This window comes from Mirounga angustirostris, unplaced genomic scaffold (genome assembly GCF_029215605.1).
Source record: "Mirounga angustirostris isolate CCGP_5_RB_7025 unplaced genomic scaffold, mMirAng1.0.hap1 SCAF_8, whole genome shotgun sequence".
In the NCBI taxonomy this organism is placed as follows: Eukaryota; Metazoa; Chordata; class Mammalia; order Carnivora; family Phocidae; genus Mirounga; species Mirounga angustirostris.
In genome coordinates this window covers 86054732-86126820 of record NW_026991716.1, presented here as the reverse complement: position 1 = coordinate 86126820, position 72089 = coordinate 86054732, and the positions used below count along the sequence as shown (strand labels likewise).

Below are 72089 nucleotides of genomic sequence, written 5' to 3'. Positions count from 1 at the left end.
ATCCCTAAAGGGAAGGGGACATTTCAGGGGAACTGTGTCTATTGCTTCACCCATCTTTTCAGCAGAGGTCAAAGACTGACCACACAGCCTTGGAGGCAGACAGAAATAGATTTTTGGCCCTACCACTCATTACCAGGGCGAACTGAGCAATGTCCTCATCCTCTTAGCCTCTGTATCCCCATTTGCAAAATGAAGATAGTAGTAGTATCTGCTATGAATGTGATTGTAAGAATTGAGATAATATACATAAGGAGCTGAGTACAATATCTGACACATTACACATATTCTATAAATTTGCTTATTATTATAATTGACACTTCTCTGTGTTGGTTTTCATGTCTTCCCCTTTTTCATGAAAATCTAGGCAGTAATTTTAAATCTGGGGTGTATTTCTGTACATATGATCTTGGACCCTCTTCGACCATTGTAAATGCTTATTTTTAACAAGTACTTTATGTTTATTTTTCTCACTGGAGTCACAGGTGTGTTTGTGGGTATGACTGCACATGCGTGTATGTGTAAATATCCATCTAGCTCTTGGAGACATGAAGCCTGGTCTCTTCACTGACTGATAAAATTAGTCATGGGTAAATATTTATTATGGCCATTCTTGGAGAGAAATCCAGTGTGTTATTCATTATATTAAAAAAAAGCTATAGACCTAATGATAGCAACTTGTGCCCAAAACAATCAACTGTTATAAGCAAAATAAAATAAAATAAAATAAAATAAATGGAGTTGTGGTCTTCACCCAGCCTATCCTGACCCTCACTGGTACTTAAGTGTCAAAAGTGAGAGACAGACTGGTCAAGGGTGAAGGGTAAAATCTTTCTGTTGTCTCCGCCTATGACAAATGCTGTTGGTTGATTATTTTCTTCTCCTTGCATTGGGTTTGTGTGGCTGTGTGCATCAGGTGAGTCTATGTCCATCCCTAGCCCTGGGGTGGCCAGGGGGGAAATCTAGATTATTTTAGACTCATCACTGTAATTGTGCTCCACTTACTACTTATTAGTTTAGCAATGAGCAAGTGGCACAGTTCTAGCCATTGGTACTTGTGGGGAAGTCTGCAGGACAGGCTGCTTGGAAAGGAGTGCATGTTCTCCAACACTGTCCACAAAAAAGGGGTGGTTTCTTTTCTGGTCTTTGTGGTTATGTGAAGATGTGGTGTTTGGAGCTGCTGCCTCCTTCTTGTATCCCTGAGGGGACCAGCCTTGGAAAAAAGCTTACCTGATGAGGGTGCTGCAGTGGAGAAAGATGGAAAGACTTAGAACCTGATGTCACCATTAGGTCATCGAAATAAACAATCTAAGATCCACCACCGTGAATCTGGACTTGTCTGCTATGTTTAAGCTATTTAGGGTTGTTTCTTCTCAAACTTGAAGTTGAAGGCATCCCAAATGATTTACAAACCAGCCAAGGAAAACCAAACCAGAAATGTCTTGCAAGAAGCTATTCCTTGGGAGAGTGAATAGGTTAAATATTCTGCTACCATCTATAACTGTCTTTGTTCAAAGAATGCATATTATCCCTAATGATTTTTAACCTTATATTAATGCCTTTTAAAAAAAGATTATCTCTCTCTAGGCTTTAATCTCGTTTCCTTTTATTTGACTTTATTATTGGCTTGCAAATATCTTATAAAAAATACATATAATCTTTTGTATTCACATAGAATTTTTAAAATAATTTTTATTTTTACATGTTTTGTATCAGTTAATTGTAGTCTCTTTCATATATTTATTTATTTAGATTTTATCATGTTTCCTTTTTATCTCTTTTTATATTTTTGTTTATTTTTCCTGTGTACTGTTTTGATCTCTTTTGCTTTCAGTATAGTTTATCTTTTAAATATGTATGTGTTTCTACTTTCAAAAGAAGCATGATGTAGTGGAAAAAACACAAAATTTTGTGTCAAACTTTGGTTTAAATACTGGCTCTGCCATCTACTTTTTGTGGGGCTTTGGCAAACTCCTCACCTACAGAAAAGGAATGGCAGGGGGCACAGAATGTATTTAACTGAGGAACCAAAGCCAAACTGAGTGTAAGGATTAGGATGGCATGCTAGAGGCCCTGAACATTTGTAATTACAACCTATCAAAATTGGAAGAGGAAGAGGGAAAGAAGATGGGAGGTTTCTTGTGTGATACATGTGAGTCAAAGGATAATGTACCCAAGCTGACAAAGCAAGCATTTAAAATATAAAAACACTAAAATGTACAAAGCTAAAAACTAAAAGTATAATATGTTGACCCAAAATGGAGTAAAGAGGAGAGGCCAGATAGTTAAAGGCAAAGGGAAGAGCAAGTGTGAAGATGCAAAGATGGAGCAGTTTGTGGCAGGTTCCAGGAGCTGAACCAACAGTGTGAGGAGCAGGTGCAAAAGCTGAGGCAGGAGAGAGAAGCCAAGTCTGTCATCTAGCCTCACTGAGGTGATGTGCCTCAAGCCTGGGGGCAAGGTGGAGGCATTAAAGGGTATGTAAGCAGACAAATTATATCATCTGTTTAGTACTGGCTTCAGAGGGAGCAAGACAAGAAGCAAGGAAGCCAGTTATGAAGTTATTACAGTAACAGAGACAAAAGGGTACTTAGAGTGTCCAAAATCAGGGTAGTAGCAATGAGGCTAGAGAAACGTAGTTGCATCTGGGGAAAGGAACAGAATGGAGAGAATCTGCTACCTAATTAAATAGCAGTTGAGAATGAAGGCAGAGACAACGACAGTGTGCAGCTCGGCCAACTGGGCAGAAGTGGTGCCATCCTTGCAAACTGGGAACTATGGAGGATGATAAGTTTAGCTCTTAATGTATATTACTTGAGGTGCCTGTGGGAAATCCAAGGGTGATATTCAGGAATAAAGACAGAATTCTAGGATGGAAACAGGCACTGCAATGTGTAACAGTGCACGATCCAAGGCCAGACTGTTTGGTCAGTTCGTGACTCTGCCCTTATCTGTAAAATAGGATTAATAATAGTTCTACCTCATAGGTTTACTGTGATGATTAAACCACTTAATACGAATGAAATTCTTAAAGAGCTTGGCATGTACTAAGAGCTCAGCCCATATCATCTTCATCAACACCATGATTATCATTTTAGCAGCAATATACACACACACGTGCACAAACACACAAAATCGTTGAAATCAGGAATAGATAAGACCTTGCAGAGGAGGAGGACGGGTAAGAGGTAAGAGGTAGCGGCTTAGGACCAAACATTAGGAGTGTCAACACTTTAAGGACTGGCAAGGGAAGAGAAACCAGCAAAGGAGACTGAGCAGAACATCCAGACAGTAACAAGAAAACTAAGCAAGTGCGATGTTAAGGAAGTCAAGAGAAAAGAGTGTTTTAAGGAGGAATTATGCAATGATGTTAGCTGTTGCCAGGAAATCAACTAAAATAAGAATTCACTATATGTAGTCAACCATCAGATTATATAAGCTTGACAAGAACAGTTTCATTGGAGTGAAGAGACAAAAGCTAGACTGTGATGATCTCAAATTCACTTTTTGGGGGGCATCTCGGTAGCCAGTGGTCAGTTAAGGGTTGCCCTTTGGCTCAGGTTGTGATTTCAGTGTCCTGGGATCAATTCCCACATCGGGCACCCCACTCAGCGGGAAGCCTGCTTCTTCCTCTCCCTCTGCCTGCCACTCCCCCTGCTTGTGCTCTCTCTGTGTCAAATAAATAAATAAAATCTTTTTTTAAAAATAACAAAAAATTCTCTTTTTGAAACAATTAGGAGAAGGCTTGCTTCCGAAAGTTCAGAGTAGCAGACAGAAGGATAATAAAAGAGGAGAGGGTCCTAGTTACAGGAAGGACGGTTGTCATGCATATTCTGCTGGCTTGGATGGCACTTCGAGACATAATTCTCTACTCATGACATCCTCTATGAACAAACATCTAAGCATGAGGACCCAGGAGCAAGAAAAGTCCTTTTCCGGGGGGCGGGCGTGTCACTAACGTCATGGCTGGCACCAGCTACATACACCTTGAGGAAGACCACTCTCACCACAAAGTACCTTTTGAGATGTTACATTTGTAACATGCCTTGGTACTGTTACATTTCTGAGCAGTCACCCTGAGTAGAGTTGGGGAGAGGTGAGCTGATGTGAGCCATTAACTAAGGCTTAACTTAGGAGGCAGCTTTGAGGTGGACTATGAAAGACTGAAGAGGAATTCTGTCGTGGTGGGAGAGGAAGCTGCCCTAACCGAAGGAAGCAGTGGGGCTATGAGAAGGAGAACCCAAAGAAGATCCATCTTAATGGAACACAAAGACGGTGGGGAGCAAGTTGCCTCAGGGGCCATGAAATTACAGTCCGGAATGTGGAATTAGATGCAAGGTATATGGGAAGTTGTCAGGGGGATCAAGGGTTGGAGAGAGAAACTGTCTGTTCATTCAGTCAAAAAGCAGATGTTGAACATATGTCACGTGTTTACAGTAACTTACAGTTGGCGGGAAGAAAAATGTGAACACAGCACTAAAAATCATGAGATCCATACAAAACCTGAGAACATAGAGGCAAGTGAGACTCACAATCCTGGAAAAAAAATGGAGAATACTTCTCCAAGAAGGTGAGCCATTCCTAAAAAGAGGAGTTCTCCACATCATCAAGGAGGGACAGGTACTTTCATGCAGAGAGAACATGAGCAAAGGCGTAGATAGAAAATTAACAGTAACTACAGCAATCACCAGCACTTATTTCACACTTATTGTGTGCCAGGTACTCCCCCTATACCATCTCATTTCCTCAAAACAGCATTAGGAGATGGGCTCTATTATTCTCATTAAATGGGTAGGAAACTGAAGTTACAAGAGGTTGAGTAATTTGCCCACTTCTCAGTCCTGGCAGGGTAGAACCTGGATGCAGCCCCAGCGGCCCCAGTCTTATACCCACACTTCTTTGGCCAGGTCCCCTTTGAGGAGAAGGACTTTCCCAGAGGCCAGACCCCAGTTTTGAGGAAAACAGCTCTGGTCACAAGCTGATGCCCAGGATTAGAATGTCTTTTTTTTATGGCCACCCTCTTCTTTGTTCTTGAAACTCTTACCTCTGCAGGGAAGTGTTTAGCAGAAAAATACCAATTATTTTTATCTCAACTACAGTAAATAGAACATCTACAAAATCTCCTATATAGGCCCTTTCTTTCCACAGCTATCTCCCAGATACATAGGAGAAGGAATTATAGAATATGGAGATGGGGTAGGAGAAGTGCTCCTTTCCATCTACAAACATTTAATTGACGAGTCCTTTTTTTGCCCTCTGAAATCTTTTTTTTAAGATTTATTTATTTTAGAGAGAGAGAGAAAGAACACAAGTGGGAGGGGCAGGGAGAGGGAGAGAGAACCTCAAGCGGGCTCCATGCTGAGTGTGGAACCTGACACAGGGCTTGATCTGATGACCCTGAGATCACGACCTGAGCCAAAACCAAAAGTGAGACACTTAATGGACTGTGCCTACCAAGCACCCGGCCCTCTGAAATCTTAAAGCAACACAGGGTACTCATGTGGGGGCAAGTCTGAGTGAGAGAGGAGGCAGAGAAGGTGCCAGAAAAAGGAAGGCAAAAGCACAAAGTTTGGGGAAAAGAGTGGGCCATTATATCAACAGATATACTCCTATCATTGGAAATTCAGTGGGCTAAGAGGACGCTAAGGAAATGTATTAAATAAACTAATAGTTGTCAATTTCATTTTCTGCACCAATACTTTAAAGACTATGGGCATAGAACTGTGAGGAGAATTAAATTATTAACCAATATTTATGAGCATTTACTCTACATCTGGCATGGGGCTTTAAATGCATTATTTCATTCAATTCTCAAAACAACCTTAGGAGGTAGGTACTATTATTATTCTCCAATTTACAGGTGAAGATTCTAAGGCATAGAAAAGTGAAATGACCTGCCCAAGGTCACAGATAGTGTCAGAGCCAGGTTTCAGTCTCAGGCACTCAGGCTCCAGAGCTTACACTCTTAATCGTGAGACAAGCCTCTAAGTCCTCTTGTCTTTTGTGACATTATTTTAATATTTTAGTGGCTTCAGGAATGTTTCCTAGGCTATGGCTGGGTTCATACTAAGCGTTCTTTCCCATAAGCACTCCTTATCATGGGGCACCATTCAATTCACTCAAGAGAGAGAGGGTCATGTCCTAAAAAGCCTGGGTTGAAAATCAAATGAGTCGACCCAAAAAAAATTTTTAAAAAGGTGCTATGTTCACGCAAGACTACTTAAATAAAGCTAGCAGATTTTCAGCAACTTTTTTTTCCCCAGGATACAGGCTTAGGTGCCTGAAATGGGGAGGTTAGGTGCCCATGATTATTTTTTTAAGATTTTATTTATTTATTTATTTATTTATTTATTTATTTATTTGAAAGCGAGAGAGCATGAGGCGGGGCGGGAGGGGAGAAGGGCAGAGGGAGAGAATCTCAAGGAGACTCCCTGCTGAGCGCGGAGCTCAACACAGGGCTCAATCCCACTATCCTGAGACCGTGACCTGAGCCGAAATCAAGAGTCAGACACTCAACTGACTGAGCCACCCAGGCGCCCCAGTTATTTCTTTTTTATTAAATAAAACATCTTTGTTTTTTGTCTTCAGTATAGAATAGTTAGTGATAGATATATGAATTGGTAACTTTTTATTTGGACCACAGCTTAGAACAGTCTGTACTTTTGAATTAAAAATAATAACAATAGGGGTGCCTGGGTGGCTCAGTAGTCAAGCATCTGCCTTCGGCTCAGGTCATGATCCCAGGGTTCTGGGATTGAGCCCTGCAGTGGGCTCCCTGCTCCTCAGGGAGCCTGCTTCTCCCTCTCCCACTCCCCCTGCTCGTGTTCCCTCTCTTGCTGTGTCTCTCTCTGTCAAATAAATAAATAAAATCTTTAAAATAATAATAATAATAATAATAATAATAATAATAATAATAAACAAGCAGATGAATCATTATCTTTGATGACCAAGTTAAGGATTAGCAGTTAGGAAGACCCTTGTTTTTTTTTTTACTGTAGTAGATTTCTGATTGTCAAACTAAAATGTTTCTTACTTTATGAGCATTTGACCTATTTGAAAGAAGTGTAAATTATCTAAGGGTTTCTTTTGTTAAATTCACAGCCCCATCTTGACATCTACTCAAATACATGGTAACTTTTTATCATAAAACCTGCAGCAGAAATGAATACTAAATATTTCATGCATCCCTTTTGGGATTGTACCATCTGAATGAATATATCTTCTCTTTGATGTTTTGGAAATTAGTTTTATGTGAGCCGTACCTGTAGGTGGACCACTGGATATTGAATAAAGGATTCTTCCACATTGTCATTGCTGTTATATATCTCACTCCCACTTTTTAGGACGACCAGGGTTTGATTCAACCCTGAAAATCCCAATATAGATGGTGTTTTATTGGCAGTAATGTCCTTAGAAAGATTATATCAGAAAGTTCTCTTTCTCTCCCTCTCTCTCAATCTCTCTCTCTCTCCATCTCTATCTCTCTCTCTATCACACACACACACACACACACACACACACACACCCATACAAAAGCAGCTTCAATCTCAGCCTGCCCTGACCTGACCTGGCAACCAGATGCTCCCAGGTAAGCATGAGAACAGTCCAGATTCAATAGAGTATATTGGCCTTCCTTTGGTCCATCTCACTCATGCCCAAAGGAGAGTCTGTGGTGCTGAGAAAAAGTCATATATCTAGAAATTGTATTTAACAAAGGTCCCTAGTTGATTGAGTAAAGCTTGCTAGTTGCTTTTAGAATGCTTACTTTCTTATTAGTTTATAGATAAACTACAAAACAATAAACTATTACAAAATAATAAAACTGTAAAACCATAATCAGTAATAAATGGAAATGATCAAATTTAACAAAAATCTGTCCCAAACATGAGTCACTATGTTCATACATTTTTCAGAAATTTTCTTCTTTAACCCTATTTAAGATTATGCCTCATATCATTCTTAGAGATAATATGAAGTAGATCAGAATTATATTAACTAAAGGGTATTAAACTGGTGATAATATAAATGATTATTGTATAAATTATTATCAAGGATTTTTTTCTAGTCGGCTTTCTAAGGCCGAGCTCTGTTTAGCAGAAATAGGAGCCAACAATGCAAGCCACATCTGTAACTTTAAGTTTTCTAGTAGCCACATTTAAAAAGTAAAAAGAAACAGGTGAAATTAATTTTAATAATATATTTTATAATAATATACTTTAGTTAACCCATTATATAAAAAATTATCATTTCCATATATAATCACTATGAACTAGTTATTGAGGAGCTATTTTCTATTTTTGCACACTTTGTCTTAAAAATTCAGTGTATTTGACACTTAATAGTGCATCTCAATTCAAACAAGCCATATTTCAAGTGCTCAGCAGTCACATGTGGCCAGTGGCTACCTTGGTTTTGGGGAAAGTACAATTTCACATGTAAACTGTGCTATATTATGTGATAGGAAAAAATGATGGAAAAAAACATGACTCCTGCCCTCAATAAGGGCAAAATGCAGGAATTCTTTCAGGCTGAGGAACTTCCTGAAGGGGTACAGGGCTACTAGCCTAAATGTGCCTTTCTGCAATTTAGAGACCCTCTCCTTCCCAAGACACTTGACTTCCATCTGTCAGAAAATGGATAAAATATGCCAATTTTATTAAAACAAAGTACTCTACTACCATCAGCCAGGAAACTGTTTTAATAAATATATAAACCTATGATGTCTACAAAGTAAATAAACCACCCTCCCTTAGATGTGGCACCCTTGCTCAGTGCACGACCTGCAAAATTGTAGCAGGAGCACTGTTGGTTCTCTTGGCCCAATTCTAGCTGTGGCACCTTCTCCTCTCCCCATTCCCTCCCTGCCCACACTCCAACCAACATCAGAAGAACAGGACTCTCTAACACTGCTTCAGAAAGTCCACTGTCCTCTCACTCTGATTACAGTACAAGTTATGAAGAAGGGTACCTGACCTCCTTTATCTGTATCCCTCCCACCCCACCCCCAACACGCTGTAGGCCAACAGATGACCTATACTTCTAAAGAACTGTCTTGAATTCTCATCACCTCTTCCAGATTCCAAAAGCTAGGCAAAACCGGGACATTCCCCCTTAATGCAGCCTGTTTTCTGAGGAAGTTCAGATGGCAATCCTTAATTCTGCATCATGCATTCAGTACAACACTTCATTTTCTCAGGGGTGTACATATTATAAGTAATATTTGCACTATGGATATGAAAGTCGACATTCTCAGTTAAATTAGTTTCAAGCATCATCAAGCATTAGTGGAGGGGCATCTTTCTCGAGCTGCTGAAAGGTTGTCTTTGGGTACGCCCCCTACCCTGACAGGCTGTTCAGTTGCACTTTCTTCCTTCACATTTCTCCATGCCTTTGCCACCTAATGCTAGACTCTCCGCTGAAGCTGATTCTTAGAGTGTTTTTTTTTTTCTTGCCTACTCAATTTGTGGGTATAATTATTGAGTTTACCATACATTAGAAGCACTTACATTCAGTTTATATTTATTTCCAGAAATAAACATAATATGGCCAAGACAGAATGGTAGCATGATAAAGTATCCTCATCATCTAGAAAACGTCACCGTGGTTCCACTGACTGGTAATAATAGCCTTGTTTCTAAGTAAGTGAGTCGTCTTCACTCAAAGCTGAGGGAACAGCATGACATTTTTTTTTTTTTTAAGATTTTATTTATTTACTTGAGAGAGAGAGACACAGCGAGAGAGGGAACACAAGCAGGGGGAGCGAGAGAGGGAGAAGCAGGCTTCCCGCCGAGCAGGGAGCCCGATGCGGGGCTCGATCCCAGGACCCTGGGACCATGACCTGAGCTGAAGGCAGACGTTTAACGACTGAGCCACCCAGGTGCCCCCAGCATGACATTTTGAGTTTCTAAGTCAACACTTTGTTGTATTTTTTTAACATAAGGGTAAGCGAAATTGATTTACCCATTAGGCATAGAAGCCACAAAGCCCTAGGGCCCACAAAATTTGGAGAGGCCAATAAAAATGTTTTAATTTTTTCTAAATTCAAAAGGGAAAAATAAATAGAATCCAACCTGGATTGTATCTGTATTTATACCAATGCAATTATAAGATATAATGTTTAAGTTTTTATGGAGGAAGGGGCTTATGAAAGCAAAACTATCTAGGACGAATGAAAGTAACGACACAGCCCTACTTTGGCTGATATGACAACTCCTGTGAACAATCTCATGGATACTCTGTTCTTCTTAAGCAAAGAGTATATTTCCTTCAAATTTTATTTCCAACTATTGTTTAAAAAAAAAAAAAAAGCCTTCTCTAGCAAAATGATAAGCTGGAGTTTTCCAAAGAATCTAAAGAGTTTAGAAAAAGGAGGTCTAGATGTGAGAGTCTGGACTCTTTAACCGGTTTTGAAATCTGCAAAGAACATTCTCTTCCAGCTAATACAGTTCAAGGTCAAAGGAGATTTTGAACGTGCTAAACAAAATGTTAGATAATGCTTGAGCAGAGGAAGACTCATTTTTATTCACACATTTTGAGAGTGATTCATGAATGAGTGGGATAACATGTCAGACTGTATCCCAGACCTTAATCACTTACAAAAGTTAAGCATTTACTTACATCAAACCAAATTTACTAATATAACTTCATAATAAAAGTGAAATTAAACTTAAAACAAAATCAGTAAGTCAGGTAGGTATTAGCATTATGGTCTCTCTAAGCCTAAGATCACTTTTGATGTGGAATGTGTGAGTAGCTGACGAAGAAATGTGTGTGGCAAGGGGCCAGCAAGTATATGAGGCAAGAACTCTAGCGAAGGAGGCAAATCCCTTAAATTGAAAGTAAAACAAGTGTGTGCAGCAGGCCTTGGCTTCCAGCCAGCGCTCCTTACCTTAGCAAGGCCCGAGCAGTCCAGATGTAGAGGCTGAAAGGTGCCAGTAGAGAAGCAGCTACCAGAAAGTGAGCTGAAGCAGAACCCCGGGGCTCAAAGACCCTAGGTTCATCAATAAACATGAGTAGCTGGGGAAGGCTGTCAAAACGCTACAGGTGAAGCTTCATGAAAGATGACAGCTTGGCCAGCCTGCAGCAGCCAGACCTAAGGCAGCATTTCAGAACAACAGCATGGGCAGCTGGGGGCTTGAAGGACTGAGCTGTGGAGGAGCCGAGCTAAACAAGCAGTGCCTACAGCAGCCAGGCTCCTTCACACCATTCATCCCCACCAGTGGCTTCAGCTCCTAGGGCAATGGAGCCAACCACAGATGCCCCAAACCCATGCAGAATTGGTGTCCACCAGACTGTAAGTGGCTTTTACTTAGGCTAAAAAAAACTCAGACATTAAAAGGTTGCGACTTGTGCAAAATCACACAGTTAGCTAAAGCCCCTGGGTGGCTCAGTTGGTTAAGTGTCTGACTCCTGATTTAGGCTCAGGTCATGATCTCAGGGTCATGGGTTCGGCTCAGGTCATGATCTTGGGGTTGTGGTTCGGCTCAGGTCACGACCTCAGGATCATGGGTTCAAGCCCCGCATCAGGCTCCACGCTCAGCACAGAGTCTGCTTATCCCTCTCCCTTCACTTCTCCCCCCACTCTCTCTCTCAAATAAATAAATAAAATCTTAAAAAAAAGAAAAAAAAAGGTTGAGACTTGTGCAAAATCACATATTTTCCTAAGGCTATAGATTCTGACCTGTGACAGAGATGATATTTTATAATCATTGTCATTTGTAGAGATAATTAAAGATTATGCAACCAAAACATGTAGGAGAAAGGTATTTGTTAGGCAATTAATAAAAATATTATGTTACTTTCCTGGATTTTGTGTTTAGAGTATTTTTAGCTTTTTAAAATTTGTAGTGTGTCATGTCTTTTCTCATTCTAAAGAAACATCTGCACTGAAATGTGTATTTGTAACTTTGTTTTTACTTAAACAGCACCCCTCCCCATTGAATAAGCTAAAGGACCCACAAATCTGTATCTGTTCCTGACCATCTGCATACCCACCACTAGATGTGAGATCCAATTCCTTCATCATTCCAATGAAGAGAACCTTCTTTGTGGTTAGTTGGGAAAAGAATCCAAATGAAGGATGGTGTGAATGTTTGAGGTAAAAAGTGAAATGCCTTTGTATCAATCAAGGATGACCATAAAGTTCGATTGGTTAGGCTGCATTGATTACAGTGTTAAGCTACTACTTACCCAAAGGAGACAGGTGACAGGTAGAAAGGAAGTGATGTGTATGTTCAAAACACACTCCCAGCCAATCTGGCCATATTTGTTCATCATCATCACCAGTTCATGGTATAATCTTCATTAGGATAAACTCTGTTAGTCCCTTCTCTCCAGCTTCTCTTTGTCACTTAGAGATATATGGGAAGCTGAGAAGTGAGAGTAACCCCTATAAGGTTTTCTTTCTAGCTGTGAGAGGTGACCAAGCCTGATTTCCCATGCTTAGATCAGGTCATTGTAGCTGCTGTCTAGACAATCAATAGATAGAGACAGGGTCATGGGAGTGATCCCTTTTCTTCTGGTTCTCTTTACTGTCTGAAGTGTTTTGAGCTAAAAACTGATACTATGTGATTAACATAACATAATAAAATTTAAAAAATGTAAAAAAACCTGATACTATATTTTGTTAAAGTGATTAATTAAATAAGGAGGCCATTCGACTGAGGTGGTCGTAATGCCTTGGTAGCTTATGTAATAAAAGCAAACCCTACGCTGAAGTCAATGTACTTGAATCCAAGAAAGTAACACTTCAGAACAAACCAATCACAAACAGCAAACGAGGCTTTCCCAAGTAAGACAACCATAAGCTACAGCCAATCAAATAACTTTCTTGCATTGCTTCTGTATCTTCTCTATAAAAACCTTTCCCCTTGCCCCTGTCAGTGGGGCGCTTCTAAGCACTTTCAGTTTGATGTTACTTGATTCCAATCGATGTCTGCTCAAATAAACTCTTGAAAAAAATTTTAATGTGCCTCAGTTTATACCTTTTAACAGTTTCTAAAGCCACTCACTGTAGATTAAAGTTTAAAAAGTGGAGGGGCACCTGGGTGGCTCAGTCAGTTAAGTGGCTGCCTTCGACTCAGGTCATAATCCCAGGGTCCTGGGATCAAGCCCCACTTCGGGCTCTCTGCTCAGCGGGGAGTCTGCTTCTCCCTCTCCCTCTGCCGCTCCCCCTGCTTGTGCTCTCTCTCTCTGTCAAATAAAGAAATAAAATCTTTTAAATAAATAAATAAATAACAAATAGTGGAGCCTTGGGGCACCTGGGTGGCTCAGTCAGTTAAGTGTCCAACTCTTGATTTAGACTCAGGTCATGATCTCAGGGTCTGAAACTGAGCCCTGGTTTGGGCTCTGCACTGGGTGTGGAGCCTGCTTAAGATTCTCTCTCTCCCTCTCCCCACCCCACCATCTGTATCTTGCTCTCTCTCTCATCTCTCTTCAAAAAAAAAAAAAAAAAAGTGGAGCCTTAACCTCAGCCCTGCCTTGGTTCACAGCTCCTACTCCTACAACTCTTGTCACTCTGTCCCCATCCTCAGGGATCCTCATAGGAGGCTCTATTACATTTGATGATGATGATGATGATGACGACTAGTTTAATTGAACATTTACTAGAACACATTGTGCTCAACACTTTTTCATATGATCACATTAATCATCACAACCATACTTTGTGATAGGTACTGTTATTATTACTGTTTTACCGGGGGTGGACTGAGACTTAGAGAAATTACTTAACCAAAGTTACAGATTGCAAGTGGCAGAATTCAGTACATTTTTATAAAGCATAAGCCCTTATATATTAGAATAATTCCAGGAGGTGGAAATCTTATTGATCTTGTTCTTTGCTATAGACATCATAAAGTTTGTTGAATGAATAAGTGACATGAAATAGAGCATGCCTGGAGTTAATTAAAATAGAGATTCCCCGGAAACCTGGGTGGCTCAGTCAGTTAAGCTCTTGATTTCTGTTCAGGTCATGATCTCAGGGTCCTGGAACTGAGCCCTGCAACAGCTTTCTTGCTTAGCAGGGAGTCTGCTTGAGAATTCTCTCTCCCTCTCCCTCTGCCCCTACCCCATTCACACACTCTTTCTCTCTCTCTAAAATAAATAAATAAATCTTCAAAAAATTAAAATAAAATAGAGATTCTCCAAAGAGAGGTTTTAATAGAATGGAAGGAGATAGGTGAATTAGGTGAAAAATAAAGAACCCCGATGAGGGGGGCGGAGCAAGATGATGGAGGAGTAGGAGACCTGGATTTCGTCTCCTCTCAGGAATTCAGCTGGATAGGGATCAAGCCATTCTGAACACATACAAACCCAACAGGAGATCGAAGAAAGGAATAGCAACAACTCTCTGAACAGAAAAGCGACCACTTTCTGGAAGGTAGGACGTGTGGAGAAGTTAATCTGAGGCGATATTCGGGAGGATAGACGGCGGGGGAGGGGCCTCCGTTGGCCACTTCTGGCCAGTGATAGAGCCGCGGAGCACAAAATCAGAACTTTTAAAAGTCTGCTCCGCCGAGGGACGTCACTCTGGTGGCTAAGCGGGGGGTGGAACCCTCCGGGACAGTGTGGTCTCAGGACCCTCGGGGTCACAGGAAGACCGGGGGTGCCTGAGTGTGGCAGAGCTCCCAGGTATTGGAGCAGGGAAGCCGGCTGCAGAGGCGGAGCCCAGGCGCGGGCTCTCAGCTCGGGGTGGCCATAAACTGTGATCCCCGGCACAGTCGGGCCCCTGCTCCTCCAGCAGGGACCCAACAAGCGGCAGATCCGGGGAGACTCACCTTCCTCCCCCGGGAGGAGCCGCACGGGAGTGCACCGCAGGGATCTGCTGGGTTTGGAGACTCCACACGGGTCGGGTGCCAGAGATAGAAACGCGCGGTCACGGGCTGGGTGAGCATAGAGTGCGGCCGGAGACCGGGGAGACGGGAGTGACTGACGGCTTTTCTCTGGGGGCTCACTGAGGAGCGGGCCCCGAGTTCTCGGCTCCTCCAGGGCGGAGATTGGGAGGCCGCCATTTTCACTCTCCACCTCCAAAGCTGTAAGGAAAGCTCGCAGGGAACAAAAGCCCCGGAGAGCAAACCCGAGCAGATTACTTAGCCGGGAGGGGGCAAGGGCGGGGCTATTCCGCCTCCGGCAGAGACATTTGGAAACCACGGCAACAGGCCCCTCCCCAGAAGATCAGCGAGAACAGCCAGCCAAGACCAAGTTTACCGATCAATGAGAACGGCAGAACTCCAGCGCTAGGGGAAAACTGCACATAGAATTCACGGCTTTTTTACCATGATTCTTTAGTCTTTCAAAGTTAATTTTCTTTTAACTGTCTTTTTTTCTTTTTGAATTTTTCTTTTTCCCTTTTTCAACCAACATCTTATCAATCCTTTTTTTTAAAAAAAAACATTTTTATTTTTCATTTTTAGAGTCATATTCTATCCCTTCATAGTAGTTACCCATATTTTTGGCTTATATATGTAAGTTGTTCTCTCTTTAAAATTTTGAGATAGTTTCTTCTAACAGATTAAAATATACCCTAAATCTCTAGTATATGGTGTTTTCTATTCCCCTGCCTGATCATATCCTCTCCCTTTTTTTTTCTTTTTTCTTTTTTTAAATCCTCTTCTTTCTTTTTTCAAACAACTTCTTATCAATTCCTTTTATAAAATTTTTTATAATTTCCATCTTTACAGTCATATTCCATCCCGTCATCATATCAACCCTTATTTTTGTACATATATAAGTTTTTTTCTTTAAAATTTTGGGAGGCACTTTCTTCTAAAAGACCAAAATACACCCCAAATCTAGTCTGTGGCACTGATCTATATACCAGCCTGATCATATTTGATCACATTCTGGTTTTTTTGTTGTCGTTGTTGTTTTGTTTTGTTTGTTTTTGTTTTTATCTTTATCTTTTTCTTTTTCTTTTTTTTTCTTTTTCTTTTTTCTCTCTTTCCCTTTCTTTTCCCACTGCTTCAGGTCTTTTCTGATTTGTTTAGAGTATATTTTCTGGGGACGTTGTTACTCTGCTAGCATTTTGTTCTCTCATTCATCTATTCTCCTCTGCACAAAATGACAAGACGGAAAAAATCACCTCAACAAAAAGAACAAGAGGTAGTACCGACTGCCAGGGACCTACTCAATACGGACATTAGTACGATGTCAGATCTAGAGTTCAGAATCATCACTTTAAAGATACTAGCTGGGCTTGAAAAAAATATGGAAGTTATTAGAGAAACCCTTTCTGGAGAAGTAAAAGAACTAAAATCCAACCAAGTAGAAATCAAAAAGGCTATTAATGAGGTGCAATCAAAAATGGGGGCGCTAACTGCTAGAATAAATGAGGCAGGAGAGAGAATCAGTAATATAGAAGATGAAATGATGGAAAATAAAGAAGCTGAGAAAAAGAGAGATAAACAACTACTGGATCACGAGGGCAGAATTCGAGAGATAAGCGATACCGTAAGACGAAACAACATTAAAATAATTGGGATCCCAGAAGAAGAAGAAAGAGAGAGAGGGGCAGAAGGTATAATGGAGCAAATTATAGCAGAGAACTTCCCTAATTTGGGGAAGGAAACAGGCATGAAAATCCAGGAAGCACAGAGAACCCCTCTCAAAATCAATAAAAATAGGTCAACACCCCGACATCTAATAGTAAAATTTACAAGTCTCATAGACAAAGAGAAAATCCTGAAAGCAGCTCGGGAGAAGAGATATGTAACTTACAAGGGTAGAAACATGAGATTGGCAACAGACCTATCCACAGAGACCTGGCAGGCCAGAAAGGACTGGCAGGATCTATTCAGAGCACTAAATGAGAAAAATATGCAGCCAAGAATACTCTATCCAGCTAGGCTGTCATTGAAAATTGAAGGAGAGATAAAAAGCTTCCAGGACAAACAAAAACTAAAGGAATTTGCAAACACAAAACCAGCCCTACAGGAAATCTTGAAAGGGGTCTTCTAAGCAAAGAGAGACCCTAAAAGCAACATAGACCAGAAAGGAACACAGACAATATATGGTAACAGTCACCTTACAGGCAATACAATGGCACTAAATTCCTATCTTTCAATAGTTACCCTGAATGTAAATGGACTAAATGCCCCAATCAAAAGACATAGTCTATCAGACTGGATTAAAAAACAAGACCCATCGATATGCTGTCTGCAAGAGACTCATTTTAGAACCAAAGACACCCCCAGATTGAAAGTGAGGGAGTGGAAAACCATTTACCATGCTAATGGACACCAAAAGAAAGCTGGGGTGGCAATCCTTATATCAGACAAATTAGATTTTAAACCAAAGACTGTAATAAGAGATGAGGAAGGACATTATATCCTACTTAAAGGATCTATCCAACAAGAAGATCTAACAATTGTAAATATCTATGCCCCTAACATGGGAGCAGCCAATTATATAAGGCAATTAATAACAAAAGCAAAGAAACACATCGACAACAATACAATAATAGTGGGGGACTTTAACACCCCCCTCACTGAAATGGACAGATCGTCTAAGCAAAAGATCAACAAGGAAATAAAGACTTTAAATGACACACTGGACCAAATGGACTTCACAGACATATTCAGAACATTCCACCCCAAAGCAATGGAATACACATTCTTCTCTAGTGCCCATGGAACATTCTCCAGAATAGATCACATCCTAGGTCATTAATCAGGTCTCAACCGGTACCAAAAGATTGGGATCATTCCCTGCCTATTTTCAGACCACAATGCTTTGAAACTAGAACTCAGTCACAAGAGGAAAGTCGGAAAGAACTCAAATACATGGAGGCTAAAGAGCATCCTACTGAAGAATGAATGGGTCAACCAGGAAATTAAAGAAGAATTAAAAAAATACATGGAAACCAATGAAAATGAGAACACAACTGTTCAAAATCTTTGGGATGCAGCAAAGGCAGTCCTAAGAGGAAAGTATATAGCAATACAAGCCTTTCTCAAGAAACAAGAAAGGTCTCAAGTACACAACCTAACCCTACACCTAAAGGAGCTGGAGAAAGAACAGCAAATAAAGCCTAAACCCAGCAGGAGAAGAGAAATAATAAAGATCAGAGCAGAAATCAATGAAATAGAAACTAAAAGAACAGTAGAACAGATCAATGAAACTAGGAGCTGGTTCTTTGAAAGAATTAACAAGATTGATAAACCCCTGGCCAGACTTATCAAAAAGAGAATAGAAATGACCCAAATCAACAAAATCATGAATGAAAGAGGAGAGATCACAACCAACACCAAAGAAATACAAACAATTATAAGAACGTATTATGAGCAACTCTATGCCAGCAAATTAGATAACCTGGAAGAAATGGATGCATTCCTAGAGATGTATCAACTACCAAAACTGAACCAGGAAGAAATAGAAAACCTGAACAGACGTATAACCACTAAGGAAATTGAAGCAGTCATCAAAAATCTCCCAACAAACAAAAGCCCAGGGCCAGATGGCTTCCCAGGGGAATTCTACCAAACATTTCAAGAAGAAGTAATACCTATTCTTCTGAAACTGTTCCAAAAAATAGAAATGGAAGGAAAACTTCCAAACTCATTTTATGAGGCCAGCATTACCTTGATCCCAAAACCAGACAAAGACCCCATCAAAAAGGAGAATTACAGACCAATATCCCTGATGAACATGGATGCAAAAATTCTCACCAAAATACTAGCCAATAGGATCCAACAGTACATTAAAAGGATTATTCACCATGACCAAGTGGGATTTATCCCTGGGCTGCAAGGTTGGTTCAACATCCGCAAATCAATCAATGTGATACAATACATTAACAAAAGAAAGAACAAGAATCATATGATCCTCTCAATAGATGCAGAAAAAGCTTTTGACAAAGTACAGCATCCTTTCTTGATCAAAACTCTTCAGAGTATAGGGATCGAGGGTACATACCTCAATATCATAAAGGCCATCTATGAAAAACCTACAGCGAATATCATTCTCAATGGGGAAAACTGAGAGCTTTCCCCCTAAGGTCAGGAACGCGGCAGGGATGTCCACTATCACCACTGCTATTCAACATAGTATTGGAAGTCCTAGCCACAGCAATCAGACAACAAAAAGAAATCAAAGGCATCCAAATTGGCAAAGAAGAAGTCAAACTCTCACTCTTTGCAGATGATATGATACTTTATGTGGAAAACCCAAAAGACTCCACCCCAAAACTGCTAGAACTCATACAGGAATTCAGTAAGGTGGCAGGATATAAAATCAATGCACAGAAGTCAGTGGCATTCCTATACACCAACAACAAGACAGAAGAAAGAGAAATTAAGGAGTCGATCCCATTTACAATTGCACCCAAAACCATAAGATACCTAGGAATAAATCTAACCAAAGAGACAAAGGATCTTTACTCAGAAAACTATAAAATACTCATGAAAGAAATTGAGGAAGACACAAAGAAATGGAAAAACGTTCCATGCTCATGGATTGGAAGAACAAATATTGTGAAGATGTCAATGCTACCTAGAGCAATCTACACATTCAATGCAATCCCCATCAAAATACCATCCACTTTTTTCAAAAAAATGGAACAAATAATCCTAAAATTTGTATGGAACCAGAAAAGACCCCGCATAGCCAGAGGAATGTTGAAAAAGAAAAGCAAAGCCGGCGGCATCACAATTCCAGACCTCCAGCTCTATTACAAAGCTGTCATCATCAAGACAGCATGGTACTGGCACAAAAACAGATACATAGATCAATGGAACAGAAGAGAGAGCCCAGAAATGGACCCTCAACTCTATGGCCAACTAATCTTCAACAAAGCAGGAAAGAATGTCCAATGGAAAAAAGACAGTCTCTTCAACAAATGGTGTTGGGAAAATTGGATAGCCACATGCAGAAGAATGAAACTGGACCATTTCCTTACACCACACACAAAAATAGACTCCAAATGGTTGAAAGACCTCAATGTGAGACAGGAGTCCATCAAAATCCTAAAGGAGAACACAGGCAGCAACCTCTTTGACCTCAGCCGAAGCAACTTCTTCCTAGAAACATCGCCAAAGGCAAGGGAAGCAAGGGCAAATATGAACTATTGGGACTTCATCAAGATAAAAAGCTTTTGCAAAGCAAAGGAAACAGTCAACAAAACCAAAAGACAACCGACAGAATGGGAGAAGATATTTGCAAATGACATATCAGATAAAGGGCTAGTATCCAAAATCTATAAAGAACTCATCAAACTCAACACCCAAAGAACAAAGAATACAATCAAGAAATGGGCAGAAGACATGAACAGACATTTTTCCAAAGAAGATATCCAAATGGCCAACAGACACATGAAAAAGTGCTCAATATCGCTCGGCATCAGGGAAATCCAAATCAAAACCTCAATGAGATACCACCTCACACCAGTCAGAATGGCTAAAATTAACAAGTCAGGAAAGGACAGATGTTGGCGGGGATGCGGAGAAAGGGGAACCCTCCTACACTGTTGGTGGGAATGCAAGCTGGTGCAGCCACTCTGGAAAACAGTATGGAGGTTCCTCAAAAAGTTGAAAATAGAGCTACCATATGATCCAGCAATTGCACTACTGGGTATTTACCCCAAAGATACAAAAGTAGGGATGCGAAAGGGTACGTGCACCCTGATGTTTATAGCAGCAATGTCCACAATAGCCAAACTGTGGAAAGAGCCAAGATGTCCATCGACAGATGAATGGATAAAGAAGAGGTGGTATATATATACAATGGAATATTATGCAGCCATCAAAAGGAATGAGTCTTGCCATTTGCAATGACGTGGATGGAACTGGAGGGTATTATGTTGAGTGAAATAAGTCAAACAGAGAAAGACATGTATCATATGATTTCACTGATATGAGGAATTCTTAATTGCAGGAAACAAACTGAGGGTTGCTAGAGTGGGGGGTGGGGTGGGAGGGATGGGGTGACTGGGTGATAGACACTGGGGAGGGTATGTGCTCTGGTAAGCACTGTGAATTGTGCAAGACTGTTGAATCTCAGATCTGTACCTCTGAAACAAATAATGCAATATATGTTAAGAAAAAAAAAAGAAGAAGAAGGTAGCGGGAGGGGAAGAATGAAGCGGGGGAAATCGGAGGGGTAGACGAACCATGAGAGACGATGGACTCTGAAAAACAAACTGAGAGTTCTAGAGGGGAGGGGGGTAGGAGGATGGGTTAGCCAGGTGGTGGGTATTGAGGAGGGCACATTCTGCATGGAGCACTGGGTGTTATGCACAAACAATGTATGGGGATTAACATAAGAATAAAAAAAATTAAAAAAAAAAAAAAGAACCCCGATGAGTTGGGCCATAACTTAGAAAGCAATTCTATACAACTTGGACCTGTAGGTGTGGGGGGGGAGGGGCAGGGGTATAATAGGTAAATGTAAGTGTTATATTTTGTGCTTTATGGCTATTAAAACATCCTTATTGATTTTGCTAGTTATTAGCAGCAGAACTTTTTCCCATATAATTTTTTTTCTGATATTTAACCTGAAAGGAGTAACAAGACAAACAGCCATAAAGCTGGCTCATCAGATTCACTTAATCCCATCAACATGATTATGTTCATTGAAATATAGTCGAGGATTATTATTTTAGGATTCATTTTTTAAAATAATCGAAATTGTGTGAAATATCACTGCAATGTACGTAAACTCATCATCTGTTCTTTTGATTTATTCTCTACATCATGCTCTTCTTTGCCATGTACGTTTTCCTATCACTTTTCAGACTTCTTAACACTCTTTTTCTTAAAAAAAAAATCCAATTTCCTTTATATCCATTCCTCCTTTTGCTTGTCCTAGTCATCATGAATAAATTGTGTATGTATGAAGATGTCAGTGTACATAGATGAACAATGTGAATCAGAATATATTAAACTGACACTGTCAGTCTTCTCTCAACACCAACCTCCCAAGCATAAATTTCACCCCCCCTTTTTTTTTAAGAAGGAAATCTTCCTACAAAAAGATGTCTTCAACTATTTAGGCCCAGATTTCTGGAGTTATATTTTACATAAGTGTCACAACTTGCAATTTAATAAATGAGAAAGAGTTTTACACCTAGACGTTTCAAGGGGAAATTACTTTCATTTAATACCTGGGTGGATGGATTTACCCTCGAGGTACCACATGAGAACAGATAGAGACAATACAGATAGTTTTCTGCAAAGGAGAATTTATTAAGTTAATCTTTTTAAAAATTTTATTGTTATTTCTTTTGAGAGAGAGAGAATGCAAGCACGTGGGAGGGGGGGGACAGAGAGAGAGGGAGAGAGAATCTTAAGCAGGCTCCAAGCCAGTGCAGAGCCGATGCAGAGGCTCAATCTCAGGACCCTGAGATCATGATCTGAGCCAAAATCAAGAGTCAGACGCTTAACCATCTGAGCCACCCAGGTGCCCTGAAGTTAATCCTATTTAAGTACTGGTTTCCCTTTTTCATTTTTTTAAATTTTTATTTAAATTCCAGTTGGTTGGGGCGCCTGGGTGGCTCAGTTGGTTAAGCGATGGCCTTCAGCTCAGGTCATGATCCTGGAGTCCCTGGATCGAGTCCCGCATCGGGCTCCCTGCTCGGCAGGGAGCCTGCTTCTGTCTCTGACCCTCCCCCCTCTCATGTGCTCTCTCTCTCTCACTCTCTCTGTCTCAAATAAATAAATAAAATCTTTAAAAAAATAAATAAATAAATAAATAAATTCCAGTTGGTTAACATATAATGTAATATTACATTCAGGTGTACGTTTTAGTGATCCAATACTTAGGTACAACACCAGGTGCTCATCACAAGTGCTCTTCTTCATCCCCAACACCTATTTTATTGATCCTCCCACCAACCTCCCCTCTGGTAACCATCAGTTCGTCCTCTATAGTGAAGAGTCTGTTTCTTGGTTTGCCTCTCTTTTCTTCCCCCTATGATCATTTGTTTCTTAAATTCCACAGATGAGTGAAATGCACCCTGATGTTTATAACAACATTATCTACAATAGCCAAATTATGGAAAGAGCCCAAATGTCCATCAACTGATGAATGGATAAAGAAGTTGTGGTGTGTGTATATATATGTATGTATATATATATACACATATATATACAAAGAAATATTACTCAGCCATAAAAAAGAATGAAATTTTGCCATTTGCAACAACGTGGTTGGAGCTAGAGTTTTAACACTAAGCAAACTAAGTCAGTCAGAGAAAGCACTGGTTTTCATGATAAAATTAGAGGGACTTGTCCTGGATGAAAATGGCCCTCAGATATAATGAAATCTTACTTAAGAATTGAGAGATTCTCTGTCTAAAAGATTCTAAAAAAAAAAAAAGCTTCTGAGTCCATATTAACAATATTTAAAATATGAACATAATTTAAATAAGTAATGCTTAAAACTCTTTCAACAGCTAATATTTACCAACCATCAGTGAATTAATACTTCATTTTTGTATATTTAACTAATGAACAGTTTTCTATTCAGGATTCGATAAGAATATGGCATAAGGATGAGAAATAGGGATAAGAAAGATAAGAATATGGTACTTGCTGAGCCTGAAGAAGCACCAAATATTGTCGGTCAGTAGCTTTTCATATTTAGTTTTCTCACGTTCATATACCTAGAGGGAGAGCAGGCCACTGCCTGCCACAGCTAACAAGACAAGGTAAAGGACAAGAAGGTTATTTTCCTTGACATGGGCTTATTATTCAACTGATGCATTTCTCAAATTTGAAATTAGGTGAATTGGTAAAGCAAGAAATCTCTTATAAATATGATAGAAGGATTCATAAAATTTTAATTGTATAGAATTTTTACAGATTCAGCAATTTGAATTCCAACATTTACAGAAGATGCTACACAAAGGTTTTGGTTGACATTGAAAGAAAAACACTAACTGCCAAAGTAACAGGTCTCTTCACCTTGTCAGGTTTTTAATGACATGAGCAAAGGTTTTAGATTAAAGGTTACAGTTTACTTTCAGGGTTCTTTCCACACATAGTATTCTTTTATGGACAACTTTTCTCACTCTCTGACATTCCTGTCTTCCTCAGGAAACTTGAGAACTGGGATAAATAAAGGAAGAGGTACAGAGAGATGGAAAGGTGAGGCTGAAGGGATTTGGGCTGCGATTTTAATAGCCCAGGAGTTGTCGATCACAGGTGAGCCTTCTGACTGCAATTTTTTTTTTATTAAATGTTAAAAAAAATAACACATAGGCATATCAATTATACTCCTAAATCTTAGATGTGAGGCCATTAGTCTTAGAAACATGCTTATTAGCATGACTGTTGGCTAAAACTTGGGGAGTCATATTCCTGTAGATTATATTTGGAGAAGAGATAATTAAATACATAAATGATTTGGGAGATAATAGATATTGCTATACATAATTCATTGGAAAATGTTTACCCACGTCTTAAATTTAAATCATTTCCAAAAATGCATATACGTTCCCCAAACCTATTATTTTGAATATGTAAACCATATTTCCTTTATTGAACTTGTGGAAATACTTAAAAACAACTGTCGTAAAAGTTCATTTTCACCTGTTAAACACTAGATTTTTGTGTGCCCCCCAAAATCTTCCTTAAGCATTGGTTTTTCATGATCTAAATAACAGAATGAAAACTGAAATAAATTAGTTATCTTGGCTTTTACAAATAGCCACATTTTTTGCTTTTAAAACAACATGAGGTGCCTGACTGTGAATATGTTTCTCTGTGTGAGATTATTCAATGAGTTCAGCCAGTCAGTCATATAAAACTGTTTTGCTTGAAAATGGCTCTTTTGCAAAATTTTTTATATTTTGACATCAGCTTTCAGCATAACAGAAACACAATCAAAGTTAACATTTATATTAGCTGATTTTTAATGGTTGAAATAACAAGATAGAAAAATAAAAGAGCACAGAGGTAAAGCAGGAAAATTAAGCATAAGGAAAGTGTTAATAAAGGAGAAAGAACAGAGATTCAGATTATTGCCTTGTAGCCATACGGTTAGCTATTAGACTGCATTTTAGAAGCTATTTTTACTGTTAATATAACCTGCAGAGCCATACATAAAACCCTCCCATTAATCTGACTTTTCCAATTATCACTCCTTTGCTTTTCTTTATATTTTTACCATTATTATATCTATCCCTAATTACATAGATTGGTTTTTGCCTGTGTTGTTAAATTCTGCATAAATGGAATCATGCTATGTGAACTGTTGCTCTTGCCTAACCTTAAGTCAATAGATTCATCCATGTTATTGTGTGTACTTGCAGTCCGTTCCCTCTCGTACTGTGAAGCATTTCATTGTGTGAGTATATCACAACTGATTATCCATCCCATTGTTAATGGGCATCTTAACCATTTTCACTTTAAGATATTTAAGCCAAATATTTCTAAGAACACGCGGGAGCACTCATCCTGGTACCTATAAACGTATCTCTAGGTATATCCCATCTAGGGGGAAATCTCTGGGTCATGGAACAATATGTATATATTCAACTATAATAAATAATGCCTCCTTGTTTTCCACAGCGGTTTATCAATTTCTATTCCTACCAGTGGAGGTTGTTTCTGTGGCTCCACATCCTCACCAACACTTGGAACTCTCAGACTTGAAAGTTTTTACCAACCTGAGAGGTAGGTATAGATATCCCATTGTGGTTTTGATTTGCCTTTTCCTTATCACCAATGATATTGAATACCTTACAAAATGTTTATTGACCATTGGAAAGATGTTTTGTAAATGCCTATTGAAGTCTATGGGCATTTTTCTGTTGAGCTGTCTATATTTTTCTTATTGGTTTATATATATATTTTATATATTCTGAACAAGAGCCTTTTCTTGGCTATATGTCTTAGAAATATCCTGTGAGGCTTGCCTTTTTGCTATCTTAATAATATCTTTTTTTCTATTTTCCATGTTACCTTTTATTTTTTATGAACATATTTTACCAATAGGCTACTGACTGAAATATTCCATCTAGAACATGAAATAGTCACTCTGCCCCATTTCTCAAACATCCATTTTGTCCTTTCACATACCGTTTTTATTATTGAGTTATCAATTCTCTTAACAAATTTTTAAGCGAACTAGTGTTGAATGATAAGCATAATGTTATACAGCAGATCTCTAGAACTTTTTCATCTTCCACAATTAAACTTTATACCCATTGAACAGCAGCTCCCCATTTCCCCTTTCTACTACCTTTGGCCTCCATTCTCTCTATTTCTATGACTTCAGCTTTTTCAGATTCCATATATAAAATGAGAACATACAGTATTTGTCTTTCTCTGTCTGACTTACTTCACTTAGCATAATACTCCCAAATTCTACCCATGTTGTCCCAAAAGGCAGGATTTCCTTCTTTTTCATGGCTGAATAATATTCCTTTGTGGTGTGTGTGTGTGTGTGTGTGTGTGTGTGTGTGTGTGTGTGTGTGTGTGTGATGTTTTCTTTATTCATTCATCCATTAGGCTGTTTCCATGTCTTGGCAATTGTAAATAATCCTACCATGAACATGAGAATACAGATGTCTCTTGGAGATACTGATTTCCTTTCCTTCAAATATATACCCAGGATTGTGATGGCTGGATCTTATGGTAATTCTTTTTCTAATTCATTGAGGAAACTCCGTATTGTTTCCCATAGTGGCTGTACTAATTTACATTTTTCCAATAGTGCAAAAAAATTCCCTTTCCTCCACATCCTCGCCTACACTTGTTATTTCTTGTCTTTTTTATTTTAGCCATTTTAACAGGAGTGAGGTGATCTCATTGTGGTTTTAATTTGCATTTCCCTGATGATTAGTGATGTTGAGCATCTTTTCATGTGCTTGTTGGTCATTTGTATGTCTTCTTTGGAAAGATGTCTATTCAAATCCTTTGTCCATTTTTTAATTGTACTCTTTGTATTTTACTATTCGGTTGTATGAGTTCCTTATATATTTTTGATAAAAACAGCTTATCAGATGGAATGTTGCAAATATTTTCTATCATTCCATATGGTGCCCTTTCATTTTGCTGATTGTTTCTTTTGCTGCTCAGAAGCTTGTTAGTTTGATGTAGTCTCACCTACTTATTTTTGCTCTTGTTCCTTGCACTTCTGATAACATTTCCAAAAAATTGTTGTCAAGACCAGTGTTGAGGAGCTTTTTCCCTACATTTTCTTCTTGTGGTTTTACAATCTAGGGTCTTACTTTTAAGTCTAATACATTTCAAGCAGTATACAAACAATGCTTATATCTTTGATTGCTTGCTGGCCATTAACCTCAAAAAATATTTTGAGAGTTCCCTGGGGCCTTGGGATAACTGTTTTCCCCTTCAAAAAGGATTTGCATTTGCATCTGCCTGCTACCTAGGGGCTTCACACTCCTGAACCATATCAGGCTAAATTCAAGTCTTGAGTGTCCCTGGTCTAATTAGGCTTTGCCTACTCAGGGTGCAAATCTGAGAGAGGATTCTTCTGGACCCTCCTAAGGAAGGGTCTCTGGAAGCCACAACCCCAGAGATCCATTTTCTTCTCCATTCCAAAGATAGCAAGGCAGCCATCTGAGCAGTTCCCAATGGCTGCAGAGGTAGGAGAGAAAAATCTAAATCCAATTCATCCATACCTGAGGATGTAACATCTGGGGCTCCAGCTGAGAGGAAGGGTTCTCCTGCAAAATTTTCCACTTTAGTAGGCTGTGGGCCTTGACTTCTCTCTGGACATGATTATAGACATGGACCCAGAGCTCAAATGGCTGCGGCAGCAATAAGTGCCTTCTGGATAAAGATAGCCTTGGTGCTTTAATGTTCTGCTTACCTCCCAGTTACAGGATCTCATCCAAACACTGGTCAGGGAGGTCCCAGTAACTTTTCAGATCTTTTAAACTGCTGTATACACAAACATGCACATATTCAAACATATACATATGAACTTTTGTCCAGCATATTTTATTGTTTTCAGTGGGAGGGTTAATCTGGGTTACCCAACTGACTCTCAGAAACAAGACTTAGATGGTATTTTTAAGTGTCTTTGTCAAGCAAATAATTTTTCAGATCTATTTGGTTTTGTTTCTTTACTTGTTTTTTTTAGCACATTTTTTCCTGTGCCATAATTATACTTTGTATTTGGTACCCCCCTAGCTATAACACTTTTCCTTCCTGCATTGTCCTTTACTGAGCTCTTTTTTTTAATGTATCCATTTCTGTCTTTTTTTGAGAGAGAGAGAGCACGGGGGCCAGGGGGGCGAGGGAGAGGAAGAGAGAAAATCTTAAGCAGGTTCCATGCCCAGCACAGTGCCCAACACAGGGCTCGATCTCATAACCTGAGCCAAAATCAAGAGTCAGACATTCAACCAACTGAGCAACCCAGGCACCCCTACTGAGCTAACTCTTATTCATCCTTTAAGATAGTCCAGGAATCATCTCAGCAAGTCTTATTGCATTCTATTCTCAAATAATCAGAGTTGGTGTCCCCATGCACTTTGCTGCAGAGAAGAAATACTTAACAACCTAAGTATTGCAGAGGTACTAGTCAATACAGGTAGACACACAGACCAATAAGAACAGATACCAGCTGTAAACAACCAGTACCAGCATGTACTGAGTAAATATCAGCATGTTCAAAGAATGTACTACAATAAGGTGTGATAATAAATGTATATTATCACAGTACACTGTTCTCTAATTTGCTGTTTACATATCCCCTTTGATAATCTGTGAGGCCATTATGGACAGGGAGCAGTCATATTCACCTGGAATCTTATGTTGCATGGATTCTTGGTGCAAAGAAGGCCCCAATAAATATTTTTTTTCAATTAAGTTAAAGAAATGCTATGTTCATGGAACTGCCTCAAAAATTCATTAAATAAATCACTTCTTATCCCTTCACAGCTTTAACCACTAGAAGTTCATGAACAATGAATTCACTGTCCTCATCCTGTTGGAACACCTCTGCTGAACTTTTGAACAAATCCTGCAATAAAGAGTTTGCTGATCAAACCCTCAGCATTGTAGATACAATCATCCTCCCTTCTATGATTGGGATTATCTGTTCAATGGGGCTGGTTGGCAACATCCTCATCGTATTCACTATAATAAGGTAAGAGCTTCTACTGTTTTCCATAATTTAGGCACATTCTATACTCACTAAATGAATCCTTTTCCCTCTATAGGATTTTTCTTAATGAAATTGGTTTTGGAAATATTTGGTTAAGATCATTAAAGAAGATTCTACAGATATTTGCATCATGTATTAAGTAACATCTGAGTTGCAAAACTCAAAATGAAAAGACCTAAGCCAGTGCTTACTGCTGGGTTAATGAATTTTTAGAGCAGTGATTTTCAATCTTAGCCCCATACAGGATCACCTGGGGAGCTTTCAAAAATCCTAATACATAGTTTCATACTAGACTAATTAATTCAGAATCTCTAGAGCTGGAGTCCAGGCATGAAGTAAAACTGCAATGCAACCATTTTATTTTCAACTTTCAACAATAAGAGTTTTCCTGTGTACAGCCCAGAGATGTTTATACAGCTAATAAAGACAGAGTTTCTATATTTATTTTAAAAAACAACAACAACAACAACCTGTCCTCCTCAGGTTGTGAAAGAGACTATTTTGTACTCATTTGGGCAAGAGAGAGAAACTCCACCTGATTGCCCAAAGATTCAGTCCGTCACAGAGCGTGGGCTGTTCCCCTCGGTGTAGACTAGCCCCATGTAGGTCAAACTGAGAGACATCTGCTCCCAACACTTCCTGCCTTTGCTTCACATCTCCCACCTCATTCAGGTAATTTCCTCCTTCCTCTCAACCCCAGGGCAAAGAGCTCAACCTGGAAAATAAGAATAGATTTACTTGTTTCCCATGGTTCAGAGTTACTGTACAGAGTCAGTGTGCCCCCTCACTGCTTGATATCTTTGCTATCCTGATTATTTTCACATTTAAGTTTCACTTGTTTTAATCAACATAAGATGTTAAATGTTACTGCCCTAGTCTCTAATCATGCTTATAACCATCATTAAAGAAAATTTCATCCATGCTTCTCTATAAGAAAACACATTCAAAAGTACTTCCTAGTAGGTGTTTTCAGCATTATATTAACAAATAACTACAACGATCTTTTGTGTAGCATATTATACTTTACAAAGCACGTTGCAACCTCATTTAATCCTCAGAAGAGCAGTACTATCATTATACCCATTTAGGGAAAGAGGCCTAGGAGAGAAAATAACTTGTCCAGCATCACACAGCTAGTAAGTGACTGTCCTGGCATTGAACTCAGATCCCATGATTGCAAATTCCAAGCTATTTTCTCCACACTGATAAAAACAAACAAATCAAGGCACCTGGGTGGCTCAGTCAGTTAAGCGTCTGCCTTCGGCTCAGGTCATGATCCCAGGGTCCTAGGACAGAGTCCCACATCGGCCTCCTTGCTCAGGAGGGAGCCTGCTTCTCCCTCTGCCTCTGCTCCTCCCTGTTCTTTTTCTTAAATAAATAAATTAAATAAATAAATAAATTTTTAAAAAAATCATCAAAACTAGAAAGATGGTTGGATTTACCATGTGGATAAAAGAATCCTCACAGAACCAATTAAGAGTAAGAGCAGCCTTCAGGATGGTGATGGAGATGACACTCACCATCCCTGAGAAAGCTCATAACTGGTCACTTTCTCCAGGTGGCTTCTCACCAGCAAGCCCACTTTCAAATTTTTATTGTCATTATCTCTGCCGTTAAATGTAGCATTATAAATGGTATTTTTTACACCATCCATATTGAAAATTTATTTAGTATATTAGAATTTTACTCTCAATGAATTCAGGCATTTTTTTTATTGTATCCTGTAAAGCCATTTGTGACTATCAAACATTTTATTTTTTTAATTTAAATTTTAGGTAGTTAACATATGGTGCAATATTAGTTTCTGGAATATCAAGCATTTTACATTAATTTTTTTAAGTGCTAGAAGTAGTTCAACGCAATACGTATTACTAATGCCTATTGCAAACCCAGCACCAAGGGTTATGAAAATACCAAAGAGGGGCGCCTGTGTGGCTCAGTTGGTTGGGCGACTGCCTTCGGCTCAGGTCATGATCCTGGAGTCCCGGGATCGAGTCCCGCATCGGGCTCCCTGCTCGGCGGGGAGTCTGTCTGCTTCTCCCTCTGACCCTCCCCCCTCTCATGCTCTCTGTCTCTCATTCTCTCTCTCGCAAATAAATAAAATCTTTAAAAAAAAAAAAAAGAAAAGAAAAGAAAATACCAAAGAAATGTGGCAGCATCTGATTCTAAAAAGTTCATAGGCTAGTGGAAAAGGTAAGATTTAAACACATAAAATTGAAAAACAATACAAGACATTATAAACACTCAAGTGAAAAAAAAAAAAGGATGAGTTCAAATAATGAGTTCCAGGAAGGGTAATAAAAGTAATCAGATATTCTCAGGAAGCCTCAAGGAGGCAATAGCACCAAGTAGAAAGTTAATAGTCAGAAACATGAGAATGTTTCTAGCTCGCTCCTGTTTGCCAGTTGCTCCTGTCCACTTCTCCTTCCATCTTCCCCTCGTACTCCTTGGTATTTTTACTGTCCGCTCTTAGAGATATATGTAGCATGCCTCACACCCATACAGGCTTGGCCCCACTGAGGAGAAATCAAGTTCTTATAATGTGTTGGCCCTGCAGAAATGGTTGCATTTTTTACAGGCAACTTTTATATGCAAAGACTCTTCAATGTTAGATTTCAGACCCTGCGACAAGCTGCTGAAGAGGTATTGGGGCCAGAGAAAATTCCTGGTTCCCCTCAAATTACACCAATAGATAATGGCCTGATCCTATGTACTCATCTGGAGACAAAGCTGGAAAAAAGAAGAAATGTGGAAAATGAACTCTTCTAAAAGTCAATACTGAGATATAATTCCTGGAAACAGATTCTCAACATAAAGCAAATAATCATTTAACTGGAAAAAAGAAAACCTAAGCCGTCATACTGACTAATTTATTTGCAATGATTGTGAAAAACCTGTCTTTTCTTTGTATCATTACCATTTTATAGATAATATGTGAGAAGATATATGTTAATGGAGCATTTAAGATGAATCTTTTAGTCTCTCAAAAAACATTTGGGAGCAACTTAATTTTAATTTTTATTACTAGGACTTTAATATTTTTCTTTGCAAATTGCTCTCCAAAAAAGTATTAGTCTTTCAAAAGTCATGTGAAAGAAAATTAATTTAAATTTTTTTTTGGCTTGGAATTTATCTAACTCTTTTTTTTTTTAAATTGCTCTCCAAAAATTTTAAGGTAATTTGTATTAATATTTTCATCATGCCTTGCCATAACCTTTTATTTGTTACCTTCTTACCAGATGGGTGGCTTAATTAAAATACTAAGACTACACTAAAAATAAGGAGAAATAGATACATTTAAAGATTTAGGGACTTTCCCATTTATGATGAATATTTGTCTCAGAAGAGGATGAATAGAACTAAAAGTCAGTAAGATCATTAGCAATGCTGGGAAGCAAGCAATGAACTAACTCCTGACTTTGCAAAGGAATACTAGAAACATGTATGAAAAAAATAGGTTTAAGGAAGATGGAGTTTCCAGAATAACAGGTTCTATGTGGTTGTTTTTAAAAGTAAGAAGTAGAGCGCCTGGGTGGCTCAGTCGTTAAGTGTCTGCCTTCAGCTCAGGTCATGATCCCAGGGTCCAGGGATCGAGTCCCACATCGGGCTCCCTGCTCAGCAGGAAGCCTGCTTTTCCCTCTCCCACTCCCCCTGCTTGTGTTTCTGCTCTCGCTCTCTCTCTCTGTGTGTCAGGTAAATAAATAAAATCTTTTAAAAAAAATAAAATAAAAGTAAGAAGTAATTTGTGCATTAGGAAGGTGACTATAAAGTAATGAGGCCAGATGATTCCTAGTCTGTCACGCATTAAATTCACAGCTAGTCAAAAGGAAGCCAGATTAGAAAATGTAGGAGGGAAATTGGGCCAATTATAACATAATCATTTCTCCCTTTTATTCTTCGGAGAGAGATTAGTGAACTCCATTACACAATTAGTTCCACAGTCACAGTGGGCCCTGGGAAGCTACTTCCACAAAGGGGAGGATGTTCTTCTCCATCAGTCCCTCACCCCCACCTCCTGAACACATCTTTCACCTGACAGACAGCTTCATGTGGGCAAAGACTCTAAGGGATGGCCTTCTTCCTGATAAATAAAAAGTCCTCGTTCTGTCATTCCCTGACCTCAACTCCCTGTCAACAAGTTCACACTAAATCATGAATTACTGCAACACCTTACTTTAAACCCTACCAATGGTATCTACATTTTATACAGAGATTACAAGAGGGTTAGTGCGTTAACCTGAAGGAACACTAACGGTCTAATGGTGGAAGACCAGTTGCTAAGACAGATGGGGAGGGGAAATACTTAAAACAAGGCCTCTTCCTTTCTCCCACCCAGTTTAAATCATAACTACTGGCTCCCTCTGACCCAGCCCTCAGCCATTCTCAGAGTGTCAGCCACATGTAAGCTCTTGCTGGGGTTGACCATACTCTTGCTGCACACATACACTATGTTTTAGATACTGCAGAACCTCTCAGTTACGTCTGTTCCCCTGAACTGGAAAGTTGTTGAGAGAGCCTCCTTGCGATGGTCCAGTGCACCAAGACAACTCTGGAATCTAAATGGGTTGAATGCCTTGCCCAAGGACACGAGGGTGTAGAAAGGAAAATGGAATACCCAGTCAGGTTCTCTTTCAACTGTATTATACTATGTATCTAGAGCACGGTTGGCAAATAGGTCACTTGACCCTAAACTCTCCCATCCATGCCAACCATCTCTAATCTGTGCACAGGTTTGTCCTGTAACTAGTGCCTGTGTGTGTGAAGACTCAGAATTCTTCTCAGCACAGTGCTCCGCAAAATCACTACTAATCCACTGGGGTTGGCTCACAATAGGAATTTAATTCAACTGGAGTTAAATGCCTAACGGGGGCTGGTAAGGCAACCCAGAGATACACAAAAGCAGGAAGCTACTACTGTGTCCTACCACCATCTCCCACCCCACACCACCACCCTTCTGGCCCTGAGCTGGATGGAGAAAAGGAGGCAGGTGGTTTTACAGACCTCAGGAGTCTGGGCTGCTTGGTGGGGCCTATAGCCATAATGGGATCTGGGACCATGGAATAGGGGCTACAGGATGAAGGTGGAGCCATGGATGGAATGCAGCCACTGCCCAGAGATGCCAACAGCAGAAGGAACAAGGAAATGCGCTGGTCTCCCCTCTCCTCCATCTTCCAGTTTCTCCTCCAATAGTGCTTCCCATTGGCCAAAACCAACCAAAAGCCAGTTGACAAAGATACCTAGGAACACAACTGGAGAAGGGTGGGAAATGGATTTGAGAGCAAGCTGATCAGCAAAGCAGCCTCCTGCATGTGTGGTGTTATATGTTTTAGCAGTTTTCTTTAATCCATAGCATATATTGTTATTTCCGACTACAACATGTAAACACATTTTTAATAGAAAAATTTTAAAGTCAAATCAGTCCTACTACTATTACCTAATAATCATTGTAATCAATTGATACATGATTCCAGCATATTTTTAAACACATGTTGAAATAAAATTATAAATGTTACATAAATTTATGCTACATACATAATTGAGACTTTTTTACTTCAACAACTATATAATTCATTGTAGGATAATGTGGAATACCATAATTTATTTTATCATTCTTCAAATTAGTGAGCATTACATATGGCTATGTTAACCATATGGAAAACATGTTAGCTAAAATGATCACTAGTCTACATTTTTTATTTTACATGTTTGAGTCATGAGAGAGAGAAATCTAATGAAGTCTGTCAACAGAAAATCTGGAGATAAATTAGATCTAAAAAAAGAATATAAGTTGTATAGGTAGAGACTTTACAATTCCTCTTTATTTTTGTTTTAATTTCTATGTTGTCACTTTTAGTAAAGAAAGCAATAATAAACATAATGTGTTATTTTTATTGCCCTATTATCTTATGTCCAGATCATCGTTTGCTTCAGAATTCTCTTTTTCTATACAGAATATCATCTAGAAACACTTAATTTAATTCTTTTTAATTGCCAGTTAATAGCCTGTACTGTCCCCAACAATAGAATTACCATAATTCATTATCAGTAAATGATGGGTGCCTGTCTAGAGAAGAGCAAGGGCCGTGAATCTAATTGCTGCAATTAGACCCTAAGCAACCACTTATGGTTTATATCCCAATTCAAATGGAAAAAACATCTGTTTAGAGGCTAAGATTTATGGGGGTTTTTTGTGGTGTTTTTGCTTTGTTTTTTGTTTTTTTAATGTGGAACTCTTTCTACCTGACCTCTAGGGTCTATTCTCCTCCACCCCTCCCCTGCCAAAGGCCTGGAGAAGACAGAGAATGAGAGACCAAGGACAGTCCCTTGGCTGCTCTTTTGGTTGACCGATCTTTTCTTCAAATCTCTTCTCATTTTGCGTCTTTCTGATATGAGTCACCACCTGCTGGGGACAAGGACCCAACATGCTTTATAGTGGCATCAACAAGGCCCAGAGTGTGGTTGCTGAGTTAGGAACTCAATGGCAGTAACTCCCCACACAACATGTACTTGCCAGGGCCTGGGTAAAATATCCTCGCCGACTAGTCTCACAGAAGGATTCTCTGGCTTAGAAATAAAGGTCACAGGCTGTAGAATTTTCAGCCAATGAATAAGAGTCAGACATTAGCCTCCAAACCACAGAGCAAAGCCCTGAGCTAGCAGTTGTGGCATAATCTTAGGGCTAACTTTTATGTGCTCTTTAAAGTCTTATTTGTCCTCAGTTCAGATGCCACTTTTGCCAAGAAATCTTCTCTGACTGTCCCCAGGGGAGGGGGCAGAGGCCCCTTTTGGGTACTCCTTGTGCTTCCTCTAGCTTTCTCCCATCACACTGCAGTGATCGTTCATTTAGACATATCTAGACTACAAGCTCCTCGATGTTACAACTTATAGATTACTTAGCTTTGCAGCCCCAGAGCACAATATAATGCTTGACATATAATTGGTGTTCAATAAAATATTTGTTGAATTAATGAATATTATCTCCCAGATAAAGATGTTACCTGTTTATTATTGAATGTTCCAACTCCTTGAACCTAGGGACCACCTGAATTTTAAATTTAAATTTCTGCTCTTAGAAAAATTCTTTTGCCTACAGAGTGTCATATCTAGATAGCATTGAATTCACTCTCCCCAGCAGGAACCATGAGATCATTCTCTGAGCCCTCTACCAGTTTACTCTTCAGATTCTGTCTCCACAATATCTGGATTTCAGGGTCTTAATTTATAGTCTTTGCTATTGGGTTAGATTTTGTAGGAATATTTCTAAGTAAAGGTTGAAATTTCTTTCACAATGACCTATTAGGATTGACTTCCACTTCAGTGGAGAAAAAAAATGCATTATACAATGGAAACCATTTGTTTTCCCTGTTCAGCTGTTTTTGGTGCTAGCTTGAGTGAGCTTAGAGTTGGTATAATTTGTTACTATGTAGAAATTACCCCCAAAACTTAGTGGCTTAAAACAATAAGCATTTATTATCTCACACCATTTCAAGGGGCGAGAATCCAGGAAGAGCTTAGCTGGGTGGTTCTGGCTCAGAGTCTCTCACCAAGTTGCAGTTAAACTGTCCTCCGAGGCAACAGTCATCTCGGCAGGAGTCGGAGCATCTACTTCCAAAGTAGCTCACTCACACACCTGGAAGACTGGTGCTGGCTATTGGCAGGGGGCCTCATCTCCTCTCCATGTGGACCTCTCCACAGAGTTGCTTAAGTATCCTCTCAAGATGGCAGCTGGCTACCCCAGAGAAAGTGATCCAAGAGAGAGCAGGGAGGAACCCTATAATGCCTTTATGTTCTTATGTCATGCATTGTCATTTCCACCATATTCCATTTGTGAAAAGTGGGTTACTAAGCTCAACCACCCTCAGAGGCAGGGAACTAGGTTCCATCTTTTGAAATATCAGAGAATTTGTGGCCATATTTTTAAGCCCCCAAAGTAGTTATCAGATATATAGGTCAGAATGTTTAAATATGCACAAGACTAGGCATTCGTATGTGCATTTGTGTAGGTTTTCCTTTAACTTCTTTTAAAGTTCATTTTGACAACTAACAATTTGTAACAGGTGGCAGTAATTGAAGAAGGTGCACACTTTCAATATCAATCCTCAGTTTCCGTGCTTTTCTTTCAGGTCCAGGAAAAAAACTGTTCCTGACATTTATATCTGCAACCTGGCTGTGGCTGATCTGGTTCACATCATTGGAATGCCTTTTCTTATTCATCAGTGGGCCCGGGGAGGAGAATGGGTGTTTGGGGGGCCCCTCTGCACCGTTATCACATCCCTGGATACCTGTAACCAGTTTGCTTGTAGTGCTATCATGACTGTGATGAGTGTGGACAGGTAAGTGAAGAAACTTTGAAATAGCTTAACATAATTCAGAAGTGTCTGTACCTCCCTACTGTCATCCCAATTTAAGCAACATGGGTGCTAGTTTGTAACAGCCATGTTCCTCTTCCTTTGCTTGTCTCATTGTAGGACTTAAAAATCTTTTTTCCAACTTTCATAGAAATATATATTTTTAATGGAAAACTTAAAACACTAAAATCTCCTTTTTGCAAATCATTCTTTTTAACTTCAGTTTTATTTATAATTCACTGCAAGATAAAAATATCTTGAAATCATGAAATGTTGGAAACCAGAATGAGTGCATCATTCTTGCAATAAGGAAGCTGAGGTCCCAGGAAGTGAGGGGCTTTTCTGAAGGCACATGGTGAGTCAGTGGCAGAGCTGAGAACCGAAGTAGGTCTCCTCACTCTGTCCAGGGCTATTTCTGGTATGTTCAATGTCTCACTGGGATGTTCGATGTCTCACAGACTCCTGTTATCACCTAGCAGCTTGAAGGAATCTGGGGAATAGATTTGGGCTCCTGAATAGTTATGAAGAGATGTTCCAGTACCAGGAAGACCGTATTTTACATCTTTTACACCCCTTGTTATGACTGGTTAATGCAAATGCTGCCATTTTACATCATTAGAAGCGCTTTCGACTCTGACCTGGAATGTGCCAGAACCATATTCACCAACAATGTAAACTAATGTTATTAGAGGAGATGATAGTGATGGTGGGTACTTGTGGAGCAAGTGAGTGGTGGAGCCCAGTTCAGACCCAGGCTGTCTCTAGAGAGGGAAGGTTGCTCATAACTACCTCCTTATCTGGCCTCTGTAGGAAGCAGGCAAGCTAAGATGTCCCTGCATCATCCAGATGCTAGGACCTCCAGACTAGGTCTTAGCAGCATTCCCCAAATAGAAACAAGCCCTAAAGACAGAGTAATATGCATAACAGGAATTTTCTCAGAGAACAACCCACTTAAAATCTCCATCCATCTTCCCATCCCTACCCTAAGTTAGCACACTTGACTTCCCCCCCCTTGCTCTGATCTACTTTATCTTTCTCCCTTGCTGCCAATATATCACATAGTTTAATTTACTTTGTGTATGGTTGTATGTGTGTACTGTTTATTGTTCAGCTTCCCCTGCCCCTCAAATGTAAATTCCACAAAGGCAGGGTCTTTGATCACGAATATGTCCCAAGTATCTGCGTGACACTGCCTGGCACAGGGGTGCTCAAAAAAATATTGATGAATGAATGACTGTCAGTCTTGAGGACTATGTTAAATTTCCCTGGGTCCATCCAGGACTCCTTCCTGAGCTCTGCCTCTTTAGCCTTCCACATCTGCCTTTGGGGTGGGGGAGTGATGAGCAGTTTTTCAAATGAATAAAAAAAGGACTAACGAGGTTCAAAGAAATCATTCACTGAATCATTATTATTCAGACATGAATAATGATGGTGATGTTTAATGCATTTTTTATAACCTGTTGCCTTCCTGTAAAAGAATTCTCGAAATACAGAGTGTGCTTCTCAATTTATAATTAACACCACATTTTAAAATCAATGTACTATGTAGGCCTGGTTAGTTCAGCTGAAGCCAGCTAATGCTGACACAGGGCAGGCCCACTGCAAGAAAGCAACGTACAGTACAGATCCTAACCAATCGTAATCCCATTCTCAGAGATAAGAAAAGCTTCTTCATACCCTGTACCCTGAAGGCAGGAGAGTATTGGCTTTTTCTCTAAAGAAGGGAAATCATACCTCTTCTGTAAACCTCTCACTGCATATAAAGAGAACGGACATTGTCTGCGTTGGAACAGACCAACTGTACACATTTCCTAAGGCTCACAGGTTCTTTTCTTTGAGGGTGTTTGTGTATGTGCATGTGTGTCTTATACACCTGAATGTCATTTTTTTAAAATCTAATGGACACAGTGTGCTAAAATTTTACTTTAGAATTAAGACACTCAGGCCCTTATCCTTCTCTTGCCCTCCCTCTAGAGGATCACATGACCAAAGAAAAATGAAGATTCTATAAAACTGAACTTTTTCCTCTTCAGCATTTCTTAAAGTTCCAACTGTACTAAATGCATAAAACTTCAACAATATCTGTAATTTTGTAAAAAGAAACGGAGTTTTCTTTGCAAGGCCATAAACATGACACTGGTCATGTCAGTGCCATCAGTAAGCCTTATTATTTATACATTAAGTCATTTTAATTGCCAATTCAACAGAGCATAAATTTTAAGTGTTTCTAATAATTTTCATCCTTCTTTCTCTGATTAGTAATAACTACAAGTATGTGTAATATTTCAGTAGTGGGTGCCTACCTCCAAATCAACACCAAAAAATTATGTAAACACCCAAAATATTAAAAACATATACCTCCAGATGAAAGCTGCCTAGACTACTTTTGTAAATAAATTCTCTAGAACATCAAAAGTCAGTAAGTAGAAGCCAAATTCCCTATTCATTCATTCATTCATTCATTCATTCATTCATTCATTCATTCATTCAACAAGTATTTGAGTATGGCCATAGGCCAGGAACTATGCTGGATACAGGAGATAAAAGAACATTAAACTAATAGTCAAGGTTTCTGCCTTTGTGGGGTTTTCACTCCTGAGATGTAGACAGACATTAAGTGAAAAGTCACACAGGTGAATGTGTATTGCCACACAATGATACATATTAGGAAGGAAAAGGAGAGTTCCCCTACGATCTGCATGTATAGTCATGAGCCCTTGTATAGAGTGAGTGGTCAGGGGAAGCTTCGCTGAGACACAGACTGTTAGATAGAAACTCAAAGGAAGAGCAGGAGGAATTAGAGGGAGATTCTGCCAGGCAGGTAGGACAGCATGCACCTGGCCCCAAAAGGGAAAGGAGCTTGAAGGAAGGCCAGAGAAAGACTGACACAAACTACAGCCTAAGTGGCAGGCAGGGCCAGGTGGAGAAAGACTTTGCAAAAGCAATGGTAAGAATTTTGAATTTTATCCAAAAGGCGATGGAAAACCGGTGAGGGGTTTTCAGCTGGGGGAAGGAGGATGTTGGGGTGAGGATATAATCAGAGAAGATTCGCTAATCTATTGATCCCATGACTCCATCATCCTTTAATCCCAGACAGAATGATGGCTGGGCTGCTGTGCAATCACTACCCCATCCCCTTCCCCAGCAGGGGCAGGAGGGGTGGGGAGGGGTCCTTCTCTCCTTAGCCGCAGGTGATGAAAGTGCAGTATTCTTCAGGAGGAGGAGCAGCTGGGGTGCCCTGGGCTGCAAGAATCTCCCTGCGTGCCAAAGGGTCCCTTAACTAAGTTTTCCCTTAAAAAGTCCTGCCTCTTATGCAAAATTGAAAGAACAGGGGATAGGAAATTTTTTATTTTTATAAATCTTCCTTAAGTAGCTCTACAAAAATTCAATGACCATCAAAACATATTTTACATTAATTTAATGTCTGCAAACGCTGCCTTCCAACACCCGCACCTCCAGCAAAAGTGCGCTTTCACAAATACTCTTCCTTCTGGGTCTAGGCTTGGCTCTGAAAAATTCTTCTTGGATTTTCTAGAGAACCAAATATATTTGGTATGTCAGGACTTCAAGTTTAATTAATGATTATCCTTTTTTTCTGAATCAGAAATAGAATAAAGAGAAGAAAGAAAACCCCTCTCCCTCTGAAATTAGCCCATTTCCCCTCTCTGGCCTCCAGCCTGAGTTCCCTGAGGAATTTGCATCGTCTGTACCAGTCACGTTTGTGTATCCTCACTGTGATTTCTGTGAACTGAACCTCCAGGAGCCTGGCGCCCCCACTGGAAAGCCATCTGGGCAAAATGTCTGTCCCAGTGGGCCAGAGCCTCATCCTGCCAGCAGACTCTCCTACCAGCCAGAGCACTCGCCTCCTTCCTGCCTCCATGGCAGTAAATCCTACTGGAAAGAGAGCCTCTCCCTCCTGGAGGAAACCCCAACTCAGAGACCACGTTTTCCAGAGCCTAGCCTATATAGGAAGCACCTTCGTAAAGAGAGAGTTTGCACAGGGCTGAATTTCACCATTATCAGTGTGTTCATGGAAATGACAGCTATTTCAGTGAGCGGTTTATTCAGACTTGCAGGGTCAAGAGTTGTTTTCTCTGCAGGTACCAGCCAGCTCTTAAAAAATATAACTTTCTTTTACCTGCTGGAGGGGTGCTTCAGGGAGGATAATAATACTAATAATTTACTCTTGTCATGAACCTTTCATCCTTGGAGCTCAGTGCTTTTATTGATTGTTCCCAAACCCCTTTTAACTGGCTTTGCAGGTACTTGGCTCTCGTCCAGCCATTTCGACTTACAAGCTGGAGAACGAGGTACAAGACCATCCGCATCAATTTGGGCCTTTGGGCAGCTTCCTTCATTCTGGCTTTGCCTGTCTGGGTCTACTCGAAGGTCATCAAATTTAAAGACGGCGTGGAGAGTTGTGCTTTTGATTTAACATCCCCTGACGATGTACTCCGGTAGGTTGTTAAAACTTAAGAAAAATAGAGTTGAATTAAGTTGTGAAGTGCTTCATCCTCCTTGTCAACATGTGAGCAGCCGCGGAGAGTGTCCTTGGGGATCCTCTAAGGGGCAGTCTCCCACTTACTTTTCTGCTTTCCACAATCAGGTTGGTAGCTTGCTTTTAAGAGGAGGGTAACCTTTAGAAAAAGATATGGAGTTTAATTATGTAGCCTCAATGGACACAAATATATTTAAATATGGATTTTAAAGATCCATGGCAACCAGACACAGCAGGAATGCAAAAATCAAGGGAGGAGCAAAATTTCCAAAATTGTCTAGGAGTTACTGAGACTCAGACCTCTTTGGTATGCCACTGGAGTGTGGTTGAATGGTGTTTCCCCCCATATTCAAGTCCTAATCCTCAGTACCTGTGAATGTGACCTTATTTAGAAATAGGGTCTTTGCAGACATCATCAAGTTAAACAAGGTCCTGCTGGATTAGAGCCGGCCCCCAATCCAGGGATTGGTGTCCTCAAGAGGAGAGCAAGATTTGAAGGGACACACAGGGAGAAAGCCTGTGAAGACAGAGGCAGGGACTGGGGTGATGCATCTACAAGCAAAGTAACAGCAAGGTTTTGCCAGAAACCAGCAGAGGCGAGGAGAAAGGCATGGAGCAGATTCTCCCTCAGAGCATCCGAAAGGAGCCAACCCTGACAACAACCTTATTTTCAGACTTCTATCACCAGAATGGACACAATAAATTTCTGTTGTTTCAAGCCATCGGGTTTGTGGTATTTTGTTACAGCAGCTCTCAGTAACTAATACAGAAGCCAACACAGGGATTTCTCACATTTTAATTTGAAAGGAAAAATTAAGTCAAAAATTCTATTTGAAATTTTGAACACAGCATTGAAGTCCATGACTAAAATTTTTTGATGGCCTACTAAGGGCCATGTATTGTGCTAGGTGCTTTTTGCATACATTATCTCAAGTCAATCTGGAAGATTCCTTTTTCCCATCCACCACTTGTTAAATAGATGAGTCATTTCTGCATCATGTAGTCACAGCCCAAGAGGGATGGAGGTAGAGGCCCTTGCAAGGCTACAAATCCAGTAATGAAAATCTCCAGAGGACCGCAACATCAATAGGATTAATTGTTTATTCATTATTTCTCCCACCAGCACTGGCTGCACTCACAGATAAAAACCATCTGCCAATCTAAAGGTGAAATGATATTTAATCGCTGGTGGTCGATACATTACTATGGACCCCAATGTATCTTAAAGAGGAGCCCAACCTGAGATGACTGTAGAACTTCAGCCTGTGTCAAAGAAATAACAATGCTTCACTGTTTTGCACCAGCATCTGCTTCTGCTATTTTTGGTTGGTTATCATAAAGGATATTCTGAGGTTCTAGCCTCTGTTGATCTTCCCAGAATTAAGTTCTCATGGGGAACTGAGACTGGAACCACTGTGTGGCTTTCAGAGTCCCTCTAGTCCCAGGTGCTCTCTCTTCCTGCCACCCTGTCTACACCCACCCAACGTGGGCTGCCTTCTTCCACCAACGCCAAGGTTCTTCCAGGAAGGAAGACACCTGGCATCTGTGCAGAAATGGAGTTGGCTTACCTGAGAATTTCCCCTGGGGGAGCACCAAGGAAAAGACAGGCTCATTTCACAACAGGCCCTTTGAAAGGCCATCTGGAGCACTGATTACAAGTGTGGGTTGTGCAGCTGAACTGTCTGTCTGGGTTCAAATCCCACTTCTGCTCATTACTAGCTGAATAACCGTGGGCAAGCCACTTAACCCCACTGTGCCTTAGTTTGTTCTTCTGTAACATGAGAATATTAATGGCAATTGTACTCATGGGATTGCAGAGATTCAGTGGACTGAAGTATGTAAAGTACTCAGATCAGTGCCTATTATATAATAAATGCTACCTGCTATTCCATATTGTTGTTAATAACACTAAAAGATAATGGTAATACATATCTCACCTGTTCATACTCAGTAGCCTCAGGCTTGGCTAGAGAAGAGATAAGCTCTGTTGCTAGCAAGCAATGAAGAGCAAGACTTTTTTTTTTTTTTTTTTTTTTGCAGTTTCTTCTCTTTTTTTTCTTTCAAGATTTTATTTAAATTTAAGTTAGTTAACATATAATGTAGTATTAGTTTCAGGGCTAGAATTTAGTGATTCATTACTTGCATAATAACACCCAGTGTTCATTACATCAAGTGCCCTCCTTAATGCCCATCACCCAGTTACTCCATCCCTCCACCCACCTCCCCTCCAGCAACCCTCAGTTTGTTCCCTATAGTTAAGAGTCTCTTATGGTTTGCCCCCCTCTCTGTTTTTATCTTATTTTATTTTTCTCTATGTAAAAGCAGCAAAGATCCTTAACTTTTCCAAGAACTTTTATCCTGGGCCCTGAAAAATTAGAGAATCATGCCTCATAAACTGTAAAAGTTCCTGGCATTGTGGATATGATAGTCATGTCTTCTCTCTCTCTCTCATTTTACAGGTATACACTTTATTTGACGATAACAACTTTTTTTTTCCCTTTGCCTTTGATTTTGGTGTGCTATATTTTAATTTTATGCTATACTTGGGAGATGTATCAACAGAATAAGGATGCCAGATGGTAAGTGCTTACCGTATCTTGCTTTATTTGTTGAAAGAACAATTCAGAGATCCTAAGACATCTACAACAGAATTTTAAACAACAATCACTTGAAACATACCACATTTAGACATATGGGCATTAATGTCTACATGAGCAATTTGTGAAAACAGGACATGTTCTGAAGCAGCTATTTGAGGATCTCTCAGTGATAAATGTTGCAATCACTGATGAAACGGTTTCATAAAAATGTAAACAGAACTCAAGATACTATTTAAAGAATACTTTTATATTTGTCATCAATAATGTTATTTAAATGTTTTATTTGTACACTTTGCAGAGTTGTGTACATATGTAAATATCTTAGATGCCATGTATAACTTTCTAATTTTTGTGTTTTAAATTTTTAATTTGGAGGATAGGGATCTCATTAATATTTGAATACTTAGGACAAGATTGATTAGGACTAAATAAAACCGGAGACTTACCCTAAGACAATAGACTTGGGAAGAACCTTTAAAGATATTTGTCTCTAAAACTCTTATGAATAAATCTAAATTATTTTCTAGGGGGGGCCTTGGTGGCTAAGTCAGTGAAGCATCTGACTCTTGACTTTGGCTCAGCTCATGGTCTCAGGGTCCTGAGATGGAACCCTGCCTATGCTCCACACTCAGTTGAGGGGTAGGGGGTTGGGAAGGGCCTGCTGAGGATTCTCTCCCTCTCCCTCTCTGTCCCTCCCTCCCATGTGCACGTCCTGTTTCTCTCTACACATAAATAAATAAATCTTTTTAAAAAATTATTTTCTAGGGGCGCCTGGGTGGCTCAGTCGTTAAGCATCTGCCTTCGGCTCAGGTCATGATCCCAGGGTCCTGGGATCGAGCCCCGCATCAGGCTCCCTGCTCCGCAGGAAGCCCACTTCTCCCTCTCCTTGTGTTCCCTCTAGTTGTGCTCCCTCTCTTGCTGTGTCTCTCTCTGTCAAATAAATAAATAAAATCTTTAAAAATAAAAAATAAAAAAATTATTTTCTACTTGAAATTATCCATACCAAGTTGTTCAAGTGAGTGAGTCAGTGAATACATAATATGTTGGATTTTAAAAATATTATTAAAATTTGTCCTTACAACAAATTACTGTATTTGCTTTGGACAGACAAGATCACTAGATTTCCCACACATAACCCCCTCTTAATTAATCCCCTCTTAATCCCCTTCACCTATTTCAACCACCCCCCCACCCACATCCCCTCTGCCAACCACTAGTTTCTTCTCTATTTTTAAGAGTCTATTTTTTTATTTGTCTCTTTTTTTGCTTTCTTCATTTGTTTTGTTTCTTCCACATATGTGTGAAATCATATGGTACTTGTCTTTCTCTGATTGACTTAATTCCCTCAGCATTATACTCTCTGGCTCAATCCATGTTGTTGCAAATGGCAAGATTTTATTCTTTTTTATGGCTGAGTAATATTCCATCATATGTATATATCACACATTCTTTATTGTTGTCTATCAATGGACACTGCAGTTGCTTCCATATCTTGGCTATTGTAAATAATGCTGCAATAAACACAGGGTTACATATATTTTTTTCAAATTAGTGTTTTTGTATTTTGGGGGGTAAATACCCACTGGTGCATTACTGGATCATATGGTAATTCTATTTTTAATTTTTTAAGGAACCTCCATACTGTTTCCACAGTGGCTGCACCAGTTTGCATTCCCTCCAACAGTGCAAGAGCGTTCCTCTTTCTCCACAACCTCACCAACACCTGTTTTTTCTTTTTTTTAATTTTAGCCATTCTGATATGTATGAGGTAGTATCTCATTGTGGTTTTGAAATGCACTTCCCTGATGATGAGTGATGTTGAGCATCTTTTCATGTCTGTTGACCATCTGTATGTCTTCTGTGGAGAAATATCTGTTCCTATCTTCTGCCCATTTTTGAACTGGAGTATTTGGTTTTTTGGTGGTGAGTTGTGTAAGTACTTTATATATTTTGGGTACTAACCCTTTATCAGGTATGTCATTTGCAAATACCTTCTCCCATTTAATAGGTTGTCTTTTTGTTTTGTTGATAGTTTCCTTTGTTGTGAAGAAGCTTTTTATTTTAATGTAGTCCCAATAGTTTATTTTTGCTTTTGTTTCCCCTGCCTCAGAAGACCTATCTAGAAAAATGTTGCCATGGCTGATGTCAGAGAAATTACTGCCTGTGCTCTCTTCTGGGATTTTTATGGATTCAGGTCTCACATTTAGGTCCTTCATCCATTCTGAGTTTATTTTTGCTCATGGTATGAGAAAGTGGTCCAGATTCATTCTTTTGTATGTAGTTGTCCAGTTTCCCAACACCATTTGTTGAAAAGAATGTCTTTTTCCCATTGCACATTCTTGCCTCTTTTGTCAAAGATTAATTGACCATATATATAATTGTGGGTTTATTTTTGGGCACTCTATTCTGTTCCATTGATGTATGTGTCTATTTTTTGTGCCAGTACGAGACTGTTTTGATTACTACATCTCTGTAGTATGTCTTGAAATCTGGAATTGATACCTCCAGGATTGTTCTTCTAAGATTGCTTTGGCTATTCAGGGCCTTTTGTGTTTCCATACAAATTTTAGGATTATTTGTCCTAGTTTTGTGAAAAAAATGCTGTTGGTATCTTGATAGGGACTGCATTAAATCTGTAGATTGCTTTGGGTAGTATGGACATTTTAACAATATTTGTTTTCCCATTCCATGAGCATGAAATATCTTTCCATCTGTTTGTCGTATTTTCAATTTCTTTCATCAATGTTTTATTGTTTTCAGAGTACAGATCTTTTACCTGCTTGGTTAAGTTTATTCCTAGGCATTTTATTATTTTTGCTGCAGTTGTAAATGGGACTGTTACCTCAATTTCTCTTTCTAGCTACTCATTACTAGTGTATACCAATGCAATAGATTTCTGTATATTTATTTGTATCCCACGACCTTACTAAATTCACTTATCAGTTCTAGTAGATATTTTTAGTGGAGTCTTCAGGGTTTTCTAAATATAGTATCATGTATCTGCATAATAGTGAAAGTTTTGCTTCTTTTCAATTTAGATGTCTTTTATTTCTCTTTGCTGTCCGATTGCTGTAGTTAAGAATTCCAGTACTATGTTGAATAAAAGTAGTGAAAGAGAACATCCTGGCCATGTTCCTGATCTTAGAGGGGAAGCTCTCAGTTTTCCTCACTGAGTATGATGTTAGCTTTGGGTTTTTCATATATGGCCTTTATGATGTTGAGGGACCTTCCCTCTAAACTATTTTGTTGAGGGTTTTTATCATGAATGGGTGTTGTACTTTGCAAAATGCTTTTCCTACATCTTCTGAAATGGTCGTATGGTTTTTATCCTTTCTCTTATTAATATGATGTATCATATTGATTGATTTGTGAATATTGAACCACCTTGCATCCCAGGAATAATCCCACTTAATTGTGGTGAATGATTTTAATGTATTGTTGGAGTCAGTTTGCTAATTTTTGTTGAGGATTTTTGCATCTATGTTCATCAGAGATATTGACCTACAATTCTCTTTTTTTTGTAGTGTCTCTATCTGGTTTTGGTATCAGGGTAATGCTGACCTCAGAGAATGAATCTGGAAGCTTTCCTTCCTCTTCTATTTTTTGGAATAGGTTGAGAATAGATATTAGCTCTTCTTTAAATGTTTGGCACAATTCACCTGTGAAGCCATCTGGTCTGGACTTCTGTTTGTTGGGAGTTTTTTGATACTAATTCAATTTCATTGCTGGTAATCAGTCCATTCAAATTTTCTATTTCTTCCTGATTAAGTTTTGAGAAATTATATGTTTCTAGGAATTTATTCATTTCTTATAGATTGTCTAATTTGTTGGCATATAATTTTTCATAATATTGTCTTATGATCCTTTCAATTTCTGTAGTGTTGGTTGTTATTTCTTCTCTTTCTGATTTTATTTGAATCCTTTTTTTAAAAAATGAGTCTAGCTAACATTTTATCAATTTTGTTGATCTCCACAGAACCAGTTCCTGGTTTCATTGATCTGTTCTATTGTGGTTTTTTGTTTCTGTTTCATTTATTCTGCTCTAATATTTACTATTTCTTTCCTTCTATTGATTTTGGGTTTTGTTTGTTCTTGTTTTAGCTCTTTATGTATAAAAGTAGGATGTTTATTTGAGATTTTTTTTTTTTTTTTTTTTTTTTTTTGCTTATTGAGGTAAGCCTATATTGCTATAAACTTCCCTCAGAGAACAGCTTTTACTGCATCCCAAGGATTTGGGACCATTATGTTATCATTTTCATTTGTGTCCATATTTTTTTATTTCCTCTTTGATTTCTTGATTGACTCACTCATTATTTAGTAGCATGTTATTTAACATCCATGTATTTGTGTTCTTTCTAGATTTTTTCTTGTGGTTGATTTCTAGTTTCATCGCATATGGTCAGAAAAGCATGCATGATATGACTTTGATCTTCTTTAATTTGTTAAGACTTGTTTTGTGGCCTAACATGTGATCTATTCTGGAGAATGTTTCATGTGCACTTGAAAGAATGTGTATTCCACTCTTTTAAAATGGAATGTTCTGAATACATCTGTTGGGTCTGTCTGGTCCAATGTATCATTCAAAGCTACTGTTTCCTTGTTGATTTTCTATCTGATCTATCCATTGATATAAGTGGAGTGTTAAAGTCCCCTACTATTAGTTTATCACTATCAATTACTTCCTTCATTTTTGTTTATAGCTGCTTTATGTATTGGGGTGTTCCCATATTGGTTCCATAAATATTTACAATTGTAATATGTTCTTGTTGGATTGTTCCCTATATGACTATGTAGTATCCTTTGTCTCTTGCATGGTCTCTTTTTTTAAGTCTATTTTGTCCAATATAAGTAATGCTACCCCAGCTTTTTCTTTACTTCCATTTGCATGATAAATGTTTTCTATCCATTCACTTTCAAATTGCATGTGTCTTTAGGAATGAAATGAGTCTCTGGTATGCAACATATAGATGGGTCTTACTTGTTTATCCATTCAGTCACCCTATCTTTGGAGCATTTAGTCCATTTACATTAAAAGTAATTATTGATAGGTATGTACTTATTGTCATATTTTAAATTATTTTATGGTTGTTTTTGTAGTTCTTCTTTGTTCCTTTCTTCTCTTACCCTCTTCTCTCATGGTTTGATAGCTTTCTTTGGTGATATACCTGGGTTCTTCTCTTTATATTTTGCATATCTATTACTGGTTTTTGATTTGTGGTCATCATTATGTTATATTTAACATTTTATGCATATAGCAGTCTGTATTAAGTTGATGGTCTCTCAAGTTTGAACCCTAGATCTAAAAGCACTAAATTTTTACTTCCTTACCCCCAATATTTTAGGTATATGGTGTTAAACTTTACATCCTTTTATTTTGTGAATTCCCAGGCTGATTTTTATAGATATACTTATTTTTTCTGCTTTTGTGCTTTCTACTTTTCTTACTCCTGCTTATGGTCTTTCCTTTCCACTCAGAGAATCCCCTTTAATATTTCTTGTGAGGTTGGTTTAGAGGTGATGAATTTCTTTAACTTTTATTTGTCTAGGGAACTCTTTATCTCTCCTTCTATTCTGAATGATAGCCTTGCTTAATAGAGCATTCTTGGTTGCAGGGTTTTGTTTTGTTTTTTTTTTTTCTTTCAGCATTTTGACTATATCATGACACTCTCTTCTTGCCTGCAAAATCAACTCAAAGTCTTATGGGGTTTCCCTTATATGTAAATGTTTTCTTTTCTCTTGCTGCTTTTAAAATTCTCACTTTATCACTGTTTTTTGCCATTCTAATTATTATGTGTCTTGCTGTGTATCTCCTTGGGTTGGTTTTATTGGGAGCTCTCTGTGCCTCCTGGATCTGGAAGTCTTTTTCCTTCCTCCAATTAGGGAAGTTTTCAGCTATTATTTCTTCAAATAAATTTTCTGCCCCCTTTTCTCTCTCTTCTCCTTCTGGAATCCCTGTGATGCAAATATTATTATGCTTGATTGTGTTGCTGAGTTCTCTTAATCTATTCTCATTTTTTATTTTATTTTTTCTCTCCTGTTCAGCTTGATTGCTTCCCATTATTCTGTCTTCTAGGTCTCTGATCCATTCTTCTGGTTCCTCTGTTTTACTATTTTGTGCTCACTTTGCCAGCACACATACCTCTATTCTACTATTAATTCCCCCTAGTGTATTTTTACTTTCAGTAATTTCTCAAGTCCAGTGAGTATCTTTATGACCATTACCTTAAATTCTCTATCAGGCATATTGCTCATCTCCATTTCATTGGCTCTCTTGCTGTGATTTTGTCCTGTTCTTTCATCTGGGGCCCATTCCTCTGATCCTCATCTTATCTAACTCTGTGTCTGTTTCTATGTGTTAGGAAAGTCAGCTACATCTTCTGCTCTTGAAAGTAGTGGCCTTATGAAGAAGAGGTCCTATAGTGCTCTGCAGTGCAATGTTCCCTGTTCACCAGAACCTGGCACTTCAGGGGTGTCTCCTATATGTGTTGCATGTGCCTTACTATTATGGCTGAACTGCATTTGCTTTCAGCCCAGTCATCTGCAATGGCTCTCTCTGCCTGCTATGGGCAGGGTTTGGTTCCTGTGTTGTTAACAGATCAGTATGGGGCTGCCTTGGGCTTGAGTTGGGTCAAACCAGGCATCTGCCAGAGTTGCAGTCACATTGAACTGGAGGGCACTCTCCCTGTGTTGTCCCCTGAGAAGCTTTCATTGGTGGGTGGGGCCTGCAGTCAGACCAGAGATGTCTGCCCCTAGCCCACTGCTGGGGCCACAGTGGAACTTGTGTGTGTGGTTATCGTCCCCTTTCCCCAGGGCAGGAGTCACTTTGTAGTGCTGCTGGCCACTGTCAGTGCTGTTTGCACACTGCCAAGCTTGTGGCAGTGTTTTGAATGGGCTCCAGCCAAAAGTATATTGGAGAAGGCAGATCCGCAGCATGTGGGGTTGGGGCACGCAGGGTTAGCAAAATTTGCATAGATGTGCTCTGGGAGAGGACCTGTAGCCACTTTTGAGGACTGCCAAGGGCAGGTTGGAGAGGTCAGTTCTGAGGAGAGCAGGGGGGTGGGGCACGCTGTTAGCATACCAGGTAGAGAGTGTTCATGTTGGTTCCCTAGGTGTCCATTTATCTAGGCTGGAGGGCAGGAGAGGGAAATGGCACCACCAGCTCTTTTATTCTTGGAGAAGTCTCCTAATGATCTCTGCTCCTCCAGCAAATGTTCTGAGCTTAGTAAATAAATCTTCCAGTAAGCCCCATGCATTTTTCAAACTGCTGCTTCTATTCTATATCTCCAAGAAACTGTTTGTTGGCCTGTCTCCTTAAGGGTGGGAACTCAATTCCTACCACCCTTTGGCTCTCCCAGAGCTGAGCCTGTTAATTTTTAAAGTTCCAGGTGTTAAGCCTCACTGATTGTAAACATTTGTAAAGTTAAGCCCCTCTGGTTTAAAGCCAAATGTGGAGAATCATCTTCTGAGTTCAAATCCCCCCTGCCTGGGGTACCTGGTGTAGGGTCTGCTCCTCTGCCTTATTCATGCATGCAGCTTTCTGCTCTCCTGAAGACAGTCTCACATGTCAGTTTGGTTCTTCTTTGTCCTTCCAATCATTTTTGATATACTCTCTTCTCTATGATTAACTATGGAGAGTCTGTTCTGCCAGGCTTTGAGTCATTTTCTAGGCTATTTACACTGATGTGGGTGTTATGTAGGTGTATCCATGGGATACGGTGAGTTTATAACCCACCATCTCCCCTAGAAGTCAAATGGGTGATCAATTTGACTATGAGTAAAAATTCGTGGCAAACTCTGGTACCAAAATTTTAGGTGTTCTATTGACCCATGACACTTTTTCTCACTTAGCTTCTTGAAATTCTTTGGAAATATTGCATTCTTAAAGGGTGGTCTGTTTAGAATGGGAAAGGGAAGCAGCCACAGTTATAGAAAAATAACTTAGCCTCTAAAATAAATGTATCACAGGGAGCTGAGCTAGTGAGACAGTTGAAATGGAATCACATGAAATATTAAGACACTGACAGCTGGAGAGGATGCTTGAGCCCTTTGAAGACAGTTCTCCAAAGCAGATCACTTTGTTCCCAGCACTTTTCTCAGAAATGCAAAGAGCATCTTATGAAACAGAACTCATACTGCCAGTTATCCCTCAAAATGGAAGAACTTAGAAGAATGATGGTGCCTACTGTGATAAACTGCAGAGGAATCTTTACCTTACATAGACTTTCAGTTGCCATGCTTTTTTTATATTATTCCTCAGGCTTATTCATCTGCTTCAACTATGTCCCTGGGACATTTCTATTAAATGTCTAAATATAATATAACATGATAAAACTTGGGAAGTTTAACATATTTTTTATTTTGGAATAATTTTAAATTAATAGAAAAGTTGCATAAACAGTAGAGAGAGTTCCTATATACTCCTCACTTTGTTTCTCCATTAATATCCTACCTTACCATGATGCATTTGTCAAAGCAAAGAAAATGGCATTAGTACATTACTACTAACTAAACTCTATCCCTTATTGGATTTCTCCAGTTTTTCCACTACAGTCCTCTTTCTGGTCTAGGATTCAATGCAGAATACCATATTGTATTTAGTTGTCATGTCTCCCCAGTCTCCTCTGGTCTATGACAGTTTCCCACTCTTTCCTTATTTTTCATGACCTCAAGGGTATTAAGGAGTACTGGTCAGGTATCCTGTAGAATGTTCCCAATCCGGATTTGTCTGATATTGTATCACAATTAGACTGTAGTTATGTGTTTTGGGGGAAAATCAGTTCTTCTCATCACAACATATCAGGGGGCACATGGTAACTGCATTACATCGCTGTTGATGAAAGTTCTAGAAAATCATTGCCCATAATTTCTATGGTTGTTTATGTTTGTCTACCCTAATGTTTCCTTTATAGTTACAACACCAGTGTTCCAAAGGAGAGAGTGATGAAGCTGACGAAGATGGTGCTTATACTGGTGGCGGTCTTTATCCTAAGCGCTGCCCCCTATCACGTGATACAGCTGGTGAACTTACAGATGGAGCAGCCCACGCTGGCCTTCCACGTAGGCTATTATCTCTCCATCTGTTTCAGCTATGCCAGCAGCAGCATTAACCCTTTTCTCTACATCGTGCTGAGTGGGAATTTCCGGAAACGCTTGCTTCAAGTGCAAAGGAGAGTGACTGACAGGGAAATCAACAATATAGAAAATATCTTGAAATCAAGCTTTTAGGAGAGTACATGAATCACCAAAAGTCTAGATAGACTTGTCTATGTTATTGGTATTATTAGAAAGCGCAGGTTAAACAGTATGCTTGTGTCCATCCTTCTGTGTCCTTGTGACGCTTCGTAGCATGGAACGGAAGTGTAACCATTCAAATGCAATGAGTTTAATATGCTAACTTTAGTAAGATGTAAAATATTTGTCTGCATTGGGAGTAAGGAATGGAATAGTCTAAGATACCTGAGCTCCATGGTTGTGGATGTTATTTCAGCATATTAGAAACTAGTCACTGATAAAAAGGCCATCCATGACTATTAACTGAAAACTCACCAAGGAATCTGGCCTTGCCGGCCACACTGTGCTCACTGCAACAGTGCTCTTAAGGTTCCTAGGAGGGGAACACCTTACAATGAGGTCTGAAATTTGTCCATTTTTTATCTATAAAATTTCATATGGTCCAATCGAATGCCTTCGGTAATCAGCTCCACCTGTTAGCATAACAGTTACCATGTACTGAACATATGCAATATGTAAGATCATATGTAACAAACCTATGAGGTACATATTACCTCAATTTACTTAGCCTCAGAAAGGTTAAGTGATAGCTTGATGCTGCACAGCTACATAAGAGCTGGGCTAAAATCCAGGTCTGCCCGTTTCTGTCCTTTGAAAGCACCACTTTGGCAAACTGTAACTATCATTCTGGAGACAGTCAACAATGTGGAGGGCTTTGCTTTCTTCGACAGCCCCATAAGGAAATAATTATTATCTGTAAGAAATTAGTTGATGGTTTAAGTATATTTTGCATTAGCTTTGTTCTCATGCTTATGAATTGTAGAAACCAGCATCTGCATTTTAATAATAGCATTCTTCAGGATGTTAAGCATACACTCAAGATACACTCTCTTTAGGTACAGTATGTGTTTGTTCAAGGGTACAAAAGTAATACCCCTTAAATTTGTAGATGTTCATTATATCTATCTCTTCCTCTTTGGGCTTATATAAAACATGCACTTCGTATAGAAAGAAAAGAAAGAAATGCTTCTAAAGCCTGTATTTTCAACAAAGGTAAACACTGTTATTTTGTTTGTGGATGAAATCTATAAACCCACTTCCTTCATGTGAATCATAAAATCACTTGCTCCATGGATGTCTTAAACTGATTTTTAATCTACCCTTTACAGAAAAGAGTCACAGAGACCAGCTTTTTTAACAACCTAATGGCCATTTTTTTATATCTCAATTGTCAAGACACATGACTTTTAACCCAATGCATTTGGTTCTAGATCTTCTAAAGACCATTTTGAAACAAGGTAATATATAAACACATATCTGGGTTAAAGGTCATATAAACAACATGAGACTGATGTAGGTCACATCTGAGATATTTTAGTTCTGTAACTGAGCTCTACAGAGCTACACCCAGAGCCTAGGTGCTCCTTTACAATGTCAGAAGAAGCTGGGTCATGGCTACAGTCCAGCGACCTTCCTTCTCACTTCCCTAAGGTGCAATAGTCAGGGTTCAGTGAGTAACCCTGACATCTGAAGACCCAACACCATGGGTCATACACAGATGTTGTCACTTGGTAATTGAAAAACAGTTGAAGAGTTTACCTCCATTGTCTTTTTTAATACAGAAAATATTATGAATTTAAAGATATAAATGATTTTAAACCAAAAGACATTTTTCTAATAGCATTTCCAATAGGCCTCAAATAATTCCAATATGTAAATTGGTCAGTGATTTGTTTTAATTTATATGTATTAAGGGTTGTAAAGAATGTTAGCATTTAATCGAAGTACAAAATAAAAAGGGTGGCTATTAAATTCATTTCTGTGCCTTTATACAGTTTTTCTATACATAAGTGGATACACACACACAAACACACACACAGATGCAAATTTGCTGAAGTGATCTGATAGAGATTCTCTGTTTTGTATTTTTGCCCATAATATGTGTACATGTTTACTTCCAAGACAAGTTGATGATCAGTTTCCCATATCTAATTAATACTTGGGTATTTGTCATTACTTACAATCATAACTATATGCTTATTCAATTTTAGGTAGCTCATTTAAATTTTGACCAATTAATGTAAATCAATGAATAATGCTTATATATTTATTTACTTCTGGCTTGTAGCTTGTATTCTCAAGGCTTTCTTATATAAAGGATTTCATATTTCCTTAATATAGTTTATCCTTAGCAAAGCATAAAGAGTTCAGAATTAGTAAAATGTGTCCTAAATATGGCTAATAGTCAAATGACAGTATCACATCAGATTCTCGGGCACTTGTATTATACCTAAGTCCTAGAAATTACTGCTTTTCATGGGTTGATATCACAGGGGTCATGGAATCTTGGACTTGAAAGATACTTTAGAGATTATCCATGCTACAGATAAGAAAAATAATACCCAGAAAGATCGTTATTTTTGCACATTCAGAGAAACTTCTACAGGTAGCCTCCTCCCTTGCCTAAGGCTAGGAACAGCCCTACAGCTATGACTCCTTTATGACTTCACCCCAGGAAGGATAGTATTAAATCATTTTGTTTGCCCTTTCAGCAATTAGCTCAGATACAGCAATGTCCACCCAAAAGATTATGCTAAATTGGTATCTTGATTTTTGGTGTTTGTATATTCATTATTTAACAGGTATCTACATAACAATTTACCTCCAGGACACTATGCTGGGCTCCACTGGGGGGAAAAAAATTAAGGCCTAAAACATTACCCAATCTCAAGAATTAAAAATCCAGTGTCTCCTGTTTCCTGTAGATCAATTCTACCTCCTTGGGTGACGCAGAAAACATCTCCAGTGATTTCTCAATTCTAAAATACAATTCATGTGTAAAATGCACCATTAATTTAATAACTGCCTTTGGGAAATAAAAATACAACATTAAACATTCACATTCATAGTAAGACATACCCTAATTTCAAAAACACTAGCATGTAGGTAAGTGCACATCACTGAATTGAGAAAAAAAATATATTGACAATTCATCGTTGCATTTTCTTCTAAGATTAAATGTACTCATCTCAATCATTCAATGAAACAATTCTCTACCAACTGATTTCCTCCCTACTAATGAATACCTAAACCCAAATACATAAAAGAATCATATAAAAGAATCTAAATTAATTAAACACCTCACAAAATGTTTTACTTTTTTTCAGGCACAGGATTGAGAAAGAAATGTAAATAATTTTGAAATTTTATTTCTATAGCAACAAAGCCATAAGTACTTGCTACCTTAACAACTGAAAAACTTAACGTGGCATCCTGAAAATAAAACTTGAAGTTTCTTGAGAAAAAAACTTAACTTGGGTTCCATTACTCCTTACTGGGAATGTAATTCTGGGAGACTGCTTCAAAGGTATACTCTTATATCAGAAACCTATTCAGGGGCACCTGGGTGGCTCAGTCGTTAAGCGTCTGCCTTCTGTAGGGTCCTGGGATCGAGCCCTGCATTGGGCTTCCTGCTCAGCGGGGAGCCTGCTTCTCCCTCTCCCACTCTCCCTGCTTGTGTTCCCTCTCTTGCTGTCTCTCTCTCTGTCAAATAAACAAATAAAATCTTAAAAAAAAAAAAAAAGAAACCTATTCAGAAGTATAAAGTCGCGTCCTAATCAAAAGCAAAAAACATTTCTAAAATGCATGATTTTTACTGAGAATACAGTTGTTTCTCTAACACATATAATAAAATGTGTTGTTCTTCTTAATTTTAATACACTTGCTATTTCTCTGAAAAAAACATTCAAGACAAGTATCTCTTTCACTAAAAGATTTAAGTAATAGTAGGCACTTTTTAATAACAGCTCTCTAGGGATTCCTGGGTGGCTCAGTTGGTTAAGTGTCTGCCTTCAGCACCGTCATGATCACATGATCACAGGATCCTGGGATCGAGCCCCGCATCAGGCTTCTTGCTCAGCGGGGAGCCTGCTTCTCCCTCTGCTTGTGCTCTCCCTCTCTCTCTCTCCCTCTGACAAATAAATGAATAAAATCTAAAAAAAAAATAAGTTTTCTAAAATATCATATGTAGATTTGTTCCTGTTAAATAACAAAAATTCAAGCGAGTAAATTTTAAAGATTTAATTGACTTTATTAAAGGATTCATGAATCAGTTAGTATCCCATCTAGCAAACAGAAGGGCTCTCAAGGAGTTGTACAAAATGGAAGGTCCTTAGAGAAGGAGCATGGGGCAAGAAAGTTACTAACAAAAGAAAGGGATTATTCCAGGCAAGACTGCTTTCCCTTGGAGTAAAGTCAAGAGGTCTTACCAGGAAGATGACCTCATCTTCCTTTGGGGGATGGAGAAGGCCCATGCAACAGACTCGTTGGCACTGATCAAAACATTTCTGACCAACTAGTTAAGACGATGTTTCTGGAGAAGATTGAAACTGTAATGAGGTTAGGTAATAAGCCATGGTTTGGGAACCTGGTCTAAGTGACACTCTTTTGGACCTGTGGTTTTCTTTTTAACATTTTCAAACAGCTGACAAACTTATTTCCAGGAATAAGAAATAAGGAATGGGGTCCCTCTCCTCAGTTTTCAGTATTGTGCAAAAGCTCTGGAATTCCTAATGTGCAGTAGAGTTGGTTTCAGTTCCAGCCTCATCAGTCACTAGATATAAAAGACCTTTGGTAAAAACTATTAACCAAACTACTTAATTGTATGAATTAGAAAAATTGGAGCCCAAAGAGGGGTAGACAAAGTCAAACAGCTTTTTCGTGTTAAAACAAGGGCAAAATTTTGAAGCTCCTTCCCTGTTTCCAGCGTATCATTCTTTCTGGGCTGCACTCAGCAGTAGGAGGCGGTAAATTTCATGCAAACAAGTTTGGCTCACAAATGCAGTAAAATGCTAATAAATGCAGTGGGAGGCCCTGAAGATTTTTGAGGAGAGCAGTATCACAATCAGATCTTTGCTGGTGGAAATAACTGGCACTGGAGTATAAGATAGAATGAATGGGAAGAGCCTAAAACTAGAACAGCAGGCAGGAAATTATCACAATGGTCCATTGGGAGAAAAAAAAAATGCTGCCAACTAGACAATGACAATAGTTGTGTATGCTTAACTAACATTTGTTGAGTACACAAGATGTGCCAGATATTGAGCATAATCTTATATAATCCTCACACCAACCCTCAAAGCTACATCTTGTTATTGTTGTTATTGTCACCGTTTTATAGATGAGGAACTCAGAGCTTGAGGTAGCCAGCCTCAGATTACATAGTTAGCAAGGGGCACTCAGAATTCAAACCCAGATCTGATGCTCTTATCCCTTCACTATGCCATTGCTTCTCAAAATTTACAACGCATGCATATCAGTTGGGGATACTGTTAAAATACAGATTCCTTTTTTTCCCCAAGTTTTAACAGAGGATTTTTTCCAGATATATTAAAGTGTAATTGACAAATAGAATACTATTTTTAAGGTATACAACTTGATGTTTTGATATATGTATCAATTGTGAAATGATTACCACAATCAAGTTAATTAACATATCATACCCATCATTTAAGATCCACCCACTTAGCAAACTTCAAGTATACAATACAGTATTGTTAACTATAACCAGCATACTGTACATTAGATCTCCAGAATTTACTCATGTTGTAGAACTGACACTTTGTAGTCTGACCAACATCTCCCCCATGCACCCCACCTCCTGGCCCTTGGCAACCACAATGTCACTCATCACTTCTATGCATTTGACTATTTTAGATTCCACGTAAGTGAGATCATGCAGTATTTATCCTTCTGTGTCTTGCTTGCTTCAGCTGGCATAATGTCCTCCAAGTTCATCCATGTAGTCACAAATGGCAGGATTTCCTTCTTTTTTTTTTTAAAGATTTTATTTATTTATTTGAGAGAGAGAGAGCACATGAGAGGGGGGAGGGTCAGAGGGAGAAGCAGACTCCCTGCTGAGCAGGGAGACCGATGAGGGACTCGATCCTGGGATTCCAGGATCATGACCTAAGCCAAAGGCAGTTGCTTAACCAACTGAGCCACCCAGGTGCCCAGGATTTCCTTCTTTTTAAAAGCTGAATAATATTCCTGTGTGTATATGTATGTGTGTGTATGTGTGTGTCATCTGTGTGTATCATATTTTCTTTATCCATACATCTACTGATGGACCTTTAAGTTGTTTCCATATCTTGACTATTGGAAATAATGCTGCAAAAACATGGAAGTGCAGATATCTCTTCCAGATTTCATTTATTTTGGATATATACTCAGAAGTGGGATTGCTAAATCATATGGCTGCTCTATTTTTAATTTTTTGAAGAACCACCATACCATTTTCCATAATGGCTGTACCAATTTACATTCCCACTAACAGTGTACAAAGGTTCCCTTTTTTTCTCCACATCCTTGCCAACACTTATCTTTTGTCTTTGGGATAATAGCTATTCTAACAGGTGTGAGGTGATATCTCAATGTGGTTTCAATTTGCATTTCCCTGATGACTAGTGAAGTTGAGCAACTTTTCCTCTACCTGTTGGACATTTGTATGTCTTCTTTGGAGAAATCTATTTAGGTCCTTTGCCCACCTTTTTAATTGGGTTGTTTTCTTCCTATTGAGCTCTTTGAGTTCCCTATATTTTTTGGATTTTAACCCCTTATAAGATTTATGGTTTGAAAATATTTTCTCCCATTCTATAAGTTGTTTCTTCACTCTGTTTTTTGTTTCCTTTGCTGAGCAGCTGCATTTTACTTTGATACAATACTATTTGTTTATTTTTCCTTTATTTTTTTAAAGATTTTATTTATTTATTTGACAGAGAGAGACACAGAGAGGAAACACAAGCAGGGGGAGTGGGAGAGGGAGAAGCAGGCTTTCCTCGGAGCAGGGAGCCCGATGTGGGACTCGACCCCAGGACCCTGGGATCATGACCTGAGCCAAAGGCAGACACTTAACAACTGAGCCACCCAGGCGCCCTGTTTATTTTTGCTTTAGTTACCTATGCACTTGGTGTCATATCCATGAAATCAATGCCAAGACCAATGTCAAAAGATTTTTCCCTGTTTTCCTCTTGTAGTTTTATATTTCAGGTCTTACATTTAAGTCTTTAATCCATATTGAGTTGATTTTGTATCAATTATCTCACATTTCTACACGGTATGAGATGAGTCCAATTTCCTTGTGCATGTGGATATCCAGTTTTTCCAACACTATATTAAAGAGACTATTCTTTCTCCACTGTGTGTTTATGGCACACTTGTCAGAGATCAGTTGGCCATAAATGCATGGATTTGTTTCTGGGTTTTCTATCCTGTTTCATTGGTTTACAGGTCCATCTTTATGCAAGTACCATACTATTTTAATTACTGTAGTTTTTAAAATATATTTTGAAATCAGGAAGTATGATGCCCTCCAGCTTTGTTCTTTTTGCTCAACATTGCCTTGGCTATTTGGGGTCATTTGTATTTCCATATGAATTTTAGCATTGTTTTTTCTATTTCTGAAAAGAAAGCCATTGGGATTTTGATAGGGATTGCACTGAATGTATAGATCATTCTGGGTAGTATGGACATTTTGGCTATATTATTTCCAATCCATGTACAAAGGATATATTTCTATTTATCTGTGTTTTCTTTAATATCTTTCATCAATATTTTATATTTTCAGTAGATTAGCTCTTCACCTCTTTGGTTAAGTTTATTCCTATTTTATTCTTTTACTTGGTATTGTAAATGAGATCATTTTCTTAATTTTCTTTTCAGATAGTTTGTCATTAGTGTATAGCAATGCCACTGATTTCTGTATGTTGATTTTGTATCCTGCAACTTTATTAAATATACTTATTAGTTCTAACAGTTTTTGCTGAGTCTTCAGGATTTTCTACATATATGATCATGTCATCTGCAAATAATGATAATTTGACTACTTTCTTTCCAATTTGGTGTTTTTTATTTCTTTTTCTTGCCTAATTGCTCTGGCTAGGACTTTAAGTACTGTGTTGAATAGAAGTGGCAAGAGTGGGCATCCTTGCCTCTTACTAAATCTTAAAGGAAAAGCTTTTAGTTATTCACCATTAAGTATGAAGTTAGCTGCCAGCCTTTCATATATGGACTTCATTGTGTTGTGTAAGATCCTTCTAAAACTATTTTGTTGAAAATTTTTATTTCGAATGGATGTTGAATATTGTCAAATGCTTTTTCTGTATCTATTGAGATGATCATGTGGTTTTTATCTTTCATTCTGTTAATGTAGCAATTTGTGTATGTTGAACCATCCTTGCATCCCAGGGATAAATCCCACTGAATTGTCGTGTCCATACTGTTGAATTGTTTGTTAGCATTTTATTGAAGACTTTTGCATCTAAATTTATTAGAAATATTGGCCTGTATTTTTTTTAAGATTTTATTTATTTATTTGACGGGGAGAGGGGGAGAACAAGCAAGAGAAGCAGCTGAGCTGGGAGCCTGATGTGGGGCTCAATCCCAGGACCCTGGGATCATGACCTGAGCTGATGACAGAGACTTAATGGACTGAGCCACCCAGGCATCCCTGCCTGTAGTTTTCTTGTTGTATCTTTGGTATATGGGGATACTAGGCTCATTAAATAGTTTAGAAGTGTTCTCTCCTCTTATGTTTTTGGAAGAGTTTAAGAAAGTTTTTGGAAGAGTTTACTGGTGGAATTCACCAGTAAAGCCATTTGGTTCTGGGCTTTTCTTTGTTAGGAGTTTGTTGTTGTTGTTGTTGTTGTTGTTGTTGTTTTATTGAGTCAGTCTCTTTGCTCATTATTAGCCTGTTCAGGCTTTCTATTTCTTCTTGACTCAATCTTGAAAGGTTGTATGTTTCTAGGAATTTATCTCTTTCTATTAGGTTATATAATTTGTTGGCATATGATTGTTCATCTTCATTGTTCTTATGATTCTTTGTATTTTTGTGGTATCAGTTGTAATGTCTCCTCTTTCATTTCTAATTTTATTTGTCTTCTCTCTTTCTTTTTAAATGCAGATTCTGATTTAGCAGTTCTAGGTGCAATCTGAGATTCTGCATATCAAACAAGTTCCCATTTGACGCCAATATTGCTGGTCCACAGACCAGATTTTGAGCTGCAAGGAGTTACGTCCAATGGAAGTGCAAAAGAGGAGACAGACAGGAGAAACCTTCCAAAAAAACAAAGATGGTTATGCAGACTGAAGAAGACTAGAGAGAGAAACTTATTTTGAGATTTCTAGCCTATGGGAAAGTTACCAGTTGAAATAGTAACCCAAAAGGAGGGCCAGCTGCAATCTGTATTCATTAAATAATTTCTGCCTGTCTTTTCTTAAATCAATTTTATTACTATTTTTTAAAGATTTATTTATTTATTTGAGAGAGAGAGAAAGCACGTGAGTAGGGTAGGGGCAGATGGAAAGAATCTCAAGCAGACTCCCCACTGAGTGTGGAGCCCGACATGGGGCTCAGTCTTATGACCCTGAGATCATGACCTGAGCCAAAATCAGGAGTTGGATGCTTAACTGACTGAGCCACCCAGGTGCCCCTTAAATCAATTTTTTTAAATGGCTAAATAACATTCATAATAATAATAAAGATAAAAAATAAATAAAAAGGACTGAACCCACTCTCTTAGAAGTTATCAAAATCAGTAGTAGTTAACAATGCATAATCATCAACTTATTTATTCAACTCTATGGTTTATTAGCAGCCCAGCCACAACAATAATCTCTGGTTACTTAAATCAGGATTGATGGTGACATGGAAAGACATACCACAGACAGCAGGGATTAATTACTTCATAAAGAGTACAGAGAAAGGGAAGGAGGGGAAAACTATAGGCTATAAAATTAGTCAACTTGTGTTTGCATCCCTAAATTTGTGTAATGCTTTGAGCAAATTCTTTAGCTGTTCTAACCCTCAGTTCCCCGTCTATAGATTGAGGATGATGATATCCCCCAATTCATGCTTCTTTTGTGAGTTGTAAACACTTAGAGCACTTAGAATACTGCTTATTGTAAATACTTAGTACTTTTAGTATCATCATCACCCTCATCATCTTCATTATCATCATCACTTCAAAATACTCGACAAATTGAAAAATGTATGAACAATATTTTACAATCCCTCCTATTGAGAAGTAGTCTTTTTCCCCATGCCTTGAAGCTATGCTGACCTGGTGACTTCCCTTGACCAATAGATTTTGGCAGAAGTGATGTTGCGTCAATTCCAAAGTATAGGCCTCAAGAGAACTTGCAGCTACTATCCTTGCCCTCTTAGAATCCTGCACTGAGACACTGTGTAAAAAGCCAGTCTAGCCTACTGGAGGATGAGAGGCCATGGGAAGGAGAACTGAGGCATCCAAACTGGTAGCCAATACCAGCTCCCAGATGTGAGTGAGACCATCTTGGACCTTATAGTTCAGCTGACTGTCCAGCATTCACAGTCATATGAGTGACCCAAATGAAAGCCACAGAGGAGCCACCCAACGAATCCACAGAATTATGAAAAATAATACTGTTGTTGTTTAAGTCATAGCTTTGGGGCAATTTATCCCACAGCAATAGGTAACCGAAATAGCATCCATGAAAGTAAAAATTAATAAAATGGCCCTTGGTGATAAAAAAAAAAATTGTGAGCCTCTAAAGTATTACAGTTATTATAAACCTTGATTCCTTCCTTTCTTCCTTCATTCTATGAAGATTTATTGAGCATCTAGCATATTCCAGATAATATACTAAGCTTCAGGTATAAACTGATGAACAAAACATTCTCCTGCCCTTACAGAGCTTACAGTCCAGTTAACATTACAAATGTGAACACCGAAATACATATATAATTATAAATTGTGATAAGTGCCGAGAGGAGAGAATAACAGAGACATATCTTAGTTGTACTGGACAGTTTTTTGTCAGTGCTTAGACACATTTTATTTCACAGTGCTGTGAAATAAATTCTCTCCCATTGATTTTATTTTAAAAGAAATGACTATTACATCAAACTCAAAACATTTAAAGTATGAGGAAACTGTTGTTCCATCTCTTTTCTATTTAAAATAGTAGATATAAATAAACTATCTCCAGAGATGGAGAAAGCAGATGGATTTGAAAATTCAAGCTCACACTGAATATAATTAACTTGGAAAGGGAGAGAAGCTAATGACGCCTGAGATTATAGGTGCCCGGGAGACAGGCAAAGGGCTAACTTATTTTTAACACTACACTAGTCTCAGCAGTAAGGAAAATTCAAACTTGATTAAAGTCTCTGAGGAGGTGAAAAAGCAAATGAAGAGAGAAAAAAATGTGGCTATTGGAGAGTAATTAACATTTTGACCCAGTTGCCAGCCTGAGTAGGTGTTCACTGCTTATTAACAAAGCTGGGTTTCTTGGGTCATTGCAAATGAAAAGGTCTTGTGAAAGCACTCTGGGGATTGTTTACTCTTTGATTCTGAAGAAGGTACACCTGAAGAAACAAATGCGCTTAGGCAAAGCACTTCCTCAGCAGGAATGGAGGATTGCTTTCTGCACCAAGGAAGCCTTATTTGCATTCCCAAACAGAACCCTCTGGGATATTAGATCAGGCAGAGAAGAAGATGACCCTTGGCCTTGAAGAGCTTGATAATGGTCATGTCCCAGGTCACTGTGACTGAGACTTAAATATAGCCTGGTCTACAAAGCCCTTCACAATTGAACCCCAAGGGCCATTCCCCTCTACTCACCCTACAATTTGGTCAGTCATAGAGTATACATTCACAAATCCATTCTTTTTTATGTGCCATTCCTGTTACCTAGAATACTCTTTTCCTCTCCACCTAACAAACTCCTGCTCTTCAGACCCAGTGTAATTGTTATTTCTTTACACTTCCACTCCCAAAGCAAGCCAAATTAATCATTTCCTTGTTGGTATTTTCGTACTACTCTGTGGTGTCCTCTATTATGTATAGCATAATCAGTAATAGCATGATGTACTTGTCTTACCCACTATATCTGTAAACTCCTCAAACCAAAACATATCTAACTCATCTTGGTATGGTTATACTTAAGTATCTATCACGTAACAAGTGCCCAGGAAACACTCAATTGATGGAGTAAACAAATAAGGAAAGGAAACAAAGAATACTTGAAGAGATGTTGGGGTGTCTGTGTGTGTTGTGTGTGTGTGTGTATCCATAGTCATATGTGGGCATGGAAAAATATATATCTAAGTGTTAACATATAGGAAAATTCCTCATATAAACTATGAAAAGACTTTTGTGATTGAAATATGTTACAAATCTCTTTAAACTTTTCATTTTTTATTTTGAATGTAGCAATAAAGCACTGGTATATCACTTGTGTATTAAAATGCTTGCAGACATTTTGCCTTAGTTAGGTTTTAGCTAAGGTTTTCTAAAAGGCATCTGATTTGCACTTCTTAAGATTTAATGTGAAAAAATATAAGTAAATGAGATAAAAGGATTTAATGTGGTTTCAAATGCCTTACTGTGAATCTAGAAGAACAATATTTGATAACTGTTGCAAGTGCTTAACTTAAAGCTTGGACCTCTGTAAACCAATTTCTAAACTTCAAAAATGCCTAGTACATTTAAGAACATTTGAAACTTCAAAGAATAACCTTTTCAAAATTACATAGTTACATCAGGTATCAAGCAGAAAATCCTCAATTCTGTCTTCTTTTTCTTTTTTTTTTTTTTTTAAGATTTTATTTATTTATTCATGAGAGACAGAGACAGAGAGAGAGAGAGAGAGAGAAGCAGGCTCCCAAGGAGCAGGGAGCCCGATGCGGGACTCGATCCCAGGACCCCGGGATCATGACCTGAGCCGAAGGCAGACGCTTAACCATCTGAGCCACCCAGGCGCCCCTGTCTTCTTTTTCAATGAATCAAAATCCCATAAATGTTATCAAGCAAATAACTACAGGTTCTAAAGATGGTTGGTTCTACCAAGTGTCTTCTCTACATGAATAAGTTCTTTCTTGCTTCCACAGAATTATTATAATTTGATGGGCATTTGAATATATTCTTGCTGTCAAGATATGTTTTTAAACATGCTTATTTCTTCTCTGAATTTATAAAAGATATAAAAATGCTCACTATAGAGAATTTGGGAAGCAAATAAGTAATTTTCTTTAGGAGAAAATAAAAATCATCCCAATTTTCAGCACCCCAAGATAATTATTGCTAATATTTTATTATAATAATATTTAATTAGAAAAATAATATAGCGGGGCGCCTGGGTGGCTCGGCTGGTTAAGCGTCCAACTCTTGATTTCAGCTCAGGTCATGATCTCAGGGTTGTGAGATCGAGTCCCACGTCAGGCTCTGTGCTTAGCCAGGCGTCTGCTTGAGATTCTCTCTCTCCCTCTCCCTCTGCCTACCCTCCTGCATGCTCTCTCTCTAAAATAAATAAATAAATATTTTTAAAAAAAGAAAAAGAACATAGAAAACTTAGAAATACAAAATCAAAAAATAAAATGAAAATCACAGTGTTTTCTAGATTAGTTTTTCCTCAGTATATATGTTATTTTAACACATACTGGATCATGGTATATATTTTTAAATAGAACTTAAGTTACTCTCAGTGTTGGTTTTGTTTTGTTTCGTTTTGTTTTGAGGTTATAACTAATACTGCAGTGGACTTTCTGTGTAGGTATTTGAGTTTTTAACTACTTCTTTAGAACAGATTTATAGAAGAGAAATAAATAGATCAAGAGTACCCAGTTTTTAAAACTCTTAATATATGTTGCAAAGATACTCTCCAAAAAGTTGCCACTATGGAACTTCCTACCTGCAATAGATAAAAGCATCTAGGGGCGCCTGGGTGGCTCAGTCGTTAAGCGTCTGCCTTCGGCTCAGGTCATGATCCCAGGGTCCTGGGATCAAGCCCCACATTGGGCTCCCTGCTCAGCAGGAAGCCTGCTTTTCCCTCTCCCACTCCCCCTGCTTGTGTTCCCTCTCTCAATGTGTCTTTGTCAAATAAATAAAATCTTTAAAAAAAAAAAAAAAGATAAGAGCATCTATTTCCCATCTCCTCAATGATGCTCAGTATCATTTTTTTTGTCTCTGCTATTATGACAGGCCAAGGTTGTTTCTTAATAATTTTGCACACTTCTTCAACTATGAAGTGAAGTTAGGCATTTTTCACAGGTTAATTGGTCATTTGTATTTCATTTACTGTGAATTAAGCCCCTTGAGGACAGGGGTGTTTTTCTGCCACACTGTAATCACTCAATAACTGCTGTAAAAAAGAATCGTATTTTTACATATTCTGACCATTTGTTTTTTTTTTTTTAAGATTTTATTTATTTATTTGAGACAGAGAGAATGAGAGAGAGAGAGCACATGAGAGGGGGGAGGGTCAGAGGCAGAAGCAGGCTCCCTGCCGAGCAGGGAGCCCGATGCGGGACTCGATCCAGGGACTCCAGGATCATGACCTGAGCCAAAGGCAGTCGCTTAACCAACTGAGCCACCCAGGCGCCCTGACCATTTGGTTTTTAACATTTTTCTTTTTGGTTTCTAAAAGCCATTTTATATACTAGATATTTATTGTAATTATTTTCCCCCAACTTCTCATTTTCCTTTTAATCTTGTTTATAGTTTTCTTTGATGAACAGTCTTTCATTTTATATAGTCGTCCATTAGCCTTTTTACTTTGAATTTCTTCTATTGCTTTTAGGGCTTGATGAACTCCTTTTCAATTCTGAGATGACTTTTAGTGTAAACATAACTCACAGTTATTGTTGGGTGGGAAAGGGTATTTATTACTTCTGTTAAGGTATTTAATTTTCAGAAAAGGACTCAGTGCCTCATGAGAATAACTTGAGGAGTAATTGGTGCGTTCTGGCAATCCCTAAGAAGTGAAAATATGAGACTTTAGAAAGTATATATTTTTCCTTACAAGTATTCTTAATCTGGGGTGAGTCCTCTGAGCTGTTAAATTCAATGTGCACTTTTCTGGATAGATTCTGAAAAGATCTGTGATTCCAAAATCAAGTTAAGATTATGAGATTACATTTTTTTCTTAAATAAATGGGAATCTATCATTTATTGGTCTCTATCTATTCTCTAATCAATAAAAGAATGTCTTTCAAATATACTTGATTTTGACCTAGAATAAGAAATACATTTTCTTAAGAATGATGAGAAGTTCTTCAAGGATTTTTCACATTTGACACTATCTGGATTCCCCAGTCTTTAAACTTTAACAACCTTTCTTCAAATCCAGAGTTTGATAACCCACAAAGAAGAATAGGCTGAAGAATAGTGACTGATGTTTTTAAGTCAAAGAATAAATTTAGCACAAGCTTTCCTAAAGATGCTGTCATGCTGAACCCAAACTTAGCCGGTGATAACTTAGAACACTGGGTGCCAGCCTTACATGGGCACCAACCCGTGTGTATGTCATTGAAAATTCAATAGATGCTAAGGCCCAGTGTGTCAATCTTTTGACATAATTTAAACTCATAAAATCTCCCAATTGGATATGACTATATAAGCCTATGAGCCTTACAATCCCATATCACCATCCTCTCCAAAATATCTCCAACAGCAGTCACCAAATCTATGATTAAAGATTTCTAGGGATAGGAAGCTCTTTGCTTTTTAAGACAGTTCACTGCAGAATTTCTCCCTCCAGCCCTTATTTCATGAAGATCTAAGTTTTCCATTTATCTTCCTGAAACAATGGAGCCCAGGTAATCAGGCACACCTGCAGGAAATCTGCTGAAACAACTTTTTAGCCTTCTTAAATGGATGAGCTGAGACATAATCAAAACAGCATGTCACTGCTCTATACAGATTTCTTGCTGAAACATTGTGAGATTTTGAATACAGAGTGCTCCTTAAAAATGAAGGCAGAATTTAAGTTTTAAAAAGCATATAGTAGGGGCACCTGGATGGCTCAGTCATTAAGCGTCTGCCTTCAGCTCAGGTCATGGTCCCAGGGTCCTGGGATCGAGCCCCGCATCGGGCTCCCTGCTCCACGGGAAGCCTGCTTCTCCCTCTCCCACTCCCCCTGCTTGTGTTCCCTCTCTTGCTGTGTCTCTCTCCGTCAAATAAATAAATAAAATCTTAAAAAAAATAAAAAGCATATAGTAAAGTATAAGCTATACTGGTGTTTAGACCTTCTAATTTGGGGAAACAGAGCTGGTAGTCAATTTCTGTGTAGACAATCATTAAAGCATAAAGTATAAAGTCAAAGTATAAAGTCATAGATTAAAGTATAAAGTTTCTGTGTAGACAATCATTAAAGCATAAAGTATTTCCACAAAACTGGCCAATCATTTTGACAAAGCTAAGCAAATGAGCAGACATATTATTGATTTTGACTTGGAGAAATGTTCCAATGCCAACATGGGCAAATGTCTCTGGGGATTGTCCAACCTGCCATCTAGATTCCTATAACAATGGGGGGGGGGGTGTAGAACTGAGTATGTAGTTGTTTTCTAGGAAAAAATGTGCATATGGATGCAAAAATATATGTGAAATAACTTTAATATCTTTAAATAATTATTTTTTAAATAATCTAATTATCAAAAATAACATACAGACTAGATATGGGAATTAGCCTGTTAATTTCTACATTACCCATAGCAATAAAGAAAGTTCAGAAACTCATGGGAAAGACAGGGCTCGATTAGGATGAACTCAAAGGTAACATGTTATAGACTCATCACTACCTCTAGATCCCTAAAGAAAAGAATCCTGCTCTAAACACTTTTTTGAGTCTTATGCTCTGCTTTAAATTATTACTATAAAGGGTTTTGGCATATGGCTTTTTTAATGCTTATCTGTTTATATAAAATATTACTAATAGTGTTTTTCAAGGTGCAGATCACAACCAGAGAGCCATGAGACCAGGTTAGTGGCTCTCGACCAGCTGTTTTTCCTCTCCCCCAACTTAATTAATAGAACATACAGAGTTTGTGTATATATGTGTGTGTTGCGTATCCACATACATGCACTAGTATGTGATATAAAATGTATTTCATGTTCTAGGTCAAAATCAAGTATATTTGAAAGATATTCTTTTATAGATTAGAGAATAGAGATCAATAAATGATAGATTCCCATTTATTTAAGAAAAAATGTCCCTATCACCAAAATCTAGACATAATAATATTTTTCTTAAAAGTTTTTTCTACCATTTACTATCAAAGAAATGTTTTTAAATGACTTCATTCATCTCCTGTGTGGAAAAAATTGGATTTAATTAAATGGTGCTGTCAACTTCACCTTAAGGGAATGAATTTCTATAGATAGTAGCTGCCAATTTTTATTTGCCAAACCAAAGATTTTTCAAGAACATGGAATAAGATTTCTGAATTGTGACTAAGAATGAAATGTTAATTGTAATTTATTTCTGATGACAACAATTTAGATCAGGTCAAAGCACAGATTCAGGAAGCATAAAATACCATCTATACAGCATGTCTTCTTAACTTTCTTCTCTCAACAGTGAAGTCCCAGTTATCTAGAAATGGACTATCTACAGCGTGAATTATTCATGTAAAACTCTCACAGATAAAATGAGGGCATGCACATATATTCTCCATCGGCATGTTCCTCTTGCCTCTTTGGCTTAGACACAAGGTGCCAAATGCTTGCCTAAAGCACTGCTGGGAATTCAAGCTCCTAGATCACCATCCCAGACTTCCCTGATTGAGTCTCTGATATTAGCCAAACCCGCTTCCCACTCTACCTCTGCCTGTCCATCCCTAGTAAGGAGATTTCTGCGAAACCATGCATCCCCTTTCTTGATTATCTTCTTTGTTTATATCACACCATTTCTCAACAATAAATTCCAGTGCATCATGGCCATGCATTTGATTTGGAATCTCATGGTAAATTACAAACTTCACAGACTAACCTGTGAGATGCATCAGCTATAGTAAACTCCATCTTGTTTATTGGTCCAAATGCAGCTGGAATTTTTCCTCAGATCATTGAGACACTCTCGCAATTCCTGAGAGACTTAGTGGGGGAAAAATATTGTGATCATTTACTGTAAGGTGGTATGTTTATTGAACAGAATTAAACACATTCAGCATTCTTCTATTTTTCCTTCAATTGCAATAGACCTTCAAGCTTATATCCAACCCCACTAACTGTACAAAAGAAAGAGCTCTTAATTGGGAGTCATGAGAATAAGATACTTCCTATTTTCTATAATGGTAAACCCTATATCCTGTTCCTCCACCAATGAAATGATGCAGAACAGATCTAGGTGTTCACAGATAGGCACTGCAATCACCCTGTTGAAGCAAAAGTAGAGCCAAGCAAAAGTAGGGGAAAGACGGAGACATTATGAGAGACAAATACTGGGAGAAGATTGGACTTAGAAGAGTTGGTAAGAAGTGACTGATTAAGGGAAGGGTATAAAGAAAATTATAAATGTCAATGACTG

The 72089-nt window shown here is 38.6% G+C and overlaps 1 protein-coding gene across 1 annotated transcript; it reads left to right on the top strand.

The window, feature by feature from the left end:
- Positions 1–25500: 25500 nt before the first annotated feature.
- On the top strand, positions 25501–55542 carry MCHR2 (melanin concentrating hormone receptor 2). The gene is made up of 6 exons (XM_045866044.2): positions 25501–25604; positions 28842–29049; positions 37191–37400; positions 41678–41872; positions 44373–44492; positions 53423–55542. Exons 2-6 carry the CDS (start codon positions 28868–28870, stop codon positions 53736–53738), a joined length of 1023 nt encoding a protein of 340 aa, XP_045722000.1. The 5' UTR covers positions 25501–25604; positions 28842–28867; the 3' UTR covers positions 53739–55542.
- The last annotated feature ends 16547 nt before the right edge of the window (positions 55543–72089 follow it).

Excerpts from the sequence above, each read along its gene's own strand:
- MCHR2 (XM_045866044.2), top strand. The coding sequence starts at position 28,868 with ATGAATTCACTGTCCTCATCCTGTTGGAACACCTCTGCTGAACTTTTG. Across the intron at positions 29,050-37,190 it reads ATCGTATTCACTATAATAAG|GTCCAGGAAAAAAACTGTTC; the intron begins GTAAGAGCTTCT and ends CTTTTCTTTCAG. Across the intron at positions 44,493-53,422 it reads CAGAATAAGGATGCCAGATG|TTACAACACCAGTGTTCCAA; the intron begins GTAAGTGCTTAC and ends TTTCCTTTATAG.